The sequence below is a fragment of the Thrips palmi genome, unplaced genomic scaffold, assembly GCF_012932325.1.
Source record: "Thrips palmi isolate BJ-2018 unplaced genomic scaffold, TpBJ-2018v1 HiC_scaffold_11, whole genome shotgun sequence".
Classification (NCBI taxonomy): domain Eukaryota; kingdom Metazoa; phylum Arthropoda; class Insecta; order Thysanoptera; family Thripidae; genus Thrips; species Thrips palmi.
In genome coordinates, this window is record NW_023144622.1 from 8,784,971 (window position 1) to 8,845,918 (window position 60,948).

Consider the following 60,948-nt stretch of genomic DNA (forward strand, 5'->3'; position numbering starts at 1 on the left):
GACGCTGCGCCGGCCCACCTGCAACAAAAGGGGCAGGGGAGGCGAGGGGTGCGAGGGAGGACACCTTGTTTGATTGCTCAAAAGCGCGCGCGCCGCTCGGCGCTGCTGCCGGGGCGCGCCATTCAAAGGGAGGCGCCGAGCCGCGCCGAGGCGGGCCTGTTCCCAACAGCACTTTGTCTCCCTCGCACACGCGCCAGACGCCCCGCCAGTGTGAGAGAGACGGGTAGCTCCGTTCGGAAGCAGCCGGGTGGTCGGGCGGGCCCAGGGGAGCGACGAAGAGTTCGGCGCTATCGAGGACGGCCAGGGTTCTACGACGGTCGAAGGCCGACTAAAATACGAACAGAGCGTGTTTTCGAGGGGTGGACATTCACTGCATTCAGCGTCGTGGTCCAACTGTCAAGAGCCCCGAGTTCGAGCACCAGAGAAGTGCGATGGGTTGCCTATGCAGCCGACCGCAGGCGCTCAGCGGCCCAGAAGAGAAGACCGGTGGAGGTGGTGAAAATCCCGGCCTGGTTTCGAGCTCCTAAGTCGCCGAGTGGGGCTCAAAACGAACGCGTGACCCCACCGATGGCTTGCTCTGTGAACGAGGAATCCATTCGTAGGGCCAGACGCTTGCTTTGAGTCCTGTTTAGCAACTCTAGAGCTCAAAACGCGTCTAGAGTTTTGGCCGCCTGCGCCGGTCTTCTGGCCCACTGTGGGATGTCCTGGATGCGCCGTGGATGCGCGCCGCAAGGTGTCCGTTTCGGGGGTTCCTTCGGGGTATCCCTGGGACACTGTCCCTGCAGCAACCAACTCAAATTGAGTTTTCCTAAGTTGCAAGAACCTTCCTCTTGGCCGCCACGCGCGACGACGACTCTGCCCTGCCCCCCCCCCCCCCCCCCCCCGGCTGCAGACGAGAAAGAGACACCCGGGCGGCAGGCAGTCCTCGTCATCATTGGTTGAGGTCACACGATCCCTGCAATTCAAAGGGTGAGACATATCTGACCAACAATTTTCGGTGATACAAGTAGTATGACCGAAAAAAATGGCCACAGACAAATGATGGTGGTCAGAAGTCTGACCTTTCTATTTTCAGTGTTCGGTTTGAGTCCAATTCAGCGACTCTGGAGCTCAAAACCTGTCCGAGATTCTGACCGCCTCCACCGGCCTTCTGGCCCGCTGTGGCCTCCCTTCTGGATCCACGCTTGCTGGGCGGGCGTCACCGCGCGGCCGCAGACACGGATCCAGTCACTCCGCCCAGAAGGGAGACTCTACTCGACGGGGCACTTGGAGGCTCTCTTGGAGGCACCAGGCAGGCTGGCCCCGCTAGGCCGAGGCCAGGCCGACCGCATCGCGTCCCTGAGTCACTCCTTTAGAAATCCAATTAGCCCGAGGCCCGAAGGACGCAGGACGAAGGACGAGGCAGAGAAAGGCGCAGGGCCGAGAAGGCCTTGCCTAAGGGCCGAGCCGATTCGCTCATTCGCCAACTCCTTGACAATCGCCCCCACCCCCTCCCCCAACAAAGTCCACTGTTTCCCGCCAAAATCCGCTCCGAGGGGAGTGCGCTTTTCACGGACAAGAAGGGGAGAAGACACCTGCGGTGCCAACGCGGTCCACGGTTGGCCGATCCAAGTCGTCTCACGATAAAAACGGAACCTGGTTTTTCCAGGAGGCCAATGGTGAAGGTATAGGCGATTTTCATGGAGTTCCTGGGAAAACCAGGAACCGTTTTTATCGTGCTCCTGGACTTGGCCGACTGGACACCTGCAAGGACCGTTCGGACACCAATAAGTTTTGTGAAATGGCTTGAACTCAGTGGCCTTCGGGCATAAGGGCGTAAGTCACATGGGAAACCCATTGAAAATAGGTTGTTCTGTCCGATGACCACTAAACTTCCCCACGAAATGAACCTCTTGATTCAATATTTAACTATAAAAGATGTACCTTATTTTCAGGTTTGTCGTTGAAATAGACACTCTAAAAGTGTGTGCCTGGCAAGCACACAGTTTAAAACAGTGTGCCTGCAGGCACACACTTTAGAACAGTGTGACTGTAGGTACACACTTATTGAGTTTGCAGAGTATGTGCTTCCGCACTCCATTCTTCTGTATATTTTCCGTACAAAAGTACAGAATTGTTTTTACATAGCAAAAACGAAAACATAGAGCCACTTCCTCCTTACCCGCGTCTGAACAAATGCGACTCCGACTCAGTTACAAGACACGAACGTGATGTGTCCACGACTCTAATGGCATTCAAGTTTTCCCGCTGGAAATGCCGATCACAGGCGCTCTGCGGCAGCTCCGTGAACTACGCCCGGTCTCCAGCGCCGCATCGCCGCGGGGTAGGGCCTGCACTGGCGATACCCCGCGCGGAGAGCGGAGTATCGCCGTGGCCCTGCGCCGTGAGGGGCGGGAAGTTTAAACTTTCGATCCTCTTTTTCTCACCACGTTTGGTCAATATGAGCTAATTGAGGCACAGCAAAGTCGATGGCCATTTAGGGTACCACAAAATTGGCAAGCTGTTTTGAATGCCAAAAATACGCAAGCATGGCAGTATACTCCGCAGCTGGCCAAAATTAGCATTGCCGGCGGCCGAAGGCGCCGAAATTGGGCACGCTGATCAGGATTTCAGGTCAAGCTTTGCCGAATTTTGGCATTCAGAACCATTCTGAACGGCTTGCCAATCATGTGACAAGCGAACTTAGCAACCGGATTTGCAGCGAACTCATATTACGATGAGCATTCCTCCCCGAAACAACGTCACCTGACTGAAAGCGACGCCACGGGCGGTGTTGCGGGAAGAGTTGTTTCATAGGTTGGCAGCATTGTTGCCTGCCAGCGGGGTGGTTAGCGATTCTTCCATAAGGCAGTGGCCTGGCCTCTATTGTTGGCTGTCGACCCGCACCCCGCACCGCTGTCTGACGATTGTAGGAAAGTGTGCCGTTGTGTCCATTCCACGCCGACAGTAGTGCTGTGCCCTCTTCTAGCCGTATTCCACCGACGGTAAGTTTGTTCAGAGGTTGATTCGTGACACTGTGGCAAAAAGGTACGGAAAATTCTGTTAATTTTTTTGCCAGGATTCCCCGTAGCCCTCTTATCAATATTCTCCGTAGGCTCTTACAGTATTCTCCGTAGGGCTGTACAGTATTCTCCGTAGGACCGACTGCACAGTCTTCTCCGTAGGACCTGGAAGACTGTATAGTCCTACGGAGAATACTGTACGGTCCTACGAAGAATACTGTTCGGTCCTACGGAGAATACAGTACGGTCCTACGGAGAATACTGCAAAGAGCCTACAGAGAATATTGACAAGGGGGCTACGGAGAATTGCCGCAAGCTGTTTACAGAATTTTCCGTAGCTTTTTGCCACAGTGGAGTTATTTTCCAAAAGACAAAACTTTGTAGGCCATCACGCAGTATATAAATTTAGTAACTGTACCAGATTTCGGGCGTAATCGGACGGCTGCCCCGTCATTCAACGAATGTCCCGTCATATTCGTAAGAATGTTAATTTTGTCTCGTTCGTTCGAATGTTGATCCACTTTGAAACGAATGTGACATCATAATTAAACGGCCGTGTCATGTTGAAACGAACGCGACAAAATTCACATTCTCACCAACAGGACGTCACGTCACATTCGGCGAATAGCAGAGTCGCGTGCTTATGTGTTCTTTAATGGGCACACACTTGCGCGTGCTTAAGTACACACTTTGACGCGCGTGCAAGTACACGCCGCGGAGCGCATGCTCGAGAACTGTGCGTGGTTTTTCGTAAGACAGTCGTGCGAAGAGTTCATCAGCACAAAAAATGTGACCACACTAAATTACTGCGTAGTTGTTCTGCCACTTAGATTCCAAACGCTATGAATATAGAACGTATGGTGCAATGCACTGAGATATCGCACCATACGTGCAATGCCTCAACCATATTGCACCTTACGTACCATGCGTCCTGAAAACGCCCTATGCTAATGCGTGGGGAATGGATAGGCATTGCACTTCATGTGCAATGCTTTTGCATTGCATCAATTGACGTTAGCGTTTGGATTATCAGTGTGCATAAGCTGTGCACGAAACTATGCATGCGTTTCAAAATGCACGAATTTGTGCGCAACTTAGTACGAAAATGTGCCATGTTGCGCATGAAATTCGTGCATTTTGAAACACATACACAGTTTAGTGCACAGCTTACTCACAAAAAAAACTACATGGTGATTTAGTGTGGCGTCTCGTATAAAAATGTACGTAACATTGTGTTTCCACGCTCTACCTGGAGCATGCCTGCAAGCTGCAAGCACGCTCTAGCTAGCACATGCCTGTCAAGCATGCACGAACTAGTACATACATGCCATATAAACTGTTCCTGGTGCAGAAAACTAGAAAATTCCCTATCACTAACACAATTAAGCGCAAATGTGCTGTTCTTACAATTTTGGTCCAAAAGGAGTGCATGTTAAAAGTTGTGGGAGTCCACATACGAAATTGTTCAAATACATTTGATGTGCACACTCTAAGGACGGAAGTTTTAACAGTGTGCATCGAGGTTCAAATCACGTCATCGTTGGGATAAAAGGAAGGGCAAAATTATGGTAGATTTGTTTGTTCTGGACGGACGAAAGTTGACGAACGGCGTCACTTTCCCTGCACTGCCAGAAAAATTGTGACTAGTACAACGAAAACTAAAAAAGGAGGATAAACAGAATTGTACAAAGTACAACGAGGCTTGGACTGGACTGCACCCGTCAGTCCGGTTCCATTGAACTTTGTACAACAATTGTTGTACTTTGAAAGTACAGTTTTTTTCCTGACAAAATATTACTAGGAATTCCTGTAGGTTTGTTGGTTTTGTTTTCAGCTGTGCGTTATTTTTACGTTGTACGCACCATTTGCAACAATGAACATAGACTCTCAGCACGTTACTGACTTTTTCATCATTAATTACGTATTCGTATAAGTAACAATAATACTTAGTATTTTCCAACTAATTTCCTATGTAAATTTATGTACACAACCAAATTGTCAGTATATTATTTAATACTTCCGGAGAAGTTCTTTAAAAAAGGAAAAGTACATATTATGGTCGCAGAAATTACTTGCATGAGTACTGACAAAATAAGCAAAAAGTCAGTAACGTGCTGAGAGTGTAGGTATTGATACTCATCTCCCCAATTGCCCTTGTTCTTTTTCAGATATAGCAGAGGACTTCTTCTTCTTCTTCTGGAGAACCCGATGCCGGGAGCTCGAGGACAGGAGAAGGCAGCGAGTCACGGAAAGGCCAGAAGCGCCGCTTCGCCTGCATCAGCGGGCCGTGCAGGACGACGTCAAGAAGGACGGAGCCAAGAAGGACGCAGTACAACGGTAGGACTTGACGACAATTTGTGAAATCCCACGAGCCCTTTCATAGCCAGGGAGAATCTCAGACGGTGGTGGATCCAGAAATGGTTTTGGTTCAATCAGAGGGTGGCAACGCCCCCCACCTGTCTTGACGCCATGTTCAATGACCCCCACCCCAAATATTTTTTTTGAAAATATGAGTAGACATACTTGTAGCGTTTTTGGTCGAACCCCATTTTTCTCCTGTTTTTGCGATGCGGTTTCGAGGGGTGACTTGATCGTAAGCGTGCTCCTGCTCCAGTTTAATTGTTACTTTAATATGACCTTTTAACTTGATGCCGCACTCAACTTTCATTCGATTCCTTTATGCAAGTCTCCGAGAAAGAGTATCTCGTTAAAAAGTGCCATCTTTTTTTTTTTTTTTTTTTGGGGGGGGGGGGTCGAACATGGCGTCAGAATAAGTGTACAGCGTTGCCACCTGGCTCAATCCTGTGGTTCAATGTCACGGGTCCCACGCTTGCAAGTGTGAGACATCATTGTACCCCACTTGAAAGCATAAGACACGTGGTTCACGAGACTGTCTCACCCTTGAATTTACAGTGTATATGAAAGCCATTTCGTCCCTTGGTTGCGAAATTCTTTGGGGGATGATAACACTGAACGGCAAAGACTGCAAACTGCCCTGCACGTGAAAGAGCGCCTGCGAACCTCTGGTAGACCCGCCCGTTACGTTTGCATGTGTTGCGGGCTTGCCTATCTCCAGTTCGCAGGCGCCGTCGTGCCTCTGTCCTCATTCTCATTGCAGGAACATGGCATCACGTTGAAACGAACGTGACAAAATGTTACGTTCGATTGAGCGTTGTGTCACGTTCGTTTGGATGTGAATCGACCACAAATTTGCTTGTTCACATTCAAACGAAACGAACGTGACATTTCATCTCGTTCGTTTCCACGTGATGTCACGTTCCTGGAATGAGAGTGCTGGCGGAGAGGCGTGTGATTCTCACGTGAACTGCCAAACACGAGGCCAAACAGAGGCAACTGGATCCTCGACGTCTCCTAATAGAATAATCCTACCTGTCAGTGCTGATCCAAGACAATCCTAACTGTCAGCGCAGATTGTACGACGTAAAAAGCTATTTCTTATAAAATTCTGTGACGCCAACATGCTGTTTCAAATTTCTTGGCAATGGACTTGTTAAAAAGTATAAACCTTGCATATAAACGTGGAAGCTGTATTTCAGTGATTGTCTTGGATCAGCACTGACAGTTAGGATTATTCTATTAGGAGGCGTCGAAATGGCTCCCGCAATTGCTCCGCGCAGCAGCTTGGTGCCTCAGGTGTACAGCTTACACTCTAAATGTCTTACGAAACAATGCCTCAGGGTGCGAAGAAAATGGCGCATCACGAAGGTTGGGTTTTTGTGTGCTTATGTGTGTGTATGAAAAGGCAAAAGAGATTCGTTCACTGCGAGAAAAAAGTACAGAAAAAGTACGGAACATGTCCGGTCAATAATTTGCCTGGACCGTCCGTACCTGTCCTGTCATACTACGGAACTTCTGTACTTTTTTTTCCCTACCCGATTATATGAGTTCTTGTGGGACAAGTATGGACGTTCCGTACTTCTTTCTGTACTTCCGTACCATTTTCGTGTGTACATTTTCCGTACAAAAGTACGTAATTACGTATTTAATTTAAATTTTGACCGTGTAATATATCGAAATTTTGCGCCGAATTTAAAAACATGGCTCAAATTTCATTGTAAGACATTTAAAGTGTATTTCATTTTTGCTTATTCTGCCGAGGAGTTTTTGCTCTTTTCTTACGCGGATGAGTGTTTTTCTAACGTTATATTACTTTCTATGCGTTTACAGACCACATCAGACATGGCGATGAAGAATTTGCTGACGAAGTTGAACAAGGTTCAAGATTTGTTCTCAGCCATCTCATATGAAAAAATTGAGTTGCCCAAAATCGTCGTGGTTGGCTCGCAGGTATGTGAATCCAAATCTTTACACTAACTGTACTCTCTCCAGGGTCACGGTTTCGTCCGTGGAATACGGCTGCCCACGGCACTGAACCACAGCATGAAGGGTGGGACGGAATGTCCGACGAGGTGTGGGACTTTGATATCTTGGAGCAAGCGTGAGGCAACCGTTGTCTACGCTTGGATTTGCAGTGTAGCCATGCCCAATTCATTTCGGTCACTTCTCAATTTTCACAACTGCAGGATGGTGGTCATTGTTCGCGAACTTGGCCGCAGCCAAGTCGGTTACTGCAGCCTTAAACTTTAAAATGCTACAAAATCCGTACCGCCTGAGGTAGACCAAAAACGTAAGGGGCTCTCTAAAATGGCGTAAGTTTAAGCCTTTTTTTAAAGCACCTTTTGCCTACTTACAGGGGAAAAGTGGTGCTTTTTGCCTACTTTTTAGGCGGCTATCTAGGGGTTAAAAGGGGGGGCAAATTGGATGCAAATTGCCAACCTTTGTATTTTCTCCATCAAAAGGGCAATTTTCTGAGTAGAATGGACTACGAGAGTCGCTATTTTCTTAACTCATTTCGATTGTGCATCTCCACGCAATTGACATTTTCGACGGTTTCTGTTACCATATTTCTTTTCATCGGTAGCTACCGTTTTTCACATCGCAATGACTACGTCCTAGCCGCTAACTATGCTTAAGAACGAGTGTGTATTCCTTAATATCGATTTGTTTTATCACTAAATTGATACTTGTGTTTATTGCATTAGAAAATGCTGAAACGAAATGTCAAGAGATCAAAATCGATGTCCTGTTGAGGGCTTAACAATGGCTATCAGGGCCGCTGGAAGTACTTTCTGATGTGATAGGGAAAAGGGAGGGAGGGCTGTAAGATTTACATTTGTTTAATAGTGTTTGAAATCAAGCGAGCTTAAAGTGAAAATTCATATTATTTTCTACTTTTACATTTCTAGAGTACAATTATATTCACGCTTGATTGGCGAGCGAAGTGAGCCAAACAAAGAAGATATTAGAATAAAATGAAGACAACATGCGAGTGAAGCAAGCTAGAAGCCAAATTCTAAAGAATTAGCGGCTTTGCTACATTTTATCCCTCTTTCGAACTCAAAATGGCACTTTTGAGGCTGAAAGTGGGAGGGGGCGACGCTCCCGCCGCACTCCTCTTCCGGCGCCCTTGATGGCTGGTGATCCCTGAAATGACTTGAAGTGACTGCTCGAGAACCTGAGCGGAATAAAAAAAATATGAAAGGAATAAAGACAGCTCAATTGGGACTTGTTTCAGTCAAGTCTACTGCCAGTTTCGTAAAGGGCGAGGGCCCATTGAGATGGACCATTTTGATCTAGGTCTTATGGCGTGGACCAGCTTGGTCCACGCTTTCAAGCAAGGAACTCTATGCTCCATGGCCCACACTTGGATTATCACTATACACTGAGAATGAAAAAGTCATGATCAATACCCAATTTTGGGCGAGGTCAGCACCCAAATTTGGACGAGGTTTGTTTCCTCGCCTGAATTTGAGCGAGGAAGCCTTCCTCGCCCACAATTAAATGAGGAAGGGTGTATCAATCAAGAACCTATATAGCCCCAATCCGACAAACCTCCCCACCCAAAGGCAGTACATCTACTTCCTTAGAAAATTTGTCTCTGGTCACCACGGACTTACTTAAAATACTTCGGCACGCACCCCACACATGCGGGGGTCTGGGGGCGGAGCCCCCAGCGAGCGCCGCGAGTCGCTACCTATATGGCTCCAGTATTTAATATGATAATATGACCCAAATTTGGGTGAGGAAACCTTCGGGACCCAAATTTGAGTGATAAAGAATTCCTCGCCCAAAATTTTAGTCATGATCATGACTCTTTCATTTTCAGTGATGCTTGCATTCATAAGAAAAGTCTGCCGATGATTACACCGTAAACATATACACGGTTGTTCTACACTGTGGCTAAAAGCTACGGAAAATTCTGTAAACAGGTTGTGGTAATTCTCCGTAGGCCCCTTGTCAGTATTCTCCGTAGGCTTTTACAGTATTTTCCGTAGGACCGCACAGTATTCTCTGTAGGACCTTACAGTGTTCTCCGTAGGGCTGTACAGTCTTCCCGGCCCTACGGAGAAGACTGTGCGGTCCTACGGAGAATACTGTAAGAGCCTACGGAGAATATTGATAAGAGGGCTACGGAGAATCCTGGCAAAAAAATTAACAGAATTTTCCGTACCTTTTTGCCACAGTGTAAATGAGAGCTGAAAATGAAACTTACATTCAGTTTGGCGTGAGTGGCTTCCCGCTTGTCGGTAATATCCTCTTGCTCATGAAACAGTTCATCCAATTCTCGCTGCATGAGAGCCACAGACAGCTCAGTGGTGAGAGATTCACGAACTTCATTCACGAGGAAAGTTACGACCGCCTTGGCTGTTGAGTCTTGCATGGTTTCTGCCACTATTTGGTAGTAGTGGTCGAGCATCTTACCTAAAACAAATAGAGAGTTGACGTTGATCTCTAACTCCATATCGAAGTTCATGACGGTGCCAGGAGTGTCACCTATGCATCAGAGTCCAACCATTGGGAACAAATGAAAAGGCTACTTTGTTAACTGAAAAAATTATGGGTCAGGCAACCTCCGGACTCTTACACATCGGTTGTATTCTAATGATCTAATCTTGTGGAGTTGATACGAGCAAATGAGATTGAACAACATTTCAAACAAAATAAGTTGCACACAATTTTATTGGCTGAGCGATAGCAAAGCCTGTTACCCGGCAGGGGTTGGAAAATTTTGTCTGTCTGTCCGTCAGCACTACTCCTCCTAAACGGCTAAGCCAATCTGGCTGAGATATGCAGGGCAGGGTCCTTGGGTATGTCCTTAGGTCCACATGCCAAATTGCAGCTTTCTATCTCGATCCATTTGGTCATTCCAGCAACAGAAAACCCTAAAAACCGGCAGAAAAAAGTCAACTTTGAAACGACTTGCGTAATTATTTCAAGTATCATGTTTTCCTGTGTTTACGAGGGTGCAGGTGCCAAAAATGGAATCCATTTGGACCTCCGACCCAGGTTTGAATCCCAATAGGGCAGGCATGATTAACCAGAATTCCGTGGGTGCCAACCCAAAGATGCCGTCACTCGGTACTTAAAAGGTGGTTCTGAGCATCAATGCAAAAACCAAATGTTTCTTTTTGATTGCGATCACGTCTCTTTGTGCGCCGACGTGCAGCAAAAGAGCCTGCCGAAGGCAGACTAGCGCCATGTACCAAGGTAGGTGTAAACGCCATGTGTGGATTGTCGGAACTGGCACAGTACCGCGAAGTCCACGACAAGCCACAGTCTCGCGTACACCTACCTTGTATTTTATATTGGGAACAGGTGGGGATGTTAAACCATTCTGGGGCCTTTCCCCCACCCCCTGGAAATCTAACGATCTAAGGGCATCAAAAAGTAGTACACTCTCAGCCGTTTACTGACTATTTCTCAGACGTATTTCTGTAAGCAACCATAATACTAAGTATTTAGTTCTTAAATACATAAAAATTTCTTTGTAATTTACTAAGAAAACGGTAATATCAGTACAGTAATTAGCAATTACTAAGTAATACTGACAAAAAATACTAGGTATTATGGTTGCTTACAGAAATGCGTAAGCCAATGAGAAAAAGTCAGTAAAAGGCTGAGGGTGTATTTCTCGAGAGAACTTAAAAAACGCGAATTACAGTCGTGCATCATCACTCTCGCCACTCCACAGGCGAGACTTGAAGTTTCGCCAAGTTTTGGTCAGACCTGAAAGTCTCGCTTCAAGTTGGTCAGTCAAAAACGTCTCGCCACCAAATGGCAAAACGTCCGTCTGACCGCCGCCTCACGGCCGTGATGCGTTCCACAGTTACACGGCCCAAAGACCGTGGTCAGACACACAAGTATCGTCATTTTGTGGCGAGACATGTGTGTCTGACCATTTTGTGGCGAAAATTTTTTTGTCACTAAATTTAGGCGAGACGTTCAAGTTTGACCAAAACTTGGCGAAACTTTATGTCTTTCCATCTAATTCGCAGTGACTTTCATCAATTGACAAGTCTCCTGAGGGGAAGACTAACTACTACGTTTCTTCGGTTTCTAAAACCATCAAGAGAATGCTAAGGAATTCAGAACTTTGATGCGTGCCGTGCCCGATCAGTGAGAACGAAGCTTACCCAAAATGATGACATGTTTTTTGTCCTTTTCTGACATAGTCAACAAGTTCAATTGATCGTCAATGTCGGCTTTTTCTTCTTTGCCTGCCCCTCTTGAGCGTGAGCGAAGCTTTTCCTCCAATACTCCCTCTTTAAAGGGTATTAAGGAACTATCTATTTTATCTTGTTTCATTACTTCTTGGAATTCTTCCTCCAGAACATTGATTCGGTAGTACGTAATATGCCCAGTTTCAATAGAGACCAAGTCTTTTATCTAAAAAGAAACAAACAAATAAAACAAAACTGCACTGCTTGCTTTGACGCACATTCTCGGAGTAATTTGCAGTAAAAATATGCACAGATTTACTTACGGTTTGGATTGCTTTCTGGGACCGTTCCTCAACAATTCCCAATACGACTTTTATCAGGGCTTGCGTCAGCTCCGGGAAGCGAAGTTGCAGTTGCCCTGAGATGCTAAGCTGGCACATGTTGCCAAGTTCTCGCTTCACGGCATCCACGCAAGCCAGAGCAGGCTTCTCCATCTTCTTTATCAGGGGTTTGATCAACGTCTCGAAGGCTACCTCGGACACGAAGAATGGGGGCTTCAGACCGTTGGACTGTCTGATTGCTATTATAACTTGATCGGTGGTGTAGGATTTGCAAGGCTCACACCTAGCGAAGACTTTCTCCAAACTGCTGTGAAGAATGTCACACAGTTTTGCTCCGCCAGTTCTGAAAAGAAAGTATCAAGTTACACTGCATTTCCTTGTTCTGCACAACTTTCCCTTAAACCTTTCCTAACTTGACCTAAGAGGAAGTCCCCTCACATTAAGGCAGCTAGTTAATGGTCAATTTGAATGATTTAATCATGATAAATGAATTTCGGTGTGAAAAGTAGCGAAAGTAGCACGGTGAAAACGGTACCTGGTTTTCCCAGGAAGCCTATGGTGAAGACATATAGGTGATTTCCAGGGAGTTCCTAGGAAAACCAGGAACCGTTTTTGCCGTGAGCCTACATCAGTGGTTCCCAACCCCGGGGTCGCGACCCCATTTGGGGTCGCGCCATGCTACCTGGGGTCGCGTGGGGTCGCGAGTTGGCTCCTGAGGGTCGGTCAGTACCAAGCTTGGATGTCAAAATTAAACAGCAAGGCAGCTATCATTTGAAGACTAGAATGTCTCATTACAAATTTCGGCCCTCTATTTTAAATACACTCAAACCCTCTAAATTCGGTAAAAATTCAAAATTTTCGAAAAAAATCCTCCCCTCCCCTCTGAAAAAGATGGGGTCGCGTAATTTTGTTCCTGGGGTCCCAAAAAATTTTGGAAGCCGTTTTGGGGTCGCGGGCTGAAAAAGGTTGGGAACCGCTGGCCTACATCCATCTCAGCGTCAATTGTCGTTCAAATACGCACCACGATAAGGGCATTAGTTTTGTGAGGGGACTCGGGGCGAGGGGGTCCCTGCAGTGAAGTTTGCACTTTTTTCATGAAAAGTTTTTTTGGAAAGTCTGCAAGGGTTTTGGCTATGATTCCCGTTCTGATATGTCCAAAGAAGGATGTAAGGTATATAAGCACAAGCACTGTGGTGCTTCCTCTTAGGATTATGACATGATATGAAATATCAGTCAACATGACTGAATATTCGCTTTCCTGAAAGCTGTAGTCATGCATTTGGCTCTTTTTTTCATTCAAATGAACGTAGTTAGGTCGAACAAATCCGTGAAATGAAACCTTTGACTTGGACACATCTTTCACTTTGCAGGAAGAAAAGTTAAGTTTTCACAATTAATGGTTTCGTTATAAGCACCGACAGTTTCTGCTCGTATGAAGTTCTAGGACCAAAAATGAGATGAACAAAAGTAAATTCAAAAAGAAGAAAAGAGTCGTGTCACTTTAACCGAATTTCACCGATTAGTAGTCACTGGTAAAACTAAAGCGTAACTCTATGCTAAGCATAAAGTTAGGCTTGAAAACGTTACGCTTGAAATGCAGCATACTCTGGAAATTTCCCCATGCATTTGTACAGGGGGCGGCGACGGCCTCGGGAGCGCGTGAAGCCATGCTCGAGCGAGGTGCAGGGGTTACTTATTTTGCTTCGATTGTAAGATCTAGGCCGTTGATTGCAAAACGCTTTGCACAGATCATAAGAGCACAAAATTTGGGGTGCATTAGGCCTAGTAGACTGCCCGATACTTCCAATTCAACCGAACATAAGGGCGGAATCCTTTACAACAACATGGCACATACGTGTTTTTTTCCTAAATTTTATGATTTCTCGTGTTTTTTGGTGTTTTCACTGCACCTTCATATTAGGTCAGGTGGGAGTTTTGAGAAAGACAATTAGCCTAATACACCCTAAATTTCAAGCCCTTTCCATCGGTGCAAAGCGTTTTGAAAAACAGTCTAGTTTTCATAATCTCGAAGAAGTGCGCAACCTCTGCCAGGGGGTGGCAACGGCCTTGAAAGAGCGTGAAGCGATCCTCGCGCCGTCAGTGCAGACGTTGCGCACTTGTTCGAGATTATGAAAACTAGACTGTGTTTTTCAAAACGCTTTGCACAGATGGAAAGGGCTTGAAATTTAGGGTGCATTAGGCTAATTGCTCTTCTCAAAACTCCCCCCTTACCTGATATTGAGGTGCAGTAAAAACACCGAAAAACACGAGAAATCATCAAATTTAGGAAAAAAACTCGAATGCGCCATGTTGATGTAAATGATTCCACCCTTCTGTTCGGTTGAATTGGAAGTATCCGGCAGTCTACTTGGCCTAATGCACCCCAAATTTTGTGCTCTTTTGATCTGTGCAAAGCGTTTTGCAATCAACGGGCTAGATCTTACAATCGAAGCAAAATAAGTACACACTCAACATCTTATGATCGTTTTTATACGTATTACGATGGTTTTTCATCGTAAGGTACGCATAAATTTGCACATACGTAATATGCTTAATTTTTCATCGTATTACGCATGAATTTCATCGTATTACGCATGTGAATCATCGTATTATGCATGAATTTCATCGTATTACGCATGTGAATCATCGTATTACGCATGAATTTCATCGTATTACGCATGAATGTTATTGTAGTACGTATGTTCTCATTTAAACGTACGTTACAATGGCCCTTTCATCGTAAGAGTCTGAGGGTGTAACCCCTGCACCTCACTCGCGCATGGCTTCACCCGCTTCCTAGGCCGTTGCCGCCCCCTGCCTCTGCACTGACGGCGCGAGCATCGCTTCGCGCTCTCCCTAGGCCGTTGCCACCCCCTGATTTGTATGGGGGGAATCTTGGGGGAAGAGCCTGTTACGCTTGATTTCAAGCGTAAACTGATTACGCTCGAAAACAGAGGGTTATACTACGCTTTAGTTTTACCAGTGTACCAAGTGGTTTACGTAGTCGCGAGGGGGAAATCACTCTTTAAACCTGCGACCCGACTATTACGTCTATAACGCTCTATTACGCCTCAAAATATAGGGATTTAGCTGAAAACAGACCAAAAAACCCTTAAAATAGATCAAATTTGGAGAATTTCGGCTATTACGCTACTATTACGCACACTATTACGCGTGCTATTACGGACAGAGTGACCCGACTATTACGCGAGTGTTTTCCCCCTCGCGTAGTCGTTTCCTCAAAACTTTGCTTCCTGGAATGCAATGCTCAATGCATTCGAAAATAAAACCTCCTTAAAATACCTTATTGCGACGGCTCGATATACTTACAGTTTCATGGATTGAAGGTTTTGCGATCCTTTGTCACAGAGCGAACAGAAAGCTTGACTAAACTTGTTCACCACGTTCATCAGAGTAGCCCTCTTGTCTGTTATAGATTCGCCACACTCATCTAGAATCTTCGAGCAATCTTCCATTTCTTTGCGGATTTTATTCTGAAACAAAGTAGCCAAACTATATTTAAAGCTAAAAGCTCGGAAAACTTGTGAACTGCTGCGGCCCCATCTGACTCCGCGTCAAAGGTTTGGCGAGGAACAGCGATTATATCATCCTTAATGAAAACGAAAGATAGAAGTGCAGGTTGTGACGCGACACGCTGCAATGAGTGTGTCAAACATAAGAAACTCCGCTACCGTGCTCTTGAAGACGATGCTAGTCGCCTCTTTTAAGGGGGACCCTGGTGAAACTTTCAAGTAGGCTTCAAAATAATCCCAGAAAGTTGAAACTTTGCTGAATTATGAGGTTCATTATGGTGAGTTCCCAAAACAAAATTCAATCCAAAATGTTGAACGGTCTCTGAGAAAAGTGGCTTTTTAGTGTTTTTTGGAGCGTTGGGGAAAAATCTTCCTGCGTCTTTCATTGGGACGGAAAGTCTTGAAATTTTTTTTGGGTTATCTTAAAGATGTATAGAAGAGATTTTAGTGACGGAATTTTCAAATTCAACTGCTGTCCTGAGATATGAGTTTTCAAATTTCAACATTTAAAAAAAGTGATTTTTTTTCCTTTTTTTCAAACTTTTAGGTGTGTTTAAAAAAAAGTAAGGCTGATATCAAGATTCCGTCACTAAAATTTGTCGACAAGTCATCAATGAATAGAGTCCATGCAAGACGACCCATGTAGGTGTCAACCAGGAACGCAGGAAGTCTTTCTACGACAAAATTTTTTGTCGACTGAGCAAAGCTGTGAAGTTGAGCGTAGAAGCCAACGACAACTGATCTCAATGTTATTTCCTTCCAAATGATAAAGAAAGTACCCACTTAGCTAAAAGGTGTTCAACCTGTTGAATTTGAAACCTTCTATGCACATTTTTGTCTATGAACTTTGAAAATACTATTTTTTGGAATTTTGGCGTTTTTTTCACCAGGGTCCCCCCTTAAAACAAACAAAAATAAATTGTACGGCCATTTCATCTCTAAAATACGCCGACCAACTGGCATACAGGACATGAGCCCCGTCCCGTTTGAGCCCCGATGGTCTGAGCCCCGACCTGAGCCCCAACCTGAGCCCGGGTTGAGCCCCGACTTGAGCCCCGATCCAAGCCCCAATTTTCAGAGCCCAGATTGAGCCCTGACCTCATCCCCGTTTCAGCCCCATTTGAGACCCACTTGAGCCCCGTGGCAATAAATCATGGAAAAATGCGTGATTTTAGGTCGCGGGGCTCAAATGGGGCTGAAACGGGGCTCAGGTCGGGGCTTAATCCGGGCTCTGAAAATTGGGGCTTGGGTCGAGGCTCAACCCGGGCTCAGGTTGGGGCTCTGGGCGGGGCTCAGACCATCGGGGCTCAAACGGGACGGGGCTCATGTCCTGTATGCCGACCAACTTTATTACTACTAAGTTCTGTACTGAATGTTCGGTTGCAGCGCTCTGCTCACTGAAATAGTTGGCAATGTATCTAAAAAGTGTATTACCCTTTGTACTCAATTCCATCGTTACGCCGCGAGTGCTATGAAAATGTCGTGCTTAACACGCAGTAATTTTTAAAAGTATTGAGTAACTTAATTAATATTGGTGACCTCTTACCTCAACGTCAGGAAGGTTCTTGTTGATATGGTCTGAAAGCAACATGCTCAATTTTTTGGCAAGGTAAAGAGATCCCGTCCTTGATGCAATTTCCTTGTATTTCTTTTGAAAGTACTCTTGCTCGTATTTAAAAGCATCTTCCATTGTCTTTAACATTCAAAAGCACCTTTTAATTAATGCAAAGTCACATTTTTCATACGCGAGAACGCTATCCACCATACAATTTTTACCTTATTATCATTGATGTCCTTCTGTGATCTGTTGATCACTCCAACAATGCCAAGTTTCACCGGTATAACCAGTCCTTTCAACATATCTCTTGCATCAGTCCCTTGAAACAGACATCAACCAGGTCAGTAAAAGATGCGTGATACGGTTCGGCTCCCAGGGTGGATCTTACATTCAAACACTTTCTGTTCATCGGTGAAAAACTGAGTAGCACTTGTTTGGCTGGTGATTCACCAGTGGTGAATTTCATTCAAGTCAACATTTGACCAGAATATGGATAAACTCGGAGCACACCAAATCGTTTGAGAAGGATCGCTTCGTAATTCGTAGAAAAGAAGGGATAATGTAAAATCACAATGTTCAAGTCTTAGTGAAGCAAGGTCATTCGCCACAATATATGTTACTTCGTAGTACGAAAATTTGCTTTCAATTGCGAATAAACCCTACAATACATTTCCTTCGTAGTCCTGAATCAGATCCTTCATTCACTCTCATTCTTTTAGGAATGTAACATCACGTTCGTTGAAACGAGCAAGGCAAAATGTCACGCTCCTTTATGCATTGCGTCACACGTATGTTGAGATGTGAATAAGCCACAAATTATCTTATTCTTATTAAAATGGGTGTGACTCAATGCTCAAAGGAGCATGGCATTTTGTCGCGCTCGTTAAGCGTGATGTCACGTTCTTGGCATGATAGTGTACTTTTCTGGAAAAAGGGTGTCCATGTCACAGAATGTGTACACTGCTAATCCAAGAGTGAACCAAGTCCACGCAAGGTGCCGTGGACCAAGATGGTCCACGCTAGGAAACGTGGACCACGTAAGGTCCGCTCAACGCAGGCCAAGCTGTGGTCCACACTTGGAAGTGCGGCTGGCCTGTGAGGAATTCAACGCTGTAAAGCGTGGACCGCAGCTTAGTCCACGTTTCCATGCGCGGACCTTGCGTGGCCCACGTTTCCTTGCGCGGACCATACGTGGTAAACGTTTCCTAGCGTGGACCATCGTCGTCATGGTCCACGCTACCTTGCGTGGACTTGGTAGTGTATGATGGAAGAATCCTACTCAACACGAAATAATGAAATCGTGTTTGCCCGAAGGTTTACCTTCGTCCATGAGGTCAACTTTGGTTAAGACTGCAAGCGTGCGTTCTCCCTCTGGATCGACACTTTTGGCCAGCTTCAGACTCTCGTTGGTCGCCATGTCTGTATTAGCAGTCACTACAGCCAAGATGATAGTCAAAGGATTCTCGATATAGTCCATAATCAGCTCTTGTATCTGTTCTTCGATATCCTCAGGCTGATCTCCAATCGCCACCTGAAAGAAAACAACATAATTAATGCAAAAACAAAAAGGACGATAGGCTTTTTTTACCAGAAATAGAAATTTGGTTATTTGTTCCGGGCAACTTCATCTTGCAGCCATAAAAAACAACAGCATTTTTTTTACCTCCCACTTTTTTAAGGAAATTGGTTTTAAGGTTTCGAATAAAGCCATTGATTAAGTACAGGCCATGGGCTTACTCCGTAAATTTCTCGAGTGACCCCAAACAGTTAGTTTGAAAGTTATTTAATTGAGTGATTGAAGTGATAACATTATGCAGCTGCTAATCCAACTGTGGACCAAGTCTACGCTTCCTTGCGTGGATCACAGTTTGGTGACTTTTGTCCTGGCTTCCTTGAGTGTCACGGACTGTGCAGGATACTGACACCGCCCAGACCGAGAAGCGTGAACCAAAACTGGTCTTCTCTACAAACTCGAGAGGGCAAATAACGTTCTTCGAGTTGAAGCATGCCTGCGCGAGTATACTATGGCTGAAGTCCCCTACGTTTTGCAACAGTGTACTGGTATGTACACTCTCATCCCTCAATCAACTTTTTATCAATATCCATTCAAGTTTCTGTGCATTAATAAAATTTCGTTTTAAAGCTTAACAGCTCACTGAGAATGAATTGGTCACCACCGTCACTCTTTAAATGGGTGATGCAACTTCGTTGCCCAAATTTTGGTGACGAAAAATTCATCACCCGAAATTTGGTAACAGGCGTTTGGTCGCCCAAATTTGGGTAACGCCGTCCGTCGACGACGCCGCGCGACGCCGTGAGGTCCCCGATGACGTCCTTCCGGGGCCACCACGATGACCGGAGGCCTCAACGCCACATTGGGTCATCGCGGTGGCCCCGGAAGAGCGTCATCGGGGACCTTGCGGCGTCGCCGACGACGTTACCCAAATTTGGGCGGCGATTTTATGACTGCCCAAAAATTTGGTCACCGCAGGCTCGTCACCCAAATTTGGGCAACGGTGCGTGCGTTACCCAATGAAAGGGCGATGGTGGTGACTCTTTCATTCTCAGTGAGATTTGAGAAAACTGACTAGCGAAATTGATAATAATGTTTTTAAAACAAATAAAAACGTCAAGACACGTGAGTGGTCATCGGACAGAACAACCTATTTTCAATGGGTTTCCCATGTGACTTACGTCCTTATGCCCGACGGCCGCTGACGTATGGATGCACACAATCGTTAGCACGTTTTTAAATAAATACTAGTGCACTGAGGCAAAACCTTACGGAGAAATCTGTAAACAACTTGGGACTATTCCTCGTACCCAGAACCTAACATTTACCGTAACCTTCCTTGTAAACTTAATGTTTTCTGTAGTCTTTCTCGTCAATGTTCTCTGTAGGGGTTACAGTCTTCTCCGTGGGCATGCGGAGAATTCTGTAAGTCGCACGGAGAATATTGATAAAAGGCTACGGAGAATCATGGCAATATCATCTGCTATTAAGCTTTCTCTGTAGTCTTTTGCCACAGTGATACCACGAGTCTGAGAGTGAATGCAACACCTGGCATTACTTGGCAAGCATGCTCCAGCGTGGCGTGTACTTGACAAGCATGCTTCAGCGTGGAGTGTGCATGTAGGCATGCTTCAACCTGGTGTTGTACTCACTTCAGTTTGTAGACTGTGCAAGAAAGCGTGGACTTGGTCCACACTTATGGATAAGCAGTGTCATGACTTCACCTTGGTTATGCCGGGTAGGTCGACGAGCGTCAGGTTGACCACGTCGGGCGAGTACACCTTCAGGGTGATGGGAGTCGTGACGATGCCTTTGTTGGAGCCCGCATTGCGAGTCGTTTGAGCATCGATTTCGTCACGAACCTCGTCCAGCTTGAAAATGCGATCTCCAGAGTGCAGGAACGTACCCCATTCCTTGTGCTCGATACCTAAAAACCAAAAATTTCGCAGGATGCACCAAATTTTTGACTAACGAAAATAGACATAGTATTGACAAAATATAATTCTCAACGTGTATTGGGGTCATACGAGTTGGATCTGGGTGAAATTTGACGATTTCGACCATATTTAGCACGAACGTGTCCATATGTTAGGTCGATGTCTCAAGTGGTTTCGTCAGAATTAGCATTTTAAATTTTTACTTTTTAAAAAGAGCAATTGCTTTAAAATGGCTCAAAATGACAATTTGATATCGGATTTGCATGCGGTGCATGCAAGTGATTCTGACGTAAAATGCGACGAGGAATCCGAATCTGCTCTTGGATTTGGTCTAGCTTGATGACCAGTGGAGTAAATTGTGGAAAGCATGAAAATGAAGGTATATTTCACAAGCCTGTCTATCCTAGTAAAAAATCTAAATCTGCACGTCCCAATCTGCCGAACACGTTAAATTGTAGTACTTTCAATGAGCTTTCCATATCTGTGATCAAAAATTTTGGGCATGGCCCTCCCTCAGGAGCTGTAGGCCGCAATAAACAACTCTGCACTCAAATTTTGAGCTACTCAAAATACACATTTTTTTAGCTTAAAAGCTCAGCGTTTCAAGTTTACACGCATGCCGCTTACGCCATTCGAAAGGGAATTTTGAGACCAATCCAACGGTACCCATGAGCCTGGTCGGGTGAGTGGACGCCAAACTTCGCCAAAATGCCACTAAAACTTAAAATTTGAACGACAGTTTTTCTAATTGAGAAAATGAGTAAAATGTGGCATCTTAACGTGTCAAATGTGTAATCATTTACTCGAAATTTCGTAAGCTTTCGATTGGTGTATAGACGAAGTTAGGTGGTTTTGACCTCTAAAGACCAGATTTTCTCAATTTTACTGAAGATGTGGGCGCTAATCGGCTGAGACGCCCCGTGCAGGTAGGCAGCCTATCCGGCGCGCAGTCTTTCCTTCTCTCAAGGGGTGTCTAGCTGTACCCCTACCATCCCTCACCCTCAATAATATGACGTCAATATATTTTACAAGATAATTTTATCTTGAGAAATATAGCCACCTTCACGGACGCCACGCGCCCGAAAAATTTCTCGTCTGATTGTCCTACCCTTTCGCCGTGCGTCACCCAAGGGGCAGTGGTTGAGTTGAAGCACAAGCGGACAGCGGGTGACGATGCCCGTGCCGCGCGGCAGGAAGGACCTCCTCACCAAGGACTCCAGGACGGAGCTCTTGCCGGCACTCTGAATCAAAAGAAGGAAACAGCAGTTTAATGGACGTGAAGTCGCATTCATTCACGCTAAATGTTTATGTAATTTTTTTTACGTGGTTATGCATGATTTGAAACTTGTTTGCCGTTGTCTATAAAATTGCCCGAATTTGCATAAGTGCGTAAGCATCTTTACGCCTTATATTATGCATATTCCACGTAAGCAAAAATCGTGCAAGTTCCACGCAGAAAAACTCTACCTGAACATTAAGTGTGTTCATTTCCCACCGAACAAAATTTTACACAAGATAAATTCAGACCCCACTATTTGAAAAAAATTGTCTCACGATTTTTACAAATCGCATACACACTAAACGTCATGGGACTTTTTTTAGCCATGGATAATACAGTTTGAATCACATCCTGAGTTTTGCTGTCTCCTTGGCGACAAATTTAGTGCAAATGGTATTTCCATTAGACACTTTGTCCCGCCTGGCAGACGCATATCATTGTACTACAGTCGGACGTGCTTAAAATTGCATCATTCATGGGACGAAAAAGTCCCATGACATTTGGTGTGCGACACCTGTGTGAAATTGACGCGGAATCAGACAAACTGTGCGAATTTGCACCCTTTAGGGTGCAAAATTTGTAAGTTCACAAACTTCGTTGGTTTACAAAGTATCCGGACAAAACGTGTACGAAGATAGCCCAAGGCACACGCTCAAAACCTAACGAAGTATTTTGAGCATACGAAAAACTAGTTTAGTGTTGTACGAAGACATAGTTCGTACATAACTAACTTTTTTTTCGTTCGAATCTTATGAATGCTCAAAATACTTCATGAAGCTACTTTCCTTATAGTTTGTAAAATATTCAGAGTGCAGATTTACAAGTTTTGGTACACGTACCTGGGTGCCAACCACCACGATTTTCGGCAACTCAATTGGCTCATATCGAAGTGTTGAGAACAAGTCTTGAATCTTGTTGAGCTTATCAAGCAAGCCCTTCATCGCCATGTTGGGTTAAAATCTGAAAAAAAAACTCAAAATATGAAAGTCAGTAACATGAAAACAGTAACGTAACACACAGCACCCCACTCCAACTTGGTCAGAAAAGGGGAGTTGTCACCCAGTGCCCTACCCCCCGCTCCACCTTTATCTCCCGCTCCGCACTCGCGGACTGAGGCTTCTGGCGTCCAGCGCACCTTCACTCACATCACTTGCACTCCCACACTATCATATCTTGTCGTTACTTGGTCACTTAAACTATGCGATAAGGGGTATTGAAATGCGTGAAGCACGCCCTGCCACGCGGAGAGCCGTCCAAAGGCACTCCGGGGTCCCTTCACTAAAGTCAACGCAGCCCGGACTGGCCCGGACGACAAACGGAAAACATTGCAAAATGACAACAAGCCGTGGCGTCGTTCGAATCTTTCCGTGCCTATCTAACTTAGCCTGAATAACAAATCAGAATTAAAAGCCTTGGCGGTGTTCATCCCGAGCCAATTTTTGGCCCGTCCCGTGTATTTTTTGTAAAAAACATGACGCAGGGACGGGCATATATTATGACTTATTTTAAACATTCTTTTTATTCGAGTTTTTGCATTGTTTCTGATGTTTTTGAGGGTGCTGATGACGAAAATAACATTTATTTTGACCCCAGACTCAGGTTCAAATCCCGTCAGGGCTAAACATAGGCGAAATTCGCACATTTCTCAACGGGACGGGCCAAAGTTGCCGATATATGTCGCTACTTTTCCTGTTATTTTAATACGTGCAACGCCTTCCCATGACCCCTTCCGATTTTAACCAAATATCAGGTCAAAATCGGAAGGGGTCATGGGAAGCCGTTGCACGTATTAAATAAATGAGCTCCCCGCTAACAACCAGTTACTCGCGAGGAGTTAAAAAGTTTTGTCTGGTTTTGTCCGTTCGTTTGTCGGAACAAAATTTTCTTATCCCATTTGAGCAACATTTGGCTTCGCTGCTTATGGCACATTTGTTTTTATGTGACTCTAGGCGTAACTACACTCTAAAGTTGGAGTGCCCAGAAACTGGGCGCCTTCGACGCCGGCCCCACTTTTTCGGGTGCCAAATGTCGCCCAGCTTCGGGGCACCTTTGTCGCCTAGTCTCGCTCGGGGTGGACTAACCATCAAGGAATCTGCGATGAATTCATCCGTATGACGCAAAATCCGTCCATAAAGATTGCACAAAAATGTCCGTAACACAGATAGATGTATCCGTAAGTTTAGTGTGTACGTACAACGGATTGAATTTCGTTCGTAATACGGATGTTTTTGTCCGAAGTACAATGGTTTTGGTGTTTGTAAGTTACAACAAAATTATCAGTAACTTACGACCACGCTTTGGGGGAAATGTACCACAGTTTGCCTACCTCCAGGCGTGAACACACTGGCTGCACCAAGCGCGAATGTGCTTTGCGCACGAAGATGTAGAAGACGATACCTCTCAGGGACCACGAAAAAGAATCTTTCTAATGGAAAGCGTGGCCTCGACTCGAGCGTGGCGCTGCTTTCCATCATCAACTTACCGGGGCTCGATTACTGCGAGACGAGGGCACTGGTCGGTCGGTCAAGAGGCACCTCACTACGCTGAGGCCTGCGACGGAGAGAGCGGGGCGAAGCGCACGTCTGTCGCTCCGAACAGCCAAGATCACACTGTGTGCGGAGCGGATGTGGAGGGAGCCGACGACGCTGCAGACGTCGCCGCCGGTGTCGGCTTGCCGGGCCAGCGAGGCACGGGGGGAATACCTCGCACGGACTAGAGAGCCTCTATTTTGAAAGAGAGGTGCCAATGTCACGTGACCTATACGCCTTCTGATTGGCTCCAACCCAACCGATCCTCGAGCCGTGGCGAGCCGAGCCACACGTCGGACGTGTAGGGCTGGCGAAGATCCCGCGCATCAAGTTTTGGACGTAGTTGAGGTTGGCGTGGGGTGGCGTGGGTTGTTTGTGTCTTGAAACTGTTGAGGGGGTTATCTGCCGGCCGGCGTTCTGGGGAGATGTAGGTAATTCACTAAGCTAAGTTACTTTGTGTTTCAATTATATACTTTTCCGTCGAAATTTATCTTTTTCTTTATATTTCAGGACCTTTTGAACCTTTGAAATTCGTACATCACAGAATGCCCGTACGCACAAGTAGAGGTTAGTTTCATTTTAGGCATTGTTTACCCTTTGGTGTTCCAGAGTTACTTTGGATCAAAAGAATTTTCTTATTTTCTTTTTCAGAAGCCTTTTGACTGAACTAAAATGCCCGCCTGCTGTGTCACCAACTGTAAAAACCACCACAGAGGTGGTTTTGTAATACTTCAGTTTCCCAAAGATGATATTAGACGAGCACAGTGGAAGAGTGCTCTGGGCGTATTCGCTCCAGATTGGTCCAAAAACAAGCACCACAATATCTGTAATGTAAGTGGTGCTTAAACAATGTAGTAATTTACATGTTTGCGCTTATCCTAAATCTGCAATCTTCATCTTTTCTTAGGTCCATTTCCTCCCATCGGATTGGGTGAAGTATGGGGTTCTAAAGAAGGACGCGGTACCATCTCAGTTCCCACAAAAGGCGCTAAAAACCAACCCCAAGGAAATCATCAAGGATATCCTTTTCTCTAATTCCGACCATCCGTACTGTCAACATCCATCCAAAAGACCAGCACCTGCAGCAAACGAATGGGGAAACCGGGCTTGGTTCATCCCACTTGCTCCGAGGGATGTGAGTGACCTTGTAGCGCCCCTCGGAGTAAGTTCGGCTGTGCCGCCCATTGTTTCGGCCAAGACCCCAGAATCCGAGAAACTTTTTGCTGCTCTCCACAACAAACAAGATGTAAATGCCTCCCTTCAAGTGAATATCAGTGCACCAATTGCAGCCGCTCCACCTGACGTCGCAGCACTTCAATCGGACAATGACAGACTACGCAAGGTACTGACATCATTGGAAAACAGACAAAATTTCAATGAGCAATTACTGCAGGCAGCATGGAGAGACAGACAAAGAGTTGAAACGACTTTTAGCAAACACTCACAGACTAAACTGGAGGACACAACTGACACAAGACGTTGGTGGAAGTGGGATGCTGCATCCTTGCAAAAAGGGATGCAGTATAAACTTGCTTCCAGCAACACAGGCTATGGACAAATACGGACGGACATGAAACTGCCCTCACGACGGTCTATTCAAAGAGTACTCCAGGGGGTAGAATTCGAACCTGGAGTGCTGCATCACATTCTGGCTGCGTTCAAGCCAAACTTGGACCAGTTCGAATGTGAAAGTGACAAGGATGTGGTTTTAGTTTTTGACGAAATGGCCATCAAGGCAAAAATATTAATGGACATAGGGACTAAGAATTACGTTGGTTACAGTACACTGAAGGGGACAGAGGACAAAGTGGCAGCAAAAGGACTGGTTTTTATGTTTGGCGGTGTTAGAAAAAAATGGAAATTGGTTAGTGCCTATCATTATGTACCTGGCCATGGTTGTGCAATTCAGGTTAAAGATGTCATTCTTGAGCTGTTGAAGGAAGCCGAAAATATGTCACTCAATGTCTTAGGTATTGTGTGTGACATGGGTAATCGTGATGTTGCCAATTCTCTTGGGTTTGATTTCTCTAAGGATCAAATGAAATATTGTATTCCCAACCCTGTTAATCCTTCCAAAAAGTTGTATATCATACCAGATGTGGTACATGTTTTTAAAGCCATCAAAGAAATGCTTCTTAAAAACAAATCCCTTACTATACCTGATTTGCTTGTTCAAAGGTTCAATCTCCCATCTAACATTGTATCTTTGCAGGACATAGAGTGGCTTGAAGATTTGCAGAGGGACATGGATCTAAAATTTGTACCCCGCCTTAGTGTTAAGGATCTGAAGCCGACTCATTTCTCCAAGATGAGTGCAGTGATGGCCTCCCATGTTCTGGACAAGAAGGTGGGGTCAGCACTGCACTACCTGGCTGATAGAGGCATGGCAGCCAAAGAGGCAAAAACAACAGCCTGGTTTGTCTCTGTGGTGAACCATTGGTTCACGTTGGTGTCCTCTCGCCATGTTTCTTTGGCCTTATCGAAGAGAAATGAGAAGGCATATCGAAATGCCCTTGAGCACCTACGACTTGTAATTGAGCTCTTCAAAGGAATCAATATTCAAGAGAGATGGAAACCTTGTCAAACTCATTTAGTCATGGCAACTGAATCTTTGCTTGAAATTCAGGAATACTTATTGACTGAGAAGAAATATCAATTTGTATGTTTAGGCAGGTTTTCCCAAGATAAAGTGGAAAATTTATTTTCTTGCATAAGGTTACAACGGCCTACACCTTCAGCTGTTGAATTCAAGTACAGGTTGAAGCAAGTTGTGTGTTCCCAATTTAACCAAAAGGTTATCAAAAGCAACTACTCCCACTCTGATGATGAATACATTATTGGTCTGGATGATCTTCTTGATGTGCAAGAAATTTTTCAGACTGAAAAATTTGATAAATTACATCTGAGTGCCTGGGGAGAAGCGCCAAGGGCTGCGTATGCTTTTGAGGAGTTTGAGGATGACATTTTGTACAGGATGTGTGGTTATACTATTAACAGTCTTGTGAAGCGAGGGATGCTGAAATGTAGGGGATGTGTGGAGTCGCTCATGTACAGAGGTGAGGGTCACCACCCCAATGCTTCTTATTTACTGTTGACAAACTATGTGGAAAATGCTCTCTTTGAGATTTCAGATGAATTGTTTCAAATTTTGAGACATACAAACTACAATTTACAAAGGTGGCGCTCTTCTTTTAAATCAAAGAAGTTCTCTCTTCAGCAGTTACTGGAAGAATTCATTTATCCAAATCTAGCAAAGTTTAACATTCCTACATGCCATGACATAAAGTTCAAAATTGTGAAAGCCTTTGTTTTAATGCGACTGAAACAGTTTGCTGAGGTCATTTCTCAAACAGAAAATAAACCCTCTGCCGGTATTCAGCTGTCCAGCAAAAGTATGGCGTACAGGTATCTGACCAGCAAATATAATGGTTCAGGAAAGGGTGTGAAAAGAAAGTCCTCTGCTCCTGTGAATGTGAGCCACAATAAGTCACCAAAGAAATGTGAATCAAGTGCAAGTGTGAAATTGCCTTCAAAGAAAGTCTTGCTTAGTACGGTACAAGTTCCTCCAGGTGTACGAGTAGTGAAGATTAACACCCTAAAAAAAACCAGTCCAAAAAAGGCTCTGCATCGTTTGCTGAACCTACCGTAGCTTTGACTAAAATGTGAAGTGGTTGTGATTTTTAATTGTATATTTTGTGACTGATGACAGTGGTTGTGATTGTTTATAGTATTATGTGTTGCTCTCTTTTTTACTTGGTAACTAGTAGCATTTTTTTTATTAGGTATTTGAATATGAAGTGTACATATTTTCAGACTGATGACAGGGGTTGTGCTTTTTACTACTATTAAATGTTGTTCCTGTTTTTCAATTAGTAACCAGTCCTATTTGTATTTGTTGTTTGTTTGTGAGGTATGATTATTTTGAAACATCACAGAAACTGGTTGTGATATTTTATATTAATTTAGGAATTCTAAGTTAGGATTCTTTGAGCCTGCCAATGTTGGCTGTGACTGTTTTGGTACATTAATGTTTACATTTTTTGTTGAAAAAACTTGTCTTATTATTATATTTTATCTTAATTTAGGAATTTTAAGTTAGGATTCTTTGAGCCTCCATTGTTGGCTGTGACTGTTTTTAAAACATTAATGTTTATATTTTTGTTGAAAAAAACTTGTCCTATTATTATTATTTTACTGTCTAGTGTTCTGGGTGTTGTAATATAATGATGAAAATGTTGAATAAAATAAGAAATGCCCTGATTTTGCAAGACTTGATGTTTATTATTTATGACATCAGTGTCCAACATGTTTCATGGTGGCAGCCAAAATTTTCACAGTACTCAAACGCTTAAGGTCTGCTGAGGTCCAACTGCGCTGGTGATGATGATGATGTCAATTGAGTGATCATCTGACACAGCAACGTATCTTCATAGGGACTACCACGATACATAGGCTGTTATGTACAGATGACACACAATGGTGGTGTTGAAGGCGGCTCTTCTGTGGCTGGACACTACATCTGAAGTCCTTGTTATGATTGCAGTGCACCTGCCACTAAGTTACAATGCAGCCACTACCCTTCACTGGTAAAAATGAAGGATAGCTCTATGCTTGAGTCAAGCACAAAGTTAAAATGTGGCATTGATATGAAATTTACCACACCTCACCACCGACTTTTTTCTCAGTGCTATCACATGCCTTCCATATTAAATATGAAAAGAGCATGAGCAGTCTTCATCATAGCCATGAAGACAGACAGACAGAAAAAACTTTTCAACCCTCACCTGCTACTGAGTTGCGATGCAGCCACTACCCTTCACTGGTAAAAATGAAGGATAGCTCTATGCTTGAGTCAAGCACAAAGTTGTGCATAAAATGTGGCATTGATATGAAATTTACCACACCTCACCACCGACTTTTTTCTCAGTGCTATCACATGCCTTCCATATTGAATATGAAAAGAGCATGAGCAGTCTTCATCATAGCCATGAAGACAGACAGACAGAAAAAACTTTTCAACCCTCACCTGCTACTGAGTTGCGATGCAGCCACTACCCTTCACTGGTAAAAATGAAGGATAACTCTATGCTTGAGTCAGGCACAAAGTTGTGCACGAAATGTAGCATTGTTATCAAATTTACCAATGCAATGAGATAGGAGGAGGCAATTATCACTGGCTAGTTTCGCCAGTATTCCTCATCAAATATGAAAAGGGCATGAGTTGACTCATTACGGACATCAAAGCCGTTGAGGAGTAGTGCGGACAGACAGACAAACATTTCCCTGATGAGATCAGGCATACCTGCTTATCTTGCGTTACTACTGTGTTGGCAAGCAAGATTTTACTGTTTGAGTATTGTGAGAAGTTGTTCCTGCATCATTACTCTGTGATAGGTATTAATGATTTTAAAGCGCAGAGCTATGTTTTCGGCAAGTAAGTCATCCACATTGGTAGTGACCTCCTCTTTGCTTGAATCTTGGGGAGATTTCTGATTCACAGTAGAATCGATGTCGAACACACTAGGAACAGCACTTTTCTTTAAAAAGCCTCTGCCCTTGCTCCAGTCACTTGGTTTGAAATGAGCCTGGAATTGTTAATAGCCGCATTAGATAATTGGCTCGGAACCAAAGAATATTAACTCAAAAATTTTACTCGACAGCTGTATTACCTCACAAATTCTGTAACGCTGCGTTGGTTTCCAAGAGACTTGTCCGCAGGAAGAAATAGCCCTCATCCACTTCTGTTTTTGCTCGTTATCGCCTGGAAAACGTACAAAAACATAACCATCCTTCGAGGTATTCTTACAGATGGGAACCACGCAAACTGACATTCCGGAAGCTGGTGACACCTGAAACAGAGAAAAATATAAGAATAACTGTTATAGTGTCTTTCCACATGGGAAAACGGCGAGAAGACACGAGTTTATTGTATTTCCTTTTGTTTACAAAGAAATGCGAGGACCACTTAACCTCTCTGTATCTGTCAATACTGGCATCTGTCAAAACTGACACTAAATTTCTACACTCTAAAAAAAATTGTGGTAGAAATCCTATAAAAGTATCGGACGCATTTAACCTATTCGGTATAGGAATTTTCCCACACAGGGCACGGTAATTTTACCATCTGCCGATATGGCAAAAATCCTATACGTGTTGTTAGGTTTCTACTATATTGGAGTGTGGGAAAACTACTACACCGTGTATGGTAAAAATCCCATACGAGTTGTGGGATGTTTCCGTTGCGTGATGTGGTGAAACTCCTATACACTCATAGGAAGGCTTACTTTGAGAATTAGTGAACACATCCCGAGAGTACATGGCGCCAGCGCCATCACCATTGGGAAGGCATTTTAAAAATTAAAGTGACATACTATCTCTGATAGAAGGAATCTTTCACCTCAGAGGCAGTTCAGCACACTCCCGGACTCTGTATCAGAAGGCGGATCTTGCGTGCACCCAATCTAATGGCTGACCGCAGTCGCCAGCGAGTGGCAACATGAAAAAGCGTTTTTCTCGACTATAGTGTCATATTTTGTTTGAAACTGAAAGCCAACGGCTAGGGCTGACACTTACTTAGGCAACAGATGATATATTTATCAAAAACTATTTACTTACGTAACATTAATCGGAAATACTTATTGGTGAACGGGCACAGCGCTCCAAACGCCACCTAGCGGCAGGTTTGTGCAACCTGACGTCAGGCGGCTGACAGTAGACCATACCCTTACCCACAGCTCACCTTTTACAAGGTAACTTAATAATAGACGAAGTCAAAATGCTTTGGAGCGCTACGTTTATTTTCAGCTTAATAATAACATCACATTAAATTTCGCAAGGATTCAAAACCATGGCTCATCTGCATAAGTAGTTCTGAGTTGCCGCGATTTTCTGAGACAAACCCATTTCAAGTTTTAATGAAGAAGTCAAAATTATCTAAAACCAGATGTGATAATGGGGCAGAACAAGATACAAAATAAGTTTAAACCGATTTTAACGAATCGTCTAGTGCCAATTTCTATTAACGGTTTGACGTCACATGAGCTGTTCTTTACTTTTCTCTGAGCAGCTTTGCCGCCTTAGTCATTGTGCTGTTAGCCTGTTATTAATATTAAACGTCTGTTTTGGTCCCCTCTCTCCTGAAATGTTTCAGAAATTTTTGGGATTCTTACTAAGGGGTTGTGGGAAAAAGCAGTATACAATGGCCTGAAGTAATAGTATTTCTACCAAAAGTGGGGGAAAAAAAACGAACACGAGTATGGGAAAATAAAATTCCTATACTAGGTTCGGATTTTTACTACACCGCATTGGCAAAAAAACGAAAAGCATGGGAATTTCCCAAATCACGTATATGATTGTCGTTTCCCATACCGAAGTTGGTACTTTTACCATACGACGGTGTAGTAGAAATGCCATTATTTTTTAGAGTGAACTCGCTCACCTACACGTTAAAGATCACAAGTAATAGCACGCCATCGTTTTTATCGTCCACTTACCTCTCGACGAATGCCAGTCCTTGGTGAAGAAGTTCTCCTCTAATACCATGGTTCGGTACGCGTTAAGCCCCAGCCGACGCCGGCCCTGCCGTAAGTCCTCGGAACTCGACAGCCCTAGGTTTTTCCCCACTAGGCAGCGCAGTCATCTGTCGAGTGGGTTTCGACCAATCGGAGCCTAGTGGAGGTTTGCGGTGGGGGAGGTCACGTGACATTGGCACCTCTCTCACAAATAGAGGCTCTCTAGCACGGACCGGCGTGCTGATTGTGCTCCGTCAGCAGCTGCGTAGCCAATCTTTGCATGCGAAATTTTTATTTTCAACGCAGTCTGATTGTTAAAGGACATATAAAGACTTTAAATAGTTGCAAGTTTGGGAAGAGGGAGGCTTACGAGAGGGTTTAAAGGATCAGGAGCGGCAAGGCGCACACTGCAAATGCAAAGGCAATACTTAAGTACATTTTTTGGCGATACAATTGAGTATCGCCAATAAACGGCCTTTACGGAAAAGTATTGCCGTCAGAACGGCAATACACAGAAGTATCGCCAAAATTTGGCGATACTTTGGAGTACTGCCAAAACCACGGCATAAAGCTCAGAACTTGTCCCATTGATTTGTTCAACGTTTATTGCCAAATCGTGGCAATACTCTAAAGTATCGCCAAATTTTGTCGATACTTTTGAGTATCGCCGTTTTGAAGGCAATACTTTTCCGTAAGGCCGTTTATTGGCGATACTCAATTGCATCGCCAAAAAAGGTACTAAAAGTATCGCCTTTGGATTTACAGTGCACAGATCGCAAGTTTCAAATCGCGGGTGCGCCAGTACAGTACAGCCGGTCGGCTCCCGGTCGGTAGGAGCGGAGCGCCGGGATCCGTGGCTGTACTACACTATCTCCGGCGCGTCATGCGGGGAATACTGCCAGTCTCTGTGAATGACTCAGACCACACTGTCAGAAAGAAAGTCCGTAAATTTACGGAGAAAGTTACTCTTATTTTGGGAATGGAGACTCCGTAAATTTTCCATATTTTTACGGAGATTTTCCGTATTATTCCGGAGATGAACCTATTTATTGGAGAAATAAACGCATTTTAACGGTTTACTTCTCTCCTTTCACCTTCGATGTTGATACAAACAGTGCCCTTTTAGATGAAAGTGATATTCTCCAAAACTGTTTGAAGATCCATCCGCTTGACCACATGCCATTTGGATCGGATACATGGACGGAAACCCAAAGGCGAGGTCGCTTTAGGGAAGGCGCTTTCTTGGAACACATAATCAGTTGCTCACCCGACCCATCGATAACGTGAATGCTCTACAAACTCAACGAGGAGGTGGGGAGGGGAGCGGGAAGGGAGGAGAGTTGGAGGGATGCTGGGTGGGGGTGCGGGTTGTGCGCAGAGCGCAGCCTGCAGCAGTGTCAGCGGTTGTTTTTTGTTGTTTGGGGTGGATATAGTTCATTTTGCAGACGCTAGTGTTGTTTCACCCTTTGAAAATCCAGTGTGTGTCTGAAAAATGTCTAAACAGAGGCCTTGTAAGTACCTTTCAACTGCCTGAAGGCATATGACCTGGGGGGGGGGGGAGAAAGAGAGAAAGAGAAAGACACTGCCATAGCTGGCCGACCGAAGTGGCCCGAGCGCCTGTGCAGTAGGCAAGACCGGTCGGCGTACGGGCGAGCCAGTTGGGTTGCCTACCCCCTGCAGGCGTTCCCAGCTTTCGTTTTTCGTGGATCCCAGGACACTTGTTCGAACAATATCGATTGCATTGTTCAAATGGGGAACCTTAAATCTTCAACTAAGGTCAAAAAGGGGTATCTGAACAAAGCTACCCATGCCGCGTGGAGCCTGTTCAAAAAAACACTGCCCGCGTGCACTTTGGCCAAAAACAGAATTTGACCTATTTTTACGAATTTTCAAGTCACTGCAGCTCCGAAACTAGACCCACACCCAACAATTCCGAGATCGTAGCGTGTTTGGGCATGGTATGGACTACAATTTCCGCTATTCGGTTTGGATTTTCACGACTTGGGCATAGGCCGGGAATCTCACTGAAAATTGGTCCAAAAAAACAAATTTTTTGCGATTTTTCACTTTTTTCGCCACCTTTACCTAGTCGTATCTCAAATCCAAGTACATTTTCCGAGGGGGTATGCACTCGCGTATTAGTCGGTACACTCTATCTGTAATAACACGCGTAATAATACGCGTAATAGTCGCGTAATAGCCCAAATTGTCAAAATTTTATCAATTTGGTGTGTTTGAGGCCCTTTTACTATATTCCGATTAATTTGTGGCGTAATAGAGCGTAATAGCGTAATAGTCGGTACACAGGTTCAGAGAGCGCATACCCCCTCGACATTTTCTGAATCCTCACAGTATCCCCTTTCAGAAACCGTGCCGGGAATCATCGTAGCTTGAATAGTGACGGAGTTATCAAAAAACGTGAAAAAGTGCGAATTTGCTCAAACCACCTAAATGAAGTTTTGACTAAAACTTTGAGGGCGCTTATCTCAGGAACTACTCGACCGATCTGGCTGAGATTTTGCACAGAATGTTTTTTTGATAAGGTCTACCCACAAAAAAATTTTCATCGTGATCCGAAATGGTGACCTACAAAAGTGGCCGATGTGGGATGGAATGCCCCAGGAGGCTCCGATTGCGGCAAAAATCTCTGCTCAGGTGTTTCCAAGGTCGAGGAACTCATTTCTAATAAAATTAAAACCCAAAACCAAACCCCTGGGGACACCGGGGGTAACATGGGACAGTCTGCCCTGTACAGCTTTTTGGTGCTGCCATTCAGCAACGGTGGTTCCTAGCGTCAAACCCGCGGCAGGGTTTTGTTTCAGAGGCCTCAGAGCACGCGCGGAAAGGTAGAAAAGGTGCATAACATCACAGTTAGTATTTGAGAAACGGGAAACTACATAATAGGGTTTTGGATAAAATATGTCAAACATTGACAAGTTGACCCTAGTGCAAGGAGTGAAATGCAGATTTGGCCGATTAGTCTCTCTGGGTTGTTAGATCATACACAGACAATAACGTTCGCAAAAGGGCGTTGATTATAGTTTTACCATCTTCGGTCCAGACTTCAATTTCTCAAAAATCGAAATTTTACGGGGTAACTTGGGACAGTCTTTTCCTCATGTTTCCAGCAGTCCTAGCCCCCTAGGAGTTGACTGACCCGGTCCCTGACATAACTTTAACTTCGGATTTTACGCGGATGATGGAGAGAGATGCCTTGCTCAGCAGTTTTGTCTACTGGTAATCCATATCTTGAAATTTTCAGAAAATGCCTGGAAAATACCAGTAGGAAAGAGAGTTCCACGTAGAGCCCTAGATATAGTCCAATATCGGTCCTACAAGAGTTCCTAGGCCTGAATTCTTGGTCTATACGTTGTGACTTAAATTTATTACATCCGTTAACATCAATAGATGCATGGGAACGTAGCTAATTACCTACTGTCCCAAGTTACCCCCGGTCATGGGGTAACTTGGGACACTCTTTCGAGACCGCTTGGAAACGATGTAATCGAGGCAAATGAACCAGACAAGCATGAAATCATGGGGAAAGGGTCAAACTTTAACATAGTTAGGATCCAATGGTCTGGGTTGAGAATCTTGCCTCTGGCGTTCAAAAAACGTGAAAAAGTGTCCGAAGTTACCCCCGTTGACGGTAAGGGGGAAACCGTTTTTTGTTGACCAATGTATCTATTATATATGTCTAAGTAAACCAAGCGTGACCTGTCCTCATTAGAAAAGCTTAGCAGCAAGAGCGAGCACCCGCAGGGTAGGCAACCCGGCGTAGCTGATCGACTTGGGCCACCCCTGGGGCCGCCGGGGTTGGCTGAATCTCATTTTAAACATCATATTCTTGTTCAGCGAGGTCGAATTTGTCGGGCAGGATACCCTGAAGTCGAAGTTTGGCCAATTTTAGCCACATGTTCAAAAGTGTTCAAATTGGACACTTTTGGCCTTGGGCTTGTTTAAACCTAGTTTTCACCAAGTCTTACCTACGGCATACCCTTCAGACACAAAAACTGAATTTGGGACACGTGTGCGGTCCTTTTTCGACGCAAGAAAAGCATTATACACTAAAATATAGGGGTGTTCAATGTTCAATATTTCGGCTCAACACCAAAATATCGAAATGGGTTATGAACCAAACGTTTCTAAACGGTCTTGGGACCATCACTCTAAATTTTCATGCTATTAGCACGTTTTGATAGATTGTTATGATATTTTCGGTGTACCGCTCCTACTAGTAGGGATTACGGCGCCGTAATCCCCCGCTCTGCAAACTCCAGTGTGTGCAAGGCATGCCCTCTTCAGTGCATGCCTGGCAGGCACACACTTCCTGGTTTATGTCTGGCAGGCACACACTTCCTGGTGCATCCCGAGATGAAACGCCCATCGGAGAATTGCCGGGGACCACCCGGGTACTCCCCGGGAACACTGTATAAAAAAATTCTGAAATTTCAGACAAAATTTGACTGAAGTTAATTAACAGTAAGGGGTTCTGAAATTTCAGACCATTTCGGCGGTCTGAAAATTTAGAATAGGGTGGTCTCAAAGTTTAGAATTAGGTGGTCTGAAAATTAAGATTTAGGTGGTCTGAATTATTAGACACGGCCAGTCTGAAGAAAATTCAGACAAAAGCACAAAATTGTAACGTTGAACCTTCACTCCTTTGCGAGAGAAGTCTTTGATAGAACTTGCGCGTAACTTATCGGCCGTTCGCTTTACTCGGAAACTCCGAATGTCTTGGTATTCGAACCATCGAATCCTCGCTCGTCGGCTTTGCGGGCTATCCATTACACCACGGGACCGCGCTGAGAGCACGGCTGCAGGATGCCGATGACTCCAAGCGCGCTCGCTGGACGCTGGGAGGCCACAAATAAACAAACCAAGCGCGTGTTGCGGGAGTTAAACTGCGGACAATTTGGGCTGTTCGTGAATATTTAAGATTCTGTATCGAGCGCTCAAATATTGCGGTTAAATTTGGTCATATGAGGCAACCAGTCTGACATTTCAGAACAATACGTCTCCCGTTTCAAACCCATGGTCTGAAAATACACAACCAGTTTGAAATTTAAGATCAATCGGTCTTCCTTTTCAGGAGAATAGTCTGAAAAGGCGATTCAGACTACATGGTCTTGTACTTAGTCTGAATTTTCAGTCACCCCTGTCAGACTTTTTGTCTGGAGGGTCTGAATTTGCTTTTAAGACTGCGAAAGTCTTAAAATTCATCCGAGGATTCTTCTTTTGAATACTTCTGGTCTTAATTAAGAAATCAGACCACCAGGTCTTACAAAATTGGTCTGAATTTTAAGATTTTTTTTAACAGTGAACACCTAGGGTACTACCGGGGAACTACCGGGGAACTACCGGGGAACACCCGGAGAACACCCGGAGAACACCCGGAGAACACCCGGAGAACACCCGGAGAACACCCGGAGAACACCCGGAGAAACCCAAAAACCCCGGGGAACACCCGGAGAACACCCGGAGAACACCCGGAGAACACCCGGAGAACACCCGGAGAACACCCGGAGAACACCCGGAGAACACCCGGAGAACACCCGGAGAACACCCGGAGAACACCCGGGAACACCGGCAACACCCGGGCAACACCCGGGCAACACCCGGGCAACACCCGGCAACACCGGGAACACCCGGGCAACACCCGGGCAACACCCGGGCAACACCCGGGCAACACCCGGCAACACCCGGGCAACACCCGGGCAACACCCGGGCAACACCCGGGCAACACCCGGGCAACACCCGGGCAACACCCGGCAACACCCGGGCAACACCCGGCAACACCCGGGGAACACCGGGCAACACCCGGGCAACACCCGGGCAACACCCGGGCAACACCCGGGCAACACCCGGGCAACACCCGGGCAACACCCGGGCAACACCCGGCAACACCCGGGCAACACCCGGGCAACACCCGGGCAACACCCGGCAACACCCGGGCAACACCCGGGCAACACCCGGGCAACACCCGGGCAACACCCGGCAACACCCGGGCAACACCCGGGCAACACCCGGCAACACCCGGGCAACACCCGGGCAACACCCGGGCAACACCCGGGCAACACCCGGGCAACACCCGGCAACACCCGGGCAACACCCGGCAACACCCGGGCAACACCCGGGCAACACCCGGGCAACACCCGGGCAACACCCGGGCAACACCCGGGCAACACCCGGGCAACACCCGGGCAACACCCGGGCAACACCCGGGCAACACCCGGGCAACACCCGGGCAACACCCGGCAACACCCGGGCAACACCCGGGCAACACCCGGGCAACACCCGGGCAACACCCGGGCAACACCCGGGCAACACCCGGGCAACACCCGGGCAACACCCGGGGAACTCAATTTTCGCCGGAAAACCACCGGGGAACCGCCTTAAGCTGCGGAAATGGCCAGGGCAGCGCGCCATACCGATTCTTGGTGATGCGGACGGGTGCGGACTTTGGAGAAGGGCTGGAGTGCTGACGTGCGGCGGCGGCCGAGAATGTGCCTCTGTCACTCTTACTGCACGTTCCGTCCGTTGTTTTGATCGGACGCCGACTTGGTTGGCACCTTTGGATTCGGAAAGGATCAACACGAACACTGTTCAAACTTTTTAGTTTAAAATTGCAGCTGCTAACTAAATAAGGGCGAGATGAACGGCGCGCACAGCGACGGAAAGGGCAGGGGTCCGGAACGTGAAACCTGTTCCGGGTTGTGGCAGGTTGCTAAGGTATATTTTGTCGAATCCAAGAAGGAAATGCCCATGGTCCCGACCCTAAAGAAGAACATGGTAACCCAGGATTTGCCGGAAAAAGCACGGAACACCCGGAACTTGCCCTGTGTTCCGGCCTGTTCCGGGCAAGTTCCGGACCCCTGGGAAAGGGGCTCCGCGTCGCGTTGGCCTGGCTCAGGTCCGGGCGCGGGCGGCCTCACACGGAGGCTGCCTGCCGCCGGCTCGCATCTTATCCGCAGCCACCAGGCACGCAGGGAGCCGTCGCGCAAGATTTGTTGGGAGTTATAGTCAGGGCTGTAAGCGACAGATTTGGAACCAACCTTGCACTTTCTGACCCCGGTCTGGCGCTTTGCACGGGTGTTCTAGAGACCCAAAATAACGATTTTAGAGTTGGAGGCACTCTGGGAAATGCTGCAGGAACCGCTGGGAAGCGTAAATCTACTATTTGTAGGTAAAATTCGTATGAAACGCCTTACAATTTCCCGAAATCTCCGCTCCATGCGTATATCTCGTCATATGTGGACCCTTTGCTGTCTTTTTGGCTTTACAAATTCTGCTTCATCATCGACCTTCAGTAACCAAGACGTACATAGAAGAGTGTCATTATGTCATTGAGGAAATATCTTTGACTAATGAGCACACCAAAATTAGCTACAATGTCTTTGAGGTTGCTGAAAGTTCAAAGTCATTTCTCTTGATGTGTGTTGGGGTTGATGCTTGTTTTCTGGGGCCGAACACTCATCGAAACGTACACAGTTGGCACGAAGCGCACCCTAAGAGAAGTATCATAATGTTTTTGCTGCGCGAGAAATATTGTTATGACCTTTCTGGCGTGGTAAGGGTTGAACTCTTTCATTTTACGTTGATCAGCAACACGCCCATGCCTGTTACCACTTTTTTATGAAATCCTTTTGGCACAGTTTGGTAACGGCAACTCTTCTGATTCAGAAACTACAAGTGCGTACTGTCGCAAGGTGGAGAAAACAGTAAAAATCTTTTATTCTTCTGAAGGATGGCACACGGCTTTGCCACGGCCAATCCAAGTCTTATAGGTGTGAGACATTTTTCTCACGCTTACATGTGTGAGCCACGTTTGTCTCACGCTTGAAAGTGTGAGACTTCTTTGTCCCACACTTGCAGTCCTACAAGTGTGAGACTGTCTCACACTTGGATTGGCAGTGCCAAAGTGACGAAGCCCGGGAAATGATGCAGTTTTTAATTTGCTTGACAGCTTGTAAGTACAGTTTTTTTTTTTTTTCATTCCATAGCAGGCAAAACCCATTCGACCATGGGTTCTGATCCATTTCATCCTGGATGAGTTAGGAACCATTGAGACCCAGCTCTTTGGGTTCGCTTAAGAAACGCCTGCTAGGTTAGGCAAAAGTGTGATGCAAAGGTAGGCAAACCCGCTACCCACCGACCAATTAGGGGTAACTTGTAAACTACTGCAAGGCCATCACCATTTTGTTAAGCGCCGAATGTTACGTTTGTGACGACCATCACGGTTGACTAACCTTCTTTGTAAAATAAATAATGACAAGCCTTGTCCGAGTTTGGACACTTTGTAATGGTTCAGACCCTTTATGGGAGCAATCCATACAAATGAGTACTTTTCAAACGCCCATTAATTGGGTTGCACCCGTAAGAATGGGTTGGACTCAATTTAATGGGTGCATGAAAAGTGCCCATGTAAATGGATTTAGGAAATGGGTTTTGTCTTTGCCAACCGTTCAATAGAATGTGCAAATGGTAAAATGTTTGCTTGGTACACCGGTGTGTGTGTGCCTTTAGAAGGACACTTCCATAGTTGACGAAGACAAGTACGAATCTCTGGGAGCGTGTTCGTTCCAAGCGTTCTCTTCAAGAGCGCCGATGCAAGTACTCTATGCTTTTCCAAGCGCTTTCCCATAGAAGTGTAACTCTTCAAAACGAAATGCGTACATTGTATGCTCTAGCTGGAGCATGCCTGCAAGCACGCTCTAGCTAGCGCATGCCTGCCAAGCATGCACGAGGAAGTGCATACCACCTGCCATGTAGACACTAACTGGAGCATACATCTAGTGCATGAGGGATAGAGACTTGTCAGCTCCAGGAAGCGTATGGCAGGTTGCACTTGTTGGTGCATGCTTGACAGGCATGCGCTAGCTAGAGCGCGCTTGCAGGCATGCTGCAGCGACAGCATTCCATGTACGCTTTTCAATTTGTAGAGAATTTCTCAGCACTCCCTAGTCTATCGGATCCTGTCTTAGCATCATTTAATCAGTTGATATCTACGTCTTCTCTTCAGTTACCTACCCTCAGAGCTTACATTACAATATTTCTCGCGCAGCGCAAACAATAATGATCCTTCTCTTAGGATGCGTTTTGAGTCAACTGTATCAGTTTCGATAAGGGAACAGGGAACGGCCCGAGAAAACAAGCAACAACTCTAACATCCATCAAAAGAAATGACTAGGAACTCTGAGCAACCTCAAAGACATTCACGCTAATTTTGGTGTACACAATTCTGAAAGATATTTCCCTAAGGACAATATGACACTCTTCTACGTCTTGGTAAGTGAAGGTCCATGTAGAAGCAAAATTTGTAAAGCCAGGAAGACAGAAACGGGTCCACATTTGATGCAGCGACGATTTCGGGTAATTTTTAGGCGTAAAATAGGAATTTTTCCTACTAAAAGTGGATTTTTGCTTCCCACTGGTCCCTGCAGCGTTCCCCAGGGTGCCTCCAACTCTCAAATCTTTATAGAACACTCGTGCAAAGCGCCATACCGGGGTCAGAAGGTGCAAGGTTCAACCGCTTACAGCCCTGACTATTAAGATTTTGATAAACGAACTTGATCAGTAAGGGAGGGTGGGGCAGTTTGAAACAGGGGCAGTTTGAAACAAACACCAATAGATATTAAAGCAATTAGGGCTGCCGAAGGAAATGTGAGTGTGTACAATCTTCTATTTTCATGATCTGACTGATTTGCGATCGACACGGTCGCCAACCGTGCACTTAAGTGGCCTTGAAAACAAGGTGAAACTTCGGTACCATTGAAATTGGCCTAAACTTAAATTTCTAAGTCACGGGAGTTTCCGTCTGGGTTTCGCTAGTAAGCAATCATCTCCCGCGCACTTACTTCATCTTTTAGTACCATATTAGACAAACGTAACGCACCCTCGGACACTGACGTAGCCCTCACCAAGTCCGGCGGGGAGCAGCACAATTGGTATGGTGCCCTCTGGGGCAGTTTGAAACAGAAGTGGATGGGGCAGTTTGAAACACAGCAATATCACCAGAAAAAACGTTTTTGGCTGAGCGATAGCGAAGCCTGTTATTGGCTGAGCGATAGCGAAGCCTGTTACTCCAGTGGGGTTGAAAAGTTTTGTCTGTCTGTCTGTCGGTCTGTGTGTCTGTGTGTCCGCACTACTCCTCCTGAACGGCTCTGCCGATCTCGGTGAGATTTTGCACACTTCTTGAGTATGTCCTTGGCTCGGCACACGCGAAATTTCACCATCCTAGCTCAACTGGTTCAGTTTTTATAGGCGAAAAACACCTAAAAAACGGCGAAAAATAGAGATTTCTGCAGATAGACCACTTCTGTCTTTGAGAAAGGGGGGTCTGGGGGCGGAGCCCCCCAGGTACTACAAGTTAAAAAGTGACAAGGGTCAAGATCGTGTTATCTGTAGATAAAACAACTCTATTTAGAATGTAGGGGGGTCTGGGGGGCGGAGGCCCGCAGCGTTCAACAAGTTAAAAAATAACCGACAACGGACAAGCCATTGCCTGCCGCAGGCAGGCTAGCGCCGCAGGCCAAGGTAGGTACGCCAGGCGTGGATTGGAGGAACAGGCAGCGAGACATCGCGAAGCCTGTTACGACAAGACGCGGTCTGGCGTAAACCTACCTTGTATATTATGGAAAGCGAGCATAATGATGGAAGTTCGTAATTCCAGATGGCATCAATGAAGACATTGTATGTTTGACCCGTGACTTGCATCAAAATGCAACATTTATAGACTACTATTGCATGTTGTGAACTTTGCGGGCAGGAAAAGGCCTTCATTTCAACTCCAAAACAGTAATGTGTGTTAACAACTTTTGTTCGTCTCTTTGAGACGAATCCATTGCCATACAAATTTTTGAAAAATTCGCATTTTGAAAAATATGCTTTTTTGGCTTTTTAATTATTATTAAAAATGTTTAAAAAGTTCGTCAAAATGTCAGCACTTGCATGGCAACGTCTTTTTGAGTCTGCTTGAATCTATTTGAGTTGTGTACGCGGCTCTTCTTGGCCCGTGTTGACTTCCATACAGCTGTTTCAAACTGCCCCATCGCTGTTTCAAACTGCCCCGGCCTGGGGCAGTTTGAAACAGATGCAAGGGTTGGAGTTTCACCTTATTGGCTGAGCGATAGCGAAGCGTTACTCCAGTCGGGTTGAAAAGTTTTTCATGTCCACTGCAAAAAAAGTTCTGAAATTTAAGACATGAAAATGTCTTAAATTTAATAACATTTTGAAATGATATGAAAACTCAGAAAAGTTGGTGAAAAGTGCTATACTTTATTACATTTACCAAAACTAAACTGAAAAGTAATAAATAGTTGGTAAATTTCAAAACCACTTTTAAAACTTAGGAACAGGGTTGTCAAAATTAAGATTGCCTGCCAAAAGTAAAAATTGGTTTCTTAAAATCCACATGACTGATGACTTTTCAAAACTAGATTTGAAACTAACTGATTGAAGTTAAAGTTGAACGCTTCAGTGATTGCTGTCACATTCAACGTAAACCGTAGTTTGATTACTTCACGCTAACTGTCGACAAGCCACTTCTCACACGGTATGGCCCACAGTCAGCCGCTGGGTTCAAGGTCAGGTTTCACAGACCTGCCGCTAGGTGGCGCTTAGAGCGCCGTGTCCGTTCCCGAATAAGTATTTCCTATTTGTATTTCTAAAAGAACTTCTTTTGGCAAATGATACCATCTGTTGCCTTAGTAAATGTCTTCTCTAGCCGCTAGCTCAAATTTTTTTAACAAAATATTCCACTGGAGTTGAGTAAAACGCATAACCATGTTGCCACTCGCTGGCGTCTGCTGTCGGCCATTAGGTTAGGTCCAGGCACCTCCTCCGCTGTTGCACAGTCGGAAGGTGGCAGATATACAATTCTCAGGTCTTCGACCTCCGACTAATTTTTGACAACCGTCACTGTTATGTGACACGATGTAGGATGCATTTCAGAATTCTGACATCCACACTCGAAATCGGACGTCGGTATATAAGTTATTTTCTCCCACTTTAGTCAAATATGTTTATGAATTTTAATAAACCATGATCTATGAATTTTAAAAACTTGGTCATTAGTTTTAAGAGGAGAAAGTTTCTTACTTTTAATAGCAAAAAATCTTTGTAAACTGCTTCACAAACTAGTTTCTTAAAATTAAGATGGATTTTTTTTGCAGTGTCTGTCTGTCTGTCTGTCTGTGTGTCCGCACTACTCCTCCTGAACGGCTCGGCCGATCTCTGTGAGATTTTGCACACTTTTTAGGTGTGTCCTTGGCTCAACACACGCGAAATTTCACTGCCCTAGCTCAACTGGTTCAGGTTTAATAGCCGAAAAACACCTAAAAAACGGCGAAAAATCGAGTTCTCTGCAGACAGATCACTTCTGTCTTGGAGATGGCAGGGTCGACATGAGCCCCATCCCGATTGAGCCCCGACGACCTGAGCCCCGACCAGAGCCCCGTTTGAGCCCGACTTGAGCCCCGACTCGAGCCCCGACTGAGCCCCGATGGCCAGAGCCCCGACCTGAGCCCGGTTTGAGCCCCGACCTGAGCCCCATTTGAGCCCCACTTAAGCCCCACGCCAAAAAACTTCCATTTTTGAACTTTTTTAGTGAAGATTTTGCGTCATATTGCAACTTTTTTGACGCGGGGCTCAAATGGGGCTCAAACGGGGCTCAGGTCGGGGCTCAAACCGGGCTCAGGTCGGGGCTCTGGCCATCAGGGCTCAGTCGGGGCTCGAGTCGGGGCTCAAGTCGGGCTCAAACGGGGCTCTGGTCGGGGCTCAGGTCGTCGGGGCTCAATCGGGATGGGGCTCATGTCGACCCTGCCATCTCCAAGACAGAAGTGATCTGTCTGCAGAGAACTCGATTTTTCGCCGTTTTTTAGGTGTTTTTCGGCTATTAAACCTGAACCAGTTGAGCTAGGGCAGTGAAATTTCGCGTCTTGTCGTAACAGGCTGACGTGTGTGTCCTTGGCTCAACACACGTGTGTGACGTCACGTTCGTTTTCACGAGATAACGGCGATGTTAGTGACATGCTCAATTTGTCATGTTCCTCTGAATGTGACAGGCCATGATTGTCGGATTATGGGGTGTCACGTTCGTTTCAATGTGACATCAGGCACGTCACATTGGAACGAATGTGACAGTTCACGTGTGTCACATTCGTTTGGATGTGACACGACATAAATCAGGAGGTACTATGTGCCACATTCGTTTTGATGTCTTGGTCCGGCATGGGGACCGTCCCGGCTGGGACCATTCTAAAAACGGGGACACGTTTGGGGACCAATTTTGCCGGGGGCGAATCGTTTGCGGACCCAAAAGTCCTTGGGACGAATTTTCGGGGACGAATTGTCCGTCCGGATCCCCTCCTCCCGGTCGGCGGCCAAATAGAGGCGTCTGACTGAACTCCCAAATGCTAGGCCGATAAGGGTTGACTTGTCCGACACTTCGATTTGCAGTGCATTATGAGACGTCCAGTTTTAATACTTAATTTAGGTAAAATAGTAAAAATATACTTGAGCGCACAGTATAAAAATATTTTCCTTTAATCTTGTTCTAAATTGTACATAGCTTAGCTTCGTTAGCTTACTCTACAAATCAAAGAGTGTACATGGTACGCTCTAACTGGAGCATGCCTGCAAGCACGCTCTAGCTAGCGCATGCCTGCCAAGCATGCACTAACTAGTGCATACATGCCATGTACACGCTTCCTGATGCAGAAAACTCCCTATCCCTTATGCAATAAATGTATGCTTCAGTTAGCGTGTACATGGCATGTATGCACTAGTTAGTGCATGCTTGGCAGGCATGCGCTAGATAGAGCGTGCTTGCAGGCATGCTTCAGTTAGAGCGTACCATGTACACTCTTTGATTTGTAGAGTATGCATATCACGATTGTACAATCGTCATCGACTATGAAAGCACCTATGACTCCGCACACCTAAACATTTAGTGCGATCTCAGCGATTCTGGGATACGGGTTCCCTTAAAACCAAAATATTGGAATTTTGTTTCAGAGTGCCGGCAAGAGCTCCGTCCTGGAGTCCCTGGTCAAGAAGTCGTTCCTGCCTCGCGGTGCGGGCCTCGTCACTCGCTGCCCGCTGGTGCTCCATCTACACCACTGCCCCATCGGCGACTCTCGACGAAAGAGTATGGACTTCGTGCTGACTCGTCTTCACTATGCACAGCAAGCTGACTAAACACACTACGTTTCACACTAAATTACTATGGAGGTTTTTCTGCGCGTCAATGCACGAAATTAAACATGCACTTCGTAACGCACGAATTTGTTTGCGATTTCGTGCGGGAGTATGCACAAAATCCTGCATTGTTGCGCACAAATTTGTGCGTTAACGTGCATGTTTTATTTCATGCATTGGCGCGCAGAAAAAAACCTACTTGGTAATTTAGTATGTACTATGTACTATTTTGTGCACAAGCTTTGCACAGAATCGTGCACGAACTGCCAATCCAAGTGTGAGACAGTCTCACACTTGTAGGTGTGGGACATTTTGTCTCACGCTTCCGTGTGTGAGCCACGTTTGTCTCACGCTTGCAAGTGTGAGACACGGTTTGTCCCACACTTGCAGGCGTGGGACCCGTGGCATTGAAACACAGAGCTAGTGGAGGCAGCAAGTGTGGGACAAGCTGTGCCTGACACTTTCAAGCGTGAGACAAGCTGTGTCTCACACTTGCAAGCGTGAGACAAACGTGGCTCACACTTGTAAGCGTGAGACAAAATGTCCCACACCCACAAGTGTGAGACTGTCTCACACTTGGATTGGCACATTGGTAGAACTCAAGCGTGCTTTTACGCCTTTCTTCAAGCGTAGTAGAACTACGCTCGGCTTCAAGCGTAGTTCTCCATTTCGCCCCACTCCCGCCTATCTAAATGCATGGGAGGATTTCTTCTCTATGCTTGACGTCAAGCGTAAAGTCTTCAAGCGTACCGTAAATGGGGATGTTGGCCACAGGTAACTTTGGCCCAAAACAAAAAGTTTAAAACAGGGTTTTATCGGTGAGTGTAGAGTGTAATATCTGAAATGAGGTTAACTAAGAAATACTGTTTGCTCCAGACATATGCCTATTTTGGGTAGCCATTTTGCACTCTAAGATTTTCTATTTTCAACATGTGAAAAACTTTGTGCTTATCTGAGGCGCCGAACATAGCGTCGATTAGTCCCGTGGTATGAAAGTAGGCAAATTGTCCAATTTGAAAAAGGCGGTCTGATGACTTTCTCCTTCTTGTCGTGGGTCTAATTTGTGGGGTGATGAAGCAGAAGGCATCAAAGTAAGTGGGCAAAGTAGGCACGGTACTTTCCCCCCATTTAACGTTCAGGCTATAATACTATGAAGCATTCTGTGGCACACTTAACAGGACTGAATCATACTTGAATTCAATTTTGCAGGTATCTCCGTAGCCGCTTTCAAAGGGGAATGGGCCCAAAGTAGCCCCGGTTTAAGGTAGTTGTATGCTTGAATAAAGCATACAACTACGCTCCAGTTTTACCAGTGCAGTGTAGAGTGTAATATCTGACATGTAGGTAACGTAATTGGAAAACTGTTTGTTCTAGACATAGACCTTGAAGAGTGGGGCACATTTCTGCATGCTGAAGATTGCATTTTCAACATGGAGGACATTTGTACGGAAATTGAGGCCCGGACAAGTGTGATAGCGGGATCCAACAGAGGCATCGTCCCGTCTGAAATAACTCTGAATGTTTTCTCCCCTCACGTCGTGGACCTAACTCTAGTGGACCTGCCGGGCATCACCAAGGTGCGTGGCTATGGCACTCCTCCTTCCTACTCACTAAATTACTATGAAGCACTGTGGCAAAAAGGTACGGAAAATTCTGTTAATTTTTTTGCCAGGATTCTCCGTAGCCCTCTTATCAATATTCTCCGTAGGGCCGCACAGTATTCTCTGTAAGTCCGCACAGTTTTCTCCGTAGGACCTGGAAGACTGTATAGTCCTACGGAGATCACTGTAAGGTTTTACGGAGAATACTGCACTCAGATTCCAAACGCTATGAGTATAGCACGTATGGTGCAATGCAGCTGGGATATCGCACCACACGTGCAATGCGATAGCCATATTGCACCGTACGTGCAATGCGTCCCGAAAAGGCCCTATGCAAGTGCATGGGAATGGGGAGGCATTGCACTTCATGTACAATGCTTTTGCATTGCACCAACTGACGCTACACTCATAGCGTTTGGATTCTCAGTGTGTGCGGTCCTACGGAAAATACTGTAAGAGCCTGCGGAGAATATTGATAAGGGGGCTACGGAGAATTACCACAAGCTGTTTACAGAATTTTCCGTAGCTTTTTGCCACAGTGAGGTTTTTCTGCGCGCCAATGCCCGAAATTAAACATGCACTTCGTAACGCACGAATTAGTGCGCGATAATGCATGATTTTCTGCATATTTGCGCACGAAATCGTGCATTGTCGCGCACAAATTCGTGGGTTACGAAGTGCATGTTTAATTTTGTGCATTGGCGCTCAGAAAAACCTACAGAGTAACTTGGTGTGTATTAGAGACCTAGAGGCTCATAGGTCTCTACTTCCTACCTGTTGCACCCCGTTTAGAATTTGGCACAAACTTGGCTACGATAGTGAGAAGTCCTTGGTTATGATGTAACCGGTCGTGATCTGGGAGTTCACTCGCCGAAAAACAAAATGTCTGGCCAATTCTTTGCCTGAACCGTCGGTGCAAGTACGGAGGTTCTGTGCATGTTTCCAGTTTCCCGTTCCAGTTTGCTTGAAATCCTTATGAGGACGACGGGCAACCAGTAGGGAAAGTCCATACTGCTGCCGTATTAAAACTATAGATTTTGTTTTACAGTATATTATTTAGACCCACTCTCTAAATGTTGTGTGTGTGTCAGTTCGTTCAGCGACACTTTTCGTGGTCAGTTCCCGCACTAAATTTTGAGCTGAGCCTCCAGTCTTTGTGCGTGAAAATCAAAAGAACATGCCCCACATCGTGTAGAATTCTTTGCGTCTTGTTTACATGCATAATGCCTGCACTTAAAATATCTTCGGAGTGGGCCGGCCTACACTCTACAAAAAATGTCCTGTCAACGCCGTTTATTTATTACCAATGTTTGCTGTTATGCAATTCACGGCGTTTGCTGTGAACTAGTTCACGGCGTTCACTGTGATCTCGGTCACAGTGTTCACTGTGATCTGGCCACAGTAAACGCCGTGAATTGGAGCCTGATTTGCAGTACTTCGGTGCTCAGCGGCGTCAAACTCACAGTGTTTACTGGGGACCAGATCACAGAGAACACCGTGAACAAGATCACAGTGAATCCCGTGAGCAGATCACAGTAAACGCTGTGAATTGACCTACAGTGAAAACTGGTAATAAATTAACGGCATTTACAGGACATTTTTGGTAGAGTGTAGTATTTGTGTCACTTGATCGAAGAGGCGAAAGATATGTGTATTGACGGTCATTAATATCATTTTTTAAATCTTTTTCAGAATCCCGTAGGGGATCAACCTAAAGACATCGAAGCTCAGATAGAACACCTCATTAATCACTACATCAGTAACCCTTTGACCATCATTTTGGCGGTGGTGACTGCCAACGTGGACATGGCTAACAGTGAGAGCTTGAAACTGGCGCACATGGTGGACCCGGAAGGCGAGCGCACCCTAGCTGTGGTCACCAAGATCGACTTGATGGATGAAGGTAATTGTTTTGAGACATTACAATGTTCATGATCACCGTACTCGGAATTTTGTGTTTACTGCACTTCAGTACATATCCGTACACACTAAATCTCATGGGACTTTTTTTGTCCACCACGAATTGATGCAATTTTAAGTACACTCGACAAATCGAAGAGCGTACATTGTATGCTCGGACTGGAGCATGCCTGCAAGCACGCTCCAGCTAGAGCATGCTTGCCAAAGCATGCACTTACTAGTGCATACATGCCATGTACACGCTAACTGAAGCATGCATCTAGTGCATAAGGGATAGGGAGTTGCCTGCATCAGGAAGCGTGTACATGGCATGTATGCACTGGTAAGTGCATGCTTGGCAAGCATTCGCTAGCTAGAGCGTGCTTGCAGGCATGCTCCAGTTAGAGCATACAATGTACGCTCTCCGATTTGTAGAGCATCCGATGGTGATGAGTCCACCAGGTGGGACAAATTGTCTTATGAAAGTACAATTTGCAGCAGGCGTCGGATAAAATGTATCGCCAGGCGGGAACAAAATTGTATCAGCGTCGGATCACTGCAAAGCCAGTGGTAAGTTTGCTTGCCACATATTTGGCAAGCCGTTTTGAATTCCAAAATTTTGAAAGTTTCGGTCGGAAATCTTCATTAGCTTGCCAAGTTTTGGCAAGCTGGGGAGTATTGCCGGGCTAAGCTTGCCAATTTTTGGGCATTCAAAACCGCTCACCAATTTTGAGGCAAGCAAACTTACCACTGGCTTTGCAGTGATATGCTTAAAATTACGACCCTTGGGACTAAAAATGTCCCATGACATTTAGTGTGTACCATACTTTGAAACAAAGTCAAAGCAGCACCTGCAAATGCCCACAATGGTCTGTGCTCTGAGAACCTTCATCAGCTTGCCAATATTTGGCGCTGCGGCCGCCTGCATTGCCAAATTTTGACAAACTGGGGGTTGTGAAGGACATGAACTCCAAGGCACTGTTTTGTCACTAACCTGGTGGCAATCTTTTTAAAGGGACGGATGCGAGGGACATCCTCAACGGAAAAATAATTCCAGTAAAACTGGGAATTGTAGGAGTGGTAAATAGATCTCAGAAAGATTTAGATGAAAAGAAGGTAATTATCTCGGTAAAAACTGAATCTCATGGGCTTAGTATACACAGAAATAACCTCTCATCGATTGTATGCGTTACATATTGTTTCAGACGGTCGAAGATACGTTTGTGAAGGAAAAGAAATTCTTTGAAGAGAAGTACAAGGAGATTGCCTCTAGGACAGGCTCACCTTATTTGGCCAAGAAACTCAGTAGCTTGCTGTCGGCCCATATCGACAAGTGCCTACCTGACGTTGAGGTAAAGTAGTTCAACATCATCTTTCTGTGTCCTAGGGAACCCTGTTTTGAAGTTTAAACTTCTTGTTGAAAAATATTATGATAAATTTTTCTTCTTGCAGGACAAAATCCGAATAGAAATTATTCGGTGCTCCAAGATTATTGACGAGTGCGGTGACTTAGTAACGGACAAACCGGCAACTCTAATGAGCTTCATAAACAAATTCAGTCAGAACTTCTCCTCGCTGTGTGAAAAAGGTTCTCAGAATCTTGAATCGTTGAAGCTGTAAGTACATATTCAACTACAGTATAGCATCGCAGCTGGACACTGAGAATAAGGGTCTTAAACAGGACTAAAATTTTGGGGGTGGTATTCTTCATAACCAAAATTTGAGTGAGAATTTCTCATCGAAATTTGGGTGCCATACCATCATCCAAATTTAGGCGGTAAAGTGTACCTGCTCCAAATGAACTGTATTGATTGAGACTCTTTCATTCTCAATGGACATTTTCCACCCAGCGACGAAAGGGGTGCAAAAAGTATGTAACGACGTGAATTTCGGAAGGGAGTATTCAAGCTGAGAGAAATATACTCGAGTGGAAGTCAAAATTTATAGTTTACTGGCTCTGATTAGAGCCCAAATGTCCATACTTTTGTGGAGAAATAATTTTAACTTGCCAATAATGAAGCGGAGTACTTAAAACATTGCTGCAGTGAGAATGCGAACGCCGTGAATAGTAAAAGGTAGGTGTACGCCAGACCGTGTCTGGTCGTAAAAGGCTTCGCGATGCTGCGCCAGTTTCGACCATTCACGCCTGGCGTGTACACCTACCTTGGCCTGCGGCGCTAACCTGCCTCCGGCAGGCTGCTTCCCTAGGCAGGCCGTAGAAATGGGCTTGATCCCGTCAAAAAATTGCATTTGGTCATCAAAATCTACACCAATGGGATTTAACTTTCGGTCGGTGGCCCGAACGGGTTCTATTTTCGTCATCAGCAGCCTCAAAAACATATGAAACGATATGAAACTTGACTAAAAGTTGAAAGTACCTAAAAAGTTGTCTTTTTTCTGCCGTTTTTGAAGTGTTTTTTGGCTATTATGTCCGAATGGATTGAGATAGAAAGCTGCATTGTGGTGTGTGGCGAGCCAAGGACATATCTAATGACCATGCAAAATCTCAGCCAGATCGGCCGAGCCGTTCAGGAGGAGTAGTGCACACACACACACACGCACGCAGACAGACAAACAGACAGACAAAACTTTTCAACCCCACTGGAGTAACGGGCTTCGCTATCCCTCAGCCAATAAAGTCAATCAGTGCAATGCTTTTGAATTGCACGTGCAGTGCAATGTCTTCCCATTCCCATGCATTAGCATGGGGCATTGTCGGGACGCATTGCACGTAAGGTGCATGGCTATGGCTGCACGTATGGTTCGATATATCAGTGCATTGCACCATACGTGCTATGTTCATAGCGTTTGGAATCTCAGCGTGGACAGGAAAAGTTGCCTGGCAGTATTTGAGCGCACGCGAATGGAATACCCCTCAACGAAAGCACGGAGTCGGCAAGCCAAATCGCTTGCCACGCAATCCGGCTAATTGTCCCACGAGTTGTGCAAATTTGAAGCACATCCGACGGAGAAAGCCTTTTGTTTCTGCATGGCGACACGTCCTATGCCTTCTGAAAATTGTACTTTCATTGGACAGTTTGTTTTGCCTGGTGGACAACGAGGTGGCCTGGGTGTGCTTCAAATTTGCATAACTCGTGGAACAAAAAATTTCCCATGGCATTTAGTGTGTAGCAAAGCAAAACGTATCTTAAGTTAATTACACGTGACGATTTTTTTGCAGGACTGGTGGCGCCAAACTGTGTGACATTCTCCACAGTGGACTGGAGAAGGTCTTCGCTAACTGCGAACCTTGCAAATCGTACACCATCGATCAAGTTGTCATAGCCCTTAGGCAATCCAATGGTCTCAAGCCACCATTCTTCGTGTCCGAGTTGGCTTTTGAAATGTTGATCAAACCTTTGATCAAGGATATGGAGACACCTGCTCTCGAATGCGTGGAGGCCGTTAAGAAGGAGCTGGGAAACATGTGCCACCTCAGCGTCCCCGAGCAGCTGAAATTCCGCTTTCCCCAACTCAAGCAAGCGCTGGTGAAAGTCTTACTGGAAATCGTGGAGAAAAGAGGACAGAAAGCAGTACAGATGGTAAACATGTAGAACACTTTCGTCACCACTGTTTTAGTGTGGCCAAGATAGGGATTTTATTGACAGAAATATTACGATTACGTGTTTCATTATGTTTGTGCCACTTGAAGGAACACGGTGAAAAATGGTTCCCGGCTTTCCCGGGCGCAGCCTATAGTAACTTTACTTCATAGGCATTGGCGATTTCCAGGGAAATCCTGGGAAAGCCAGGAACCCCTTACTAAAATAGGAGTCCTGTTTCAGATCCCTATTTAGTCCTGTTAGGGAGTGAAAGAGGACTTTTGAAAGCCCGTTTTAGTCCTGATTTGGAAAAGTCCCGATCTGGTCCCGTTCTGCCGAGTCGGTAATTCTACGCAAACCTCTGAAACTTAAAGAAATTCACTAGATAGGGTAGATATCATGTTCAGATTTATCGGCTACACAGCATCTGACAAATGTATCGCTTGCATAATTGCCGAAAACTAGGCGATACGCGTCTATTCGGTTTGTAATCGGCACGCTTCGAGAGCCCTCGCAGGCGCTCTGAAATGGGATTACCTCGCCGAAGAACGGTGGTAAAGACGGACTTTGCGACAGTCCGGTTTCCCGGGATTTCCCGGCCACCCCAAAATACCGGAAATGATGATTTTCGGGACTGAACTGGGATTTCACTTCGGGACCGAAAAAGGACTTTTGGAAAAGGGAAAGAAAAGGGAGTCATCATTTTTGCACGGTACCCGCTTATGCCGTGACAAGAACGACTCATACTGTACTCAGCAATACAGTATTGCTATAAGTGTTTCTCTAACTTGTCTCTTTCAGATTCGGGATTTAGTGGCAATTGAGATCGGCCATATTACATATTACCGAATCGATGTTTTGAAAGAAGAATTTAAAAACATCATGACAGCAGCTGAGCCAGCAAACAAATGTAATGCGCCGAGTTTGCCCTTCCAGGCGGGAAATCTACGGAAACAACTGGAGAACGAGTTAAACCAAGGAGATGAGATTCAATTGGCTGAAATTTCTTCTCAGCTGAACTTGTTGGTGTTGTCTGAAAAGGACAGGAGACACATCATCATTCTAGGTAAGCCTTAGCTGGCAGAACGAAACACTCAGTAACACTACAAAATCAGCATACGAGTGCTTTGTACGCCGCTGTGGGATTATACATACAAGCATACATCTATAGAACCTGTGCACTTGGGCAAGCATGCATTTGTAAATGTTTACTCGGGCAAGCATGCATCTATAGCTGTGTAGTTGGACAAGCACACGCATTTATACTCTACAAACTAATGTGAACTCAGTATGCTTCTACAGATCTACAGATGCATAATTGCAAGTACACACCTACGGACGGATGCACACTTAGCTCAGTGCACATGTACAGATGCATACTTGGATTAGTACACATCTACAGATGCAGAGACGTGCACAGGTTAGGTGTGAACTCTTCCAAGTATGCATCTGTAGATGTGTACTCGCAGCTAAGTATGCATCTGAAGATGTGCACTCATCCAGATACGCATCTTCTAAAGGTGCCAAATTACACTTATTTCTTGATGACGAATGTTTATTTCCAATCCAAAAATTCAAGGAAGCTTAATTTAGTAATACAATTTGATTTGAACCTGCCAAAACCCCCGAAAAAGGCCGATTTCTTGTACTGTTTCCGGTATATGTTCTTCTTCTTGTTCTTCACTTTAGGCCCTGCTAGAAGTGTCTATTACCCTATGGTTGGGGAACATGTTTGGATCCGTGATCCATGTCCGACACAAACTTTTAAGCAGACCTCTCTTTTCTTCGTTCTTTTTTTTTGCTGGTCAATTCCCCCGTGATGCTTGCCCGAATGCCCACGGCACCTTAATGGGGCGCCTGGTATTAAATGGATCTGTCATGACAATTCTCCTTTTAATTTTTCAGGAAAGATGCTGGACCATTATTACAAAATTGTGGCGGAAACAATGCAGGACTGCACTGCGAAGGCGGTCGTGACGTTCCTCGTCAATGAAGTGCGAGGATCGCTCAACACGGAGCTCTGTCTCGCTCTCATGCAGGGAGATTTGTTGGACCACTTGTTCAGCGAGAGGGACGACGTCACAGAAAAACGTGACTCCACTCTTCAGAAACTGGACGTGAGTTCAATTTACCTTAACATAGGGCCTAAAGTAAAGTGAAAAAAGTTACTTTTTAATATTTTTCAAATACTTGTCAGATGTCTTTCTTTCTGTTGCATTAACTCAGTACACTAAGAGTTGGGCCCCACCTCATTTTAGTTTCTGAGTTGTGCATGTTTAGCGTTAGCTTTTAGTCGTTTCTCTCAAATTCTCCTCACGACAAAGGATTAGCTACCACAGCGGTTCTCAACCATGGGGTCGCGAAAAAAAAATTGTGGGGTCGCGGCGAAATGGCTGGGGTAGCCTGGGGTCGAGGTGGTTTCCCGGCTGGCCTTCAGGCCGAGCACTGCCGGGAACACAAATTCACGGAACCTGGAAAACCCACTGCCTGTTTGTCGCTGCACGGATGCTTGAAGGCCTGCCAGCGCCGTGAGCAGGCGGGAAAATCCTTCTCGGAATTGTAGGTAGGGGATGGGGATCAACTCCTTGGAGGTAAGGACGCCTCGACGTTTCTCTGTAGCGATCTACAAGTCACATTGTTGCGGTAGCTGAGGCAAGAATCTCTGTATTCCCTATTTCTTCAATTTTTCTGGATATTTTCGGAAACGTTAAGTCTTTCCGGAAAATTAGAATCACTACACGTTTCACTTTTTTTTTTGGGGGGGGGGGGGGCAGGCGGTTGCATGGGGTAAAGAAATTATTCCTGGGGGTCGTGAATATTTTAGGCTACCAACTTGGGGTCGCGAGCCGAAAAAGGTTGAGAACCGCTGAGCTACCTAGTCTTCGGATTCTGGCAAATTAATCTATTTTGACATAGGAAAGCGATAGCGTTGCCCATTTCTTCATATCTCCCTTAGTTTTCCTGATAAACCAAGAACAAGACTGAAATAAGGCAAAATCTCTCAAATTTGAAGAAAAATAAAACTGGGCCTGGTAAAATAGGTTTTACAGCCTCTTCTGGCCAGAATCTGAAGACTGGGTAGCTAATCCTTTGTTGTGATGAGAATTTGGGAGAAACAACTAAAAGTTTACTTAACCTCTATATCAGAAACTATTACGAGTTGGGGCCCCCAACTTCGGAATTAAATTCATCTAATAGTGGTAAAACTTTTACCACAAAATGAACTTCCTTTGACAAACATTTCCAGGACTTGCTAGTTTCACTTTACAGTATCCTTAAATCCAAGCAAACTTGGCGCAGAACACCTCCAATGGCGTGACTAAGGAGAAAACTCAATCCATGAACGTAGAGATTACAGTTGAATTAGAAATACTGAGCACATTGATTGGGTTGTGATTCATACTTGTGAATTTCTTTCCTTAAGGTCCTCAAGAAATCCCTTGAAGTTATTGCTGGGATCGTCTATACCTAAAAGACTGCTGTGCCAAAGGAGAGTGTCGACCAACATGTTCTAATTTTTTACTTGTGACTCTTTAATAATAGAGTGTTATAGTGTGGACCATTAATGTACCAACTTTTAACTTGAATGTTTTCAATAAACATTTTATTGTTCTATTTTAAAAAAAACTTTGGTTGCGTGACCAGTTTTGGTTTGGCTTGCCCTACACGAGCAATCAAAACTCTCATCCCCAATAAAATCCACCTTAGATTTGATCCTGGTATGTCTCACTTCACTTCTTTCACTCCAATAAACAAATAATGAACAGTCCCTAGGAGCAACAATGTCATACAAGCCAGAAAAGGCAAAAACAAATTTATTCAATCCTTAATTTTGATTTATTTTGGTGCTTATGTCAAGGTAGGGGCTTTACACGACCCTGGGTGATAGGAATGATCCTTTCTACCCCCAATTAAGATAGTATCAACACAAACAAAGAAACCCAAACTCAAGGTGAACTAAAAAGTAATAATGGAATTGTTTTCAGCAAATTTTACTAGTTAACGAGGGATGTCAGGAAATTAAATTGGATGAAAATGCAATGCTTCAGCCAAAAGTTGATTTGTGGTTCAATGGTTAGCTTTTTCCAGAAGATTTGGTGCCCTTTTAACCATGAGAATGTTCCTCCTTGATAATCAGTGTTAAAACCCTGATGTGGTCTGGGGTCGTTGGACTTGTGAGCTAAACACATCAACAAAGTAATGATCCATTTATTTACGTTTTTTTGCAACAAGTATGTTCAACCACTTAGACTCAATAACTGAGCCTGGTTCCATTTGGTTTGTAAATTTTTGAGACTAAGAAACACTAAGCGGAAAAAGGGGATAACTCAATTTTCATCATTTTTCAATAGAAACAAAAAACTGTTTGCAGAGTAAACTTCATACAATTAGACGAATAATGCAGTTGCATTTTTGTCAAGAGAGCATAAGAAATAACTGTGAAAATTTTTAAAAGTGTAGCTTCACTCTGTAAACGGTTTCTGTGATTTAAATCTTTACGTTGGAATGGACTACGGAATCATGTTTACTTAGTTATCTCAAACAAGGTGGAATTCGGAGACAATTCAGGTGGAGCTGAGGTTAAGTTGAGTTGATTTCTTTTACATTAGACTCATAAAGACACAAGTTGAGTCATCTCCTTTTGCCATTTTGTGCAATGCAATTATGTGGACCTCAGTTGAGTTACCTCCATTTTCCAATGAAATTTAGACCGTAAAAGGGGTCATATTGAGTTCTATACATTTTTCATGTGGATTTTCACCAAAACTGTGAGGAAACAGGTCAAACAATTTGGTGTAATGATGCAAACCATTCTAACTCAATTTGGAGATAAGTCAAATTATTCCCTTCTTCCACTTCCTGGACCAACTGTGCAAACAACTTTTACTAAAAAAACATTTCAGAAAGCGACATATTTCTGCTAAATTTGTCAAATTTAGTAAAATGTAATATCTTAGATGTCATTTGAGCTGGCCAACTTTCCTCTTAGGTTGATAGGTCCTGGTGGTATGTATTGAACCCAGAAAGTTCGAACCGATTCCGTCACCCAACCCCAGATCTCGGTCCACCTTGGGCTGGAGTTACTCAATAACGGTATTTAAAAATCACTATACGTACAAGGTGTTTGCTGTCTAAGCACCTTTGGGACTGCATTGCATGGGAAATGGGCATAGGCGACACTCCATCGGCAAGGTGCTTTGTCCCCCAACAAATTGGGGCCGGGCAACAGCTCGATCCTTGATTCATCCAGTGGGCTGGACGGCATACAGGACATGAGCCCCGTCCCGTTTGAGCCCCGATGGTCTGAGCCCCGACCTGAGCCCCAACCTGAGCCCGGGTTGAGCCCCGACTTGAGCCCCGACCCAAGCCCCAATTTTCAGAGCCCGGATTGAGCCCCGACCTGAGCCCCGTTTGAGCCCCATTTGAGCCCCATTTGAGCCCCGCGACCTAAAATCACGCATTTTTGCATGATTTATTGCCACGGGGCTCAAGTGGGGCTCAAATGGGGCTCAAACGGGGCTCAGGTCGGGGCTCAATCCGGGCTCTGAAAATTGGGGCTTGGGTCGGGGCTCAAGTTGGGGCTCAACCCGGGCTCAGGTTGGGGCTCAGGTCGGGGCTCAGACCATCGGGGCTCAAACGGGACGGGGCTCATGTCCTGTATGCCGGCTGGACCAAAGGTGTCTCGAAACTTAGTGCCTGAAGCGACTCGAAATAATGCACCTTCAGGCGCTTCCTGGCGAAGCGCCGAAAAGCGCAAACGTTTCAGAGCACGCTTGAGGGACAGTAAAAGCCAAAAACCGACAGGACAGAGAAAAGTCACGCGAAAAGTCCACTGAACGCTATGAATATAGCACGTATGGTGCAATGCACTGAGATGTCGCACCATACGTGCAATGCGTCCCGAAAATGCCCTATGCTAATGCATGGGAATGGGAACTCTACAAATCAAAGAGTGTACATAGTATGCTCTAGCTGGAGCATGCCTGCAAGCACGCTCTAGCTAGCGCATGCCTGCCAAGCATGCACAAACTAGTGCATACATGCCATGTACACGCTAACTGAAACATACATATAGTGCATAAGGGATAGGGAGATGTCTGCAGCAGTTAGCGTGTACATGGCATGTATGCACTAGTTAGTGCATGCTAGGCAGGCATGCGCTAGCTAGAGCGTGTACCGAAAACTTGGCAAGATGTTTGGTCTCATGGCGCAGTGTGTTTGTCTGTAAGCCTTCAAGGGACAGGCTTCCCGGGACAGGGTTTTCCGGAAAAGAAGTCCGTGGCCGGCCCATCTCGAGCGAACAACCGTGCACGGTGCGAGCGTGCTTCCGAGCGGAAAATTCCCTCGGATGCGTTCGGGCGCCCTGGTCGCGTCCGGGCGCTTTCGGGTGCGGTCGGGTACTACGTTTACACGGGGGAGCTAGCCTCGGTCAACTCGAGGGGTGGGGGAGTGGAGGGGGTAGGTCTCGAGCTTGCCGGGGTCAACTCACGCGCATGAACACGTAGGTGGGTCAACGAGTTAGACCCCTCGAGCTACCCTGGCTAACTCGTGACCGAGGCTAACTCCAACGTGTAAACACCCAGGGAATGAGGTTGGTGTGCGAGTTTTTTTATTTGTCCCATCTATTTTCTATTATTATGAATCACCTTGAAATCTTAAAAATTGGGAAGCGTTTTCTTTGAGAAACTTAAAATTTACTACTATTTTAAGAATTTTATTTTATTTTACCATTTAACTATTGTTTTGAAAAAAAAATACCTTTGTTTTGGAAACAATTGACCTTTTTCGACTTAAACAAATTTTTTGGCTATCTTAGGTTTAGAAAGTCATCCCCACCCCCACCGGCCCCGTGAAACCGCTGCTGCCCTGGCGAGGGTGCTCCCCCATCCCCCCCCCCAGTTGACCGGGCTAGCTCCCCCGTGTAAACGTAGTAGGGGTTCGGGCGCGTTGCTCGGCTCGGCTCGGTCGGGGACTCCGAGTCGGGGTCGCTCGTCTCGGCCTCGGCGACCGAGTCGGCCTCGGCGACCGAGTCGGCCTGGGCTCGGCTCGTCGGTCGTCGCTCGTTCGGTTCGTCAGTTTGCAGTCTGCAGCCGGCGCGGCCACTTGCCTGAGGTGGCGGGTCCACATCCACAGGGTCTCCCTGAACTACGCGACGCCAGCAACGCGCCAGAGTGTTTTTCGTCGTGGCTGACTCAAGCTGAATGTGCACACTCAAGTCCTTAGATGTCCAGGGTTTGTACTTCAGGGATAGTTTTGTGCAGCCATAATACGGATGGATTTTGCATTGGAATTTGATTTTGTTGTTCTTGACACGAAGGTTTTGGTATCCGTAACTTGTCAGTAACGAATACCAACGTCCCTGGAAAACGGACAAAATCGTCTGTTCTACGAACTGAATTCCATCTTATTATGGCTGCTCTTAACTATCCCTAAAGTACAAACCCTGTATCAGTAAGGACCTCAGTGTGCACTCACGCGAGTGTGGAGCGCCGGTTTTGCCTGTTTTCACTGTGGTCGGTGCACTGCAAGGTCCTTCGGACACAGGGTTTGTTGGTTACGGATATTTTTGTGCAGCCACAATATGGACACAAATTTTTTAGTGATACTGACGATGTTCTCCGTAACACAAAGGTTTTGGTGTCCACATTACGGAGAGTTTCTTTGTAACTTACGCGGACATTAAAACTTTTGTCATACGGACAGGATCACCTGTATCACAAAGGAAAGCGTATTCGCATTATGGCTGCTCAAAGCTGTTCTTAACCCACGAGCCCTGGGTACGCACGGAATCACCTGTGCACGAGTTGGCCAGTTTGTGTTCGAGGACGGTCGCTCGTGGCAGTCACATTGGGCCGCTTTTTAGCAGCCAGGCTGGATTTGTTCCTCATCACGCGTTCACTTCCGCTAGCTATTAGAGTGTTGGTTGGTTTTTTTCGGATGGTATATTGCTGGCAAGACAGGCGCATTAGACATTATTGCAAA

At 45.4% G+C, this 60,948-nt stretch overlaps 2 protein-coding genes across 3 annotated transcripts; one reads left to right on the forward strand and one right to left on the reverse strand.

The window, feature by feature from the left end:
• Positions 1-2,861: 2,861 nt before the first annotated feature.
• Positions 2,862-56,592, forward strand: LOC117639479 (dynamin-1-like protein). The gene is made up of 13 exons (XM_034375185.1): positions 2,862-2,984; positions 5,171-5,339; positions 7,191-7,310; positions 45,741-45,873; positions 47,298-47,500; positions 49,217-49,427; positions 50,439-50,539; positions 50,629-50,775; positions 50,876-51,039; positions 52,605-52,965; positions 53,767-54,031; positions 54,871-55,082; positions 56,390-56,592. Exons 2-13 carry the CDS (start codon positions 5,211-5,213, stop codon positions 56,435-56,437), a joined length of 2,094 nt encoding a protein of 697 aa, XP_034231076.1. The 5' UTR covers positions 2,862-2,984; positions 5,171-5,210; the 3' UTR covers positions 56,438-56,592.
• LOC117639480 (dynamin-1-like protein) lies at positions 8,243-24,358 on the reverse strand. Of its 2 annotated transcripts, XM_034375186.1 has the most exons (12): positions 24,168-24,357; positions 22,525-22,645; positions 21,515-21,647; positions 20,194-20,396; positions 18,277-18,487; positions 17,175-17,275; positions 16,945-17,091; positions 15,196-15,359; positions 11,848-12,208; positions 11,498-11,750; positions 9,577-9,785; positions 8,243-8,538 (listed from the first exon to the last, which is right to left on the reverse strand). In XM_034375186.1, the coding sequence occupies exons 2-12, from the start codon at positions 22,630-22,632 to the stop codon at positions 8,404-8,406; spliced, it is 2,025 nt and encodes a 674-aa protein (XP_034231077.1). In that variant the 5' UTR covers positions 22,633-22,645; positions 24,168-24,357; the 3' UTR covers positions 8,243-8,403. The 2 variants fall into 2 exon arrangements, with proteins under 2 accessions (XP_034231077.1, XP_034231078.1); XM_034375187.1 differs by lacking the exon at positions 20,194-20,396 and having other exon boundaries at positions 21,615-21,647; positions 24,168-24,358.
• Positions 56,593-60,948: the final 4,356 nt, after the last annotated feature.

Excerpts from the sequence above, each read along its gene's own strand:
- LOC117639480 (XM_034375186.1), bottom strand. The coding sequence starts at position 22,632 with ATGGCGATGAAGGGCTTGCTTGATAAGCTCAACAAGATTCAAGACTTG. Across the intron at positions 18,488-20,193 it reads ACCTACCCGGCATAACCAAG|GTGGCGATTGGAGATCAGCC; the intron begins GTGAAGTCATGA and ends GTTTTCTTTCAG. Across the intron at positions 17,092-17,174 it reads AGGACATCAATGATAATAAG|ACAATGGAAGATGCTTTTAA; the intron begins GTAAAAATTGTA and ends TGAATGTTAAAG.
- LOC117639479 (XM_034375185.1), top strand. The coding sequence starts at position 5,211 with ATGCCGGGAGCTCGAGGACAGGAGAAGGCAGCGAGTCACGGAAAGGCC. Across the intron at positions 45,874-47,297 it reads CGGCGACTCTCGACGAAAGA|ACATAGACCTTGAAGAGTGG; the intron begins GTATGGACTTCG and ends TGTTTGTTCTAG. Across the intron at positions 55,083-56,389 it reads CCACTCTTCAGAAACTGGAC|GTCCTCAAGAAATCCCTTGA; the intron begins GTGAGTTCAATT and ends TCTTTCCTTAAG.